The sequence below is a fragment of the Ahaetulla prasina genome, chromosome 15, assembly GCF_028640845.1.
Source record: "Ahaetulla prasina isolate Xishuangbanna chromosome 15, ASM2864084v1, whole genome shotgun sequence".
NCBI classification, from domain to species: domain Eukaryota; kingdom Metazoa; phylum Chordata; class Lepidosauria; order Squamata; family Colubridae; genus Ahaetulla; species Ahaetulla prasina.
In genome coordinates, this window is record NC_080553.1 from 140,508 (window position 1) to 210,831 (window position 70,324).

Here is a 70,324-nt window from a genome sequence, read left to right on the forward strand (position 1 = left end):
TCATCTGGGCCTTCCCCTGACTCCAGGACTGGCCCATGGTCCTCCCCAGCCTCCTCACTGTCCAACTCCTCCGCCAGCTCCGCACAAGAGGTTTTATGTTTTATTCTTATGCACTGAGCTGCCCAGGGATGTTGCACATAACGTGGGCATCCACATCAGTCTCTGAAATAAATAAAGAGGTGGTGTCGCTTCTGCATGATCTCCTGTCTGAGGACAAAATTCAGTAGATCCCAAAGGAGGAGGAACTCGCATTCAGTCTGTGCCTCAAACAGGGAAGGAAAAAGATCCCCTCCCCTTTCCTTCTCTTTGGATTTTTTGGTAGCCACAAATAACTGAAGACACATCAGCCCCATAGACTCAGATCTTCAGAGCTCAAACCCCCCAGAACTCTGCCTTCTTCACCCGGGACCCCCACACAGCTGCCTTTGCTTCTGGACCCCCCCTCTCCATCCCTCCCTCCCTCCCTCTCTCTCTCTCTTCCCCCCACCCTCTCCCTCCGGTCTTTTCCTACATTGGAGTTCTCCTTTCGGATCCCCTGCCACAAAGTATCTGCAGCATATTTGAGAGGTGCCCTTAACGCACCTCTTACATAGTTGAGCAAAACCCACCAGCCAGGCAATTTTAACTCCCAGCCCCAAATACCCAGGAGCTGTCAATCATCCCCGGCCAGATGGAACCTCTGCCACCGTTGAAGAGAAAGGGATCCAGCGGGGCAGTTTGAGAAGTTTGACAGGAGGAAGGAAGGTTCCTTCAGCTCCGCCTGGCTGTGTCTACAAACGGGGTGGCTGAAGGCCGAAGGGCGGATGGGGGACCTCGAGGGTCTCGGGGCCTGCGGAGTCCTTGGGCGGGGGCAGAAGAGGCAGAGGCTGCTGGGGGGGGGCTGCTGGGGGGGGGTGAACACTTCGGCTAATGGAGAGGGAGAGCGCCCCCTGTGGGAAGGGTGAGGTAGCATTGGAAAGCTGCTTAAGAAAGAGGGGGGGAAGAGACCAGGCTCCCCTCCCCACTCCCTCTTTTTTTTTTTTATTCAAAAAGTTTTACAAAATTTTTTCCCCCCTTTCCCCCCCCCCCTCCCCTCCCTTCACAATCCCCCTCCACCCCCCCCCGACTTCCCGGAATGGGCACAAGGTATAGTTAAAAATAAAACAAACATATGCTAAAAAATTTTCATCCCAACTTAATTATACCCCTACAATCATCAATTCCTAACTTCCCCCAAAAACAATCAAGAATAATACATCATAATCATTCAAAAACAGTCTGATAACTCTTAGTCTGATATCTACATTGAATATAGTCAATCCATTTTTTCCATTCCTTTAAGTATCTTTCTTGCGTATTGTCTTTCAAAAAGGCTGATATCTTCGCCATCTCAGCCAAATTGGCAACCTTCAATATCCATTCTTCTATTGTAGGTACTTCTTTTTTCTTCCAGTATTGTCCTATTAGTAATCTTGCTGCTGTTATTAGGTTTAAAATCAATTTAGTCTCAATTACTGTACAATCCATAATAATTCCCAACAAAAAATTGCAGGAACTTTATCTTCTTTTTCAAAACATTTTGTAAAATCCACCAAATTTTTATCCAAAAGGCCTTTATGTCCTTACAAGTCCACCAAATGTGAAAATATGTAGCGTCATCACAATTACATCTCCAACATTTTGCTTGCATATCTGGATACATACACAATAATTTTTTAGGATCTAAATTGGGGACCCAGATTGTTGGGGGGGCAATAAGTTGACTTTGTTAAAAATATACAAATAGAATGAGACTATTGCCTTATACACTGTAAGCCGCCCTGAGTCTTCGGAGAAGGGCGGGGTATAAATGTAAACAAAAACAAAAAAAAAATGCCATCTATAAAACATTTTATAAAAATTTTCCCTCAGATTCTGTGCCTGCATGAATTTAACATTTCTAACCCAAATTTTTTCCCAAGTTTCCAATAATATTGGCTCCTGAAAATTTTGTGCCCACTTTATCATACAGTCCTTTACCAAGTCCCTTTCAGAATCTATTTCAAGTAACACATTATACAATCTCTTTATATGCTCCTGAGACTGATTTCTAATTTGCTTTACCAAATTTCCCTCGTTCTGCTCTATACCAATTTTCTGATCTTCCTTCCATCTAGCACGTAATTGCTCATATTGAAACCAAGTATAATTTTTCCCTTCCTCTTTTAATACGTGCAGAGATTTTAATTGCAAATTACCTCTTTCAGTATACAAAAGATCTTTATATGTAATCATTTCCTGATTCTGTTCTATATTTATGTTCTCTATTGTATGTCTAGGACTTGCCCATATAGGAACCTTATAATTTAGTTTATAAGAGTATTTTTTCCAAACACGCAGAAAAGCAGTTCTTAGCAGTTCTTTTTAAAGGCCTTATCCACTTTTTTGTCATAAATTAGATATGCATGCCATCCATATAACAAATCATAACCTTCTATATTCAAAATTCTTTCCTCTGTTAAATTAAACCAATCACTTATTGCAGAGAGAGCAGCTGCTTCATAGTATAATTTAAAATTGGGCATTTTTAAACCTCCCCTTTCCCGAGAATCTTGAATTATTTTCATTTTAACCCTAGCTTTTTTACCTTCCCATATAAATTTATTAATTCCCTTCTGCCATTCCTCAAGATTCTTATCTTTCTTAATTATTGGTATCATTTGAAAGAGGAATAAAAATCTAGGTAAAACATTCATTTTAATAGCAGCAATTCTCCCCAGCAAAGATAATTGCAATTTTTTCCAAACAATCAACTCCTTCTGAACTTTTTGCCATAAAACCTCATAGTTATTCTTGTACAATTTCACATTTGACGATGTAATATAAACCCCTAAGTACTTAACCTTCTTTACAATTTCAAATCCTGTTATTTCCTCTAGTTTTTCTTTCTGTTGTCTGGCCATATTTTTTATTATCACTTTTGTCTTTTTCTGATTTACCTTAAACCCTGAAACCTTCCCATATTGATCAATTATTTCCAACAAAGATTTACTAGAATTTATAGGGTTTGTTAAAGTAAACACCAGGTCATCTGCAAAAGCTCTTAGCTTATATTCATGTTGTCTAACTCTAATTCCCTCTATCTCCTTTACTTCTCGTATTTTATCCAATAATGGTTCTAGAGTTAAAATAAACAATAATGGTGATAAAGGACATCCCTGTCTTGTTCCTTCGCAATCTTAAAAGGTTCTGTTAAGCTACCATTGATTATAATCTGTGCTGTTTGCTCTCCATAAATTGCCCTAATTATTCTTATAAAACCATCTCCAAATTGCATCTTTTCTATTAATTTAAATAAAAAATCCCAATGCAATCGATCAAAAGCTTTCTCTGCATCGAGAAAGATAAATGCTGCTGGAATAAAATTTTTCTTTTCTAGATACTCCAGTAAATTAACAATCTGCCTAACATAATTCTTCATCTGTCTCCCTTTTATAAATCCAGATTGATCATTATGAATTCTTCGCTGCAGAATCAACATTAATCTATTAACTATTATTTTAACAAAAATCTTATAATCATTATTTAAAAGTGAAATTGGTCTATAATTCCCAGGTTTAGAACAATCCTGTTCCTCTTTTGGTATCAATGAAATAAAAGAGGTTCTCCATGAGGGGGGAATTCCCCCTCCTAGTTGTATCTGATTAAATAATTCCTTAAGTGGACCTAACATCTCATCCTGTAAATTCCTATAATAACTAACTGTGAGCCCATCCGTACCAGGAGTTTTCCCCATTTTTAATTGTTTAATTACCAAAATAATTTCTTCAGAGGTTATAGGCCGATTCAGTTCTTCCGTTTGTTCTAAAGTTAAATTTTTAACCTTATATTCCTTCAAATAATTATCAATATCCCTATTCAATATATTATCTTTAAGATATAAATTTGTATAATATTCTAAAAAAGCTTTTTTAATTTTATCCTGTTGATATCTCTCTTTGCCTTTATATTCTATTTTTTCTATAGTACGTTGTTTTTGTCTTTTCCTTAAGGTGTATGCTAACCATCTACCAGGTCTATTTGCATTACAAAAAGTATTATGTTTGGCATATTGTATATTTGTTGCCACCTGATCAGCCATTATCATATTAAATTGATTCTGTAATAACTTTATTGCATCTTTAAGTTTTTGATCATGTAGGTTATGTATTAATAATTGTTGTTTCTTATAAATTTCCTCTTCTAGATACCTACGCTGTCTTTGTTGCTTATTTCTCTGTCTATTATTAATATATATTAATACACCTCTCATAAAAGCTTTACTGGCGTCCCAAACCATTTCTATCGATGTTTCGTTATTCAAATTATAATCAAAAAATTCTTTCATCTGCTTTTTACATTGATTTACATTATCCTGATATCTAAACAGATTTTCATTTAATCTCCAAGTTCTTCTACCTTCTTTTCCATATTGCAATTCCATCCAAACAGGACTATGATCAGACAAACATCTTGGAAATATCTTAGTTTTCTTCACCCTAAAAAGCAAATCATTAGAAATTAAAATAAAATCAATACGTGAGAAGGATTGATGCCTATCAGAGAAAAAAGTATAGTCTCTTTCCTCCAAATTCCGCAATCTCCATATATCTCTCAACTCGAAATCTTCTATCATGTCAAAAAAGGATATAGGCAGCTTTGCGTGTGCAGGTATCTTCTTAGAAGAAATTCTCTTGTCCTTTCGTGTATCTATTACTCCATTCCAATCTCCCAATATAATGCACGATTTATAATCCCATAGAATCAACTTATCATATAACATTCTATAAAATTTTTCTTGTTGCTGATTGGGTGCATATATACCAAACAAGAGAGTCCTTTTTGTTTCTATTGTAAGTTCAATAGCAATATATCTTCCGTGAATATCTGCCTCTATTAACTTGGCTGGTATATCTTTTCTCAAATAAACCACTATGCCATGTTTTTTCTCCAAAGCTGAAGCAACAAAATGTTTACCTAACTTTGAGTTTATTAAGTACTTTTGATCTGATAATTTAATATGCGTTTCTTGTAAGCAAATCACATCATTTTTAAATTGTCTCAAATAATGAAATATTTTTCTTCTCTTCTGAGCTGAATTCAAACCATTGACATTCCAAGTCAAGATTTTATTTGCCATTAGTGGTCTGCTGAAGCTTTTGAGCGATCAGCTGAAGATCGTCCTCCCGTATCTTCGGCCGTGCTCCTCCCACCGCTTCTGTAGCAGAATCCTGAACTTTACTTTGAGTTTGTTGCTCCTTTTCTTTACACTTAAGGGCTCCCCTCGTCAGTCTTTGTTCTTGTGGTTGTTCCTCAGATGGTAACATCACTGGAATCACCTCAGCTTCCACACCCATTTGAGTCTCTTGAATTCTTTTTCCTATTATTTCTACTTCAAGTTTCAGCACGGTGGAAAGAAAATCTTTGGCCTTAAGCACTGTGTCAATACGATATCTTCTTCCTTGATAATACACTGTCAAACCAACTGGAACCTCCCATCTAAATTGAATCTGGTATTTCTTAAGTTCTTGTGTAAAAAATGTAAAGTCCTTTCTATCCCTTAACATCTTGGGAGGAATCTCTTTCAAAACCTTCAGCTCCTGTTCTCCTATTTTCAAGTTTTTCTGAAAAGCAACTTGCAAAATTTGATTCCTCACTGTTCTTTTCAAAAAATAAACCACAATGTCTCTAGGAAGTTTCTTTTGCCTAGCAATCCAGGAATTAACTCTATAAATTTTGTCAATTTGATAAGCAACCTCTTGTGGATCAAGTTCAATAAGTTCAGCCAGAGCTTCTGATAAAAATTTTTTTAAATCTTCCCCTTTCTCCTCATTCAAGCCCCTAATTCTCAGAGCTCCTTCCATCATTCTATACTGCATCACCACCACTTGATCTTCATTTTTGTCCAATTTGATTTGCATTCCTCCCATTCTATTTTCTATTTGCTGATTTGACTGAGCAATTTCTTGCACCTCCTCCTCCACCACCTCCAGTCTTTTTGCCAAACCTTGAAAAGCCATCAAAATATCTTCTCTTATTTTTTTATTATTCTCTTTTATTTCTTCTCTTATTTTCTCATTATTATCCATAATCTCCTTAAACCTTTCTTCAAACACTTTCCCTTGCTCTTTAATCAAATCTTCTAAAGCTGGTTCAGAACCCCTTCTACCCCCAGTCTTAGGTGGTTTAGTAGCCATTTCAGTTTTTAAGATTCACAAAATATAAGTCTAAAAGCTTCTCTTTTCCCCTTTAAGTATAGGAAAGCTCACTTCACTTCATTAGAGTCCACACATAACATTTCTTATCTTCTTAGTTACACAGGCTGTTTAGAATTCCATTCGTCACTTTCACTCCCTTTCAGGCGCCATCTTAAAGAGTCAGTTGAAACAAAGAAAAAAAAAGTTTATCTTTTTAAAAGGGAGAAGTCAGGAGATCAAAAATACTTGCAATCCAGTAATTGTTCGCTCGCACGCATTCCGTCTGCTTAAAGAGATCCATAAAGATAAGACAAATAGCAGAGATGGACACTTTCTTCTTTTCCTGCTTTTGCAGGTGCGCACTGAAGTCGGAGCTTATGGCAGGAATATTTATGGGACTGTCGATCCTCAGGACTCTGCTTAATTAAAAACAAAGCCCCTGAGGAGGTCTACCACTACACCCCCGCAGCTCTTATCTTTTCCCTTTCATCCAGGGAAAGAGATTAAAGCCGGCTTTTCCTGGCTTTTATGATGTTCAGTGCGGAGCCCCTTTAATTAGGAGCTCAGCGAAGAGGTGGCGCCACCGGAAGTCCCTCTTGTCTATTTTCCTCTCTACTATTTCTTTGTATCGCCTTTATGGCATCGATTCCCCCGGGCGACGTCCTCCTCTTCTCGGAGCCCCCCCACCCGCCCCATGCCTTGCCTTTCCAGGCTGCCCCGGAGCCCCTCCAGGAAAGCCGGGCGGAGTGCTGCGGACGAGAGAGGAGCACCGCTGGGCTGTGGGCCCTCAAGGGGGCGGCCAGTTCGACACCACTTCCTTCCCGGGCCCCGTCGGGGCTCCGTCTCCAGAGGCTTCGGGAGCCCCGCCGAGGAGAAGGAGGGGGAGGAGGAGGTTCTGTGGGGCCGAGGCGCCCCAGGCGGGAGGAAGCGCTGCGGGCGAGGGGGCTTGAGCTGATCCGGAACCTCTAAGCCGAAGAGCAGTGGCAGCCACAGGGCCCAAGTGCAAAGCCCTAGAAACTGAGGGTGGGGAGATTCTCCTCTTGGCTGGCTGTGTCTGCACACACCACCACCACCCCGTTTCCTGCATCCAGCAAAGGTTCGCCGGAGTTTTCCCGCAGGAGCAGATTGGAGCCCTCGGAGACTCAAAGGACTCCCGTTCGTCTCCCTCCCGGCCTCCCTCTCAGCCAGCCGGGGCTGGTCTTCTGCAGTGTCTGGGTGATTTTGTGCCCACCTACCTGAGCACCAAAGGGAAATACATGGTGGCTGTGCAGGTCTTCTCCATCCTGGCCTCCAGTGCTGGTCTGCTGGTCTGCATCTTCATCCCCAAGTGCTACATTATCCTTCTGAGGCCAGACCTGAACACAAAGGAGCAGCTCACAGCCAGAAGAAATGTAAAAACATGAAATATAAAGCCATTATTATATTTCAAGTGGTGCTAAAGTTTCTTTTATTTGAAAAAAGATTTTCTCTCCACTTAGGTAGTATGCAGGAATTAAAGAAAAAAATATATGTATATGTTTTCAAATAGGAAATGTTTGAACGACTGGAATTCTTGTATTTCCCTATTCATCCCAATAAATGTAGCTAAAGAGAACACTGTGAAAGTCATTCAGAGGAACTTAATATTCAGAAACCACCAATGAACCAGACACCTTACAAAAAATAAGCCAGGTCAAGAGCATCCCTGAAGGCTCCCTTGCTTAGATGTTGCCATCCCGAGAGACCCAGTCAGCACAATTCCCCACAGCTGCCATGTGAAAGAGGGTTTTCTATAAGATCCTGCATCCTCCTTCCGTCCCCTAATTGGGTGACCAGGACCCCTCAAACAGCCGATTCTCTTCCCTGATACCCAGGGTAGGTTGAGACTGGAGTCCAGAAGCTTAACGCACCTCTTACATAGTTGAGCAAAACCCACCAGCCAGGCAATTTTAACCCCCAGCCCCAAATACCCAGGAGCTGTCAATCATCTCCGGCCAGATGGAGCCTCTGCCACCGTTGAAGAGAAAGGGATCCAGCGGGGCAGTTTGAGAAGTTTGACAGGAGGAAGGAAGGTTCCTTCAGCTCCGCCTGGCTGTGTCTGCAAACGGGGTGGCTGAAGGCCGAAGGGCGGATGGGGGACTCGAGGGTCTCGCGGGCTGTGGAGTCCTTGGGCGGGGGCGGAAGGGGCAGAGGCTGCGGGGGGGGCTGAACCCTTCGGCTAATGGGGGAGGGAGAGCGCCCCCTGTGGGAAGGGCGTGGTAGCGTTGGAAAGCTGCTTAAGAAAGTGAGGGGGGGAAGAGACCAGGCTCCCCTCCCCTCCCTTCCCCTCCCTCGTGTCTATTTTCCTCTCTACGATTTCTTTGTATCGCCTCTATGACGTCGTTTCCCCCGGGCGACGTCCTCCTCTTCTTGGAGCCCCCACCGCCCCCTCCTTGCCCTTCCAGGCTGCCCGGAGCCCTCCAGGAAAGCGGGCGGGCGCCATGACGAGAGAGGAGCACCGCTGGGCTGTGGGCCCTCGAGGCGGCCAGTTCGACGCCACTTCCTTCCGGGCCCGTCGAGCTCCGTCTCTAGAGGCTTGGGAGCCCTGCCGAGGAGAAGGAGGGAGGGAGGAGGAGGAGGTTCTGTGGGGCCGAGGCGCCCCAGGCGGGAGGAAGCGCTGCGGGCGAGGGGGCTTGAGCTGATCCGGAACCTCTAAGCCGAAGAGTAGCGGCAGCCACAGGGCCCAAGTACAAAGCCCTAGAAACTGGGGGCAGGGGGAGATTCTCCTCTTGGCCGGCTGTGTCTGCACGGCCCCCCCACCCGTTTCCCTGCATCCAGCAAAGGTTCGCCCGGAGTTTTCCCTGCAGGAGCAGATTGGAGCCCTCGGAGACTCCAAAGGACCCCGTTCGTCTCCCTCCCGGCCTCCCTCTCAGCCAGCCCGGGACGCCGGTCTTCTGCCGGGGGGGGGGAGGCAGAAAAGACCCCTTCAGGCCTCGGCCTCTCCTGACGCCCCGGCGCCCCCTTCTCTCCGTTGGGGGTTGATGGGGGGATGGAGGGAGAAAGTTCCGCCTGTCTTCAGCCCCCCAACTCAGCCTCTGAAAAAGGGGAGGGGTCTTCTCTTGGGGGACCTTCCCTGGATCCAGAGGGGCTGAAGCCTCTCTTTTCTGAGGGTCCCGATCTTCGCACCTCCCGTCCCTCCGCTGGGAAAGAGCTTCCGCCGCCTGGTTCAGCAGCCCCCCCTCTTCCCCTCCCTTATTTGTTCCCTTGGTCCCATTAGTCAAAGAAAATATTTCTCTCTACACGCAGAGGGGCCAGGTGTGCAGGGAGGGGGCGCCAGAGGGCGGCTTCAGCAGGTTCCGATCAGTTCTGGAGAACCGGTAGTAAAAAATCTGACTGGCCCCACCTATCCTCTGCCTCCCAAATCCCAGCTGATCGGGAGGAAATGGGGATTTTACAGGATCCTTCCCTTGCCATGCCCACCAAGCCGTGCCACGCCCACCAAGCCACACCCACAGAACTGGTAGTAAAAAAATTGAAACCCACCACTGGGGGGCGTAGTCTTTCTTGGGGGAAAGGGAGGGTTGGGGGTCTGGGGAAGGGACGAGGGGGAAAGCGAGAGCAGCGGGCGAGAAGCGGGCAAAGCGCCCGAGAAAGGCGGCAGAGGAGCTGTGAGAGAAGCGAGTTGAAGGGGCCAAAGATTCCCCTGGAGCGTCTCCGGTGCTAAGCAGGGGAGCCTTTTCCTCCCCCCACCTCCCGGCTCCTCCCGTCTCTTGGCTCTGCCCAATGGGTCCAAACCCCGGGAGCTCCACGAACTCTTGGCCTCCCGCTTCTCTGCTCGCCAGGACGCTGCCTTGCCCTTCCCACAGGGGGCGCCCTTCCCCTCGTTTAGCCTAAGTGGTCAGCCCCACCGAGGCTCCCTCGGGCGTCCCCCGAAGGTCCTCCGCGCTTTGCCTTCAGTTGAAGCCCTTTGCAGACCCAGCCGGGCGGAGTTCAAGGGCGAGAAGGGCCGCTTCGTGGTGGGGAAGGGAAAGGAAAACTGGAGATGGAAACGGAGAGAAGAAGGAGAAGAAGGGAAGAAGAAAAGGAATTGGAAGAAGGGAAGGAAGCGGAAGGGGAAGGAAGGGAAATAAATCCTGTCGCCTTTCCTTCGCTTTGGATTATTTTGTAAGTACAAATAACTGGAAAAGGATCCACGGAACCAACTCACAATCTCAGCGATCAAAGCAACAGAAGGGATCCCTGCAGCTGCCTTTGCTTCCGGGCGTTTCTTGATCTCTCGCTCTCTCCCGCTCTCTTCCACGGACCTTCCTTCCCCATCACCTCCCACCGAGGGTCTGCAGCGTGTTTGTGATGCTCCCTTATGCAGTGCTTAACAGCGGAGGAAAACGCCGCCAGCCCCACTGGACCCAAGAGAGGGCAGAGCTGCCCATCAGAGCCAGTGGCAGGGAAGGAGTTCGAGCCCCTTGGAGAAGCTGGGCGGAGGAGGGAAGAGCCTCCCGGGACGGTGGGGCTGGATGGCCAGCACGGAGGGCCCTCTGCACATCCCCAGAGGCCCTTCTCACCCTTCAGCTACGCCCGGCTGCGTCCGCGAACGGGAAGGCCGAGGCAGCGCTCTGGCTTAGACCTGCAGGGGGCGCCTCTCGGAGTTTCGGGACGGTCGGGCTGAGCGAAGGGAAAGGGGGGGCTGGGATTCTGAGAATGGGGGGTTAAATGCAGGGAGCCCCGCTTTTCTCTGGGGGGAAGAGGCAGGAAAAGACCCCCCTGCTGCTGCTGCTGATGGCCGGCTTGCTTTCCGCAGCGCTTGCCCTGCTCGCCCATCCAGGTGGGACCCTCCGCATCCCTGCTTAGCCCCGGAGACGCTCCGGGAGAACCTCCAGTTCTCTTTCCTCGCTTCTCTCGCAGCTCCCTGCCGCCTTTCTCAGCCACTGCTCCCCTTTTCCGTCCTGTTCTCTCCTTGGCTTTAAGCCCCATCGGTCTCCTTCCCCTCCCACAACACGCACCCCAAAAACACCCCACAACCAACCGCCTCCACAAGCCCAGACACCCCACTCACAGCCTCTCTCTCCCCTTAGCAAACCTCCCGCCCCTCTTGCCCTTCCAGAAGCACCTGCCGCAGCTGCGCCTCCCTTCTCCCCTCCCGCCTCGCCCAGACACCCAGCCGTCCTGCCCGCCCCGCTCCCTCGCCCCGGGGAAGCCGGAACACGCAACACCAGCCGCCCACCGTCTCCTCCCCCCTTGCAGCCGTTGCCCCCCAGTGCCCTTGGCAGAAGAGTCGCAGCGCGCAGCCTTCCCCTGCCTGGCTTGGGGGGGAGGGCAGAGGGGGTGGGGGTGGGGTTTGAACATCCTGGCCTCGCCCTGTTCCCAGCCTCTAAAGAAGGGGACCCTCCGGAGCCTCCCAGCCTCTGTCTGGGCAATGGGGACCCCCTGAACGGGATCGCCTGACCGACCGAACGACCGACCAGGCGGGGGAATGGACCGCCGGGTGGGGGTCTCGGGAATTGGGGTCTTCCTGCCCCCTTTTGATACCTCCCTGATCCTGGGAAACCGGGGTCACGTGATCCTGCACTGCCCCGACTGCTCCCCCAAATTCCCTCGCCCAAAGGTTCCCCCCACTGCAGGTATGAAAAAGGAGCCGCGAGGGAGCCTGGTCAGCCGGGCAAGGCTAGTCCTGGGCTTCCGCCTTGCCTGGATGCTGGGAAGATCTGGATGGGGAGGAAACGGGTCCACCTCAACCCCCCGCCCAAAAGGGAGGTTTCGCCCTGCCTCCCTCTCGAGTGCAGAAGGAGCCTTTTGTCTGGGGGGGGACAGGAGTGCCTGGGGAGGGTCCTGGGATCAAATTCAGATGAAGGAGTTTGCCCCAATCACTGAAGATTTAATGCCACCGTCAAATAAAAGCCAAATGGGCGACTTGGAGTCAATCCCCAGGGGACTTGAGTTCTCATCCCCCCCACAGGCATGAAAACTTCCTGGGGGACTTTGGCCCAATCCCCAGGAGACTCTGGAGTTCCAGTCCCCCCCCCTTTAATTCTTATTGAATGGGGGTGTGAACGTTGACAATGTTTTCTCAGATTAATGTGGGATACCAGAATTGGGGATTCCTGGATTGTGAGATGGCCGAGTGTCCAATATTGTGTGGTGTGATGGAGGAAAGTCAAATTGTGGGAAAGACCATTTCCATGTTGGGCAAAGCCATCAGTCTCTGCCTTCTGCTTGTGGGAGAACCAGAGTGTTCATTCTGAATCTTAGACTGAGCTTGGTCTGATCCATCAGAGCTTTTCTTATCTCCTTAAAATGGAATTTTCAGAGGGATTCGATTCGCAATTAGGAGCCATTCTGAGATCTAAACATTGATTCCCAATTGATCAGCAATCTGTGTGGTTGGAGAGCAGAACAGCTTCCATGGGTGCCTCTTCCTAGAAACCTGGAATTCCCCCCCCATTCTTGGACCTGGATGGATCTTATGCAGCATTGAAGGTTTGTGACCCGGTCAGTGATGCGGCTGCCTTTAGACAGGATCCTCTCAACCTCCTCCTGGGAGAGTCTCAAGGTCCACTTTCTCTGGGCATCTTCTCCAGCCCTTTACAGACAAGACAAGCTCGGAAGAGGAGCAGAGAAAATGCTTCAGGTAGAAATTGTAGAGAGGAAAATTAAAGGGCCTGAAAACTATTTTATTTCTCTGGTTGATGAAAGAAAGAAAAATACAGTGGAAATTTCTTTACATTTTCATTTTTTTATTTACTTTATTTATTTATTTATTTTGGTGTGAAGTACACACCAAAATTAAAACAATCCCAAACTGAAATCCCAGACAGCTGTTCTGCTGAACACTCAACTCCGCCCGGCTGCTTGACTGAAGTCCAAAGAGAGCCGGAACCGGAGCATTTCCGGGGCTGCCCAGTCCTTGGGAGGGGGGGCAGCAGTGGGAGCGGCTGCAGGAGCGGGAGCAGCAGAGGGCGCCTTGGTGAGACGGAAACCTTCAGCTAATGGGGAGGAAGAGTGCCCCCTGTGGGAAGGGTTAGAATAGCAGGTGGAGGCAAAGAGGCCTCGGAGCTGTCAGAGTTTTGGGACTCTCGGGCAGAACCAGAGGAAAGGAGGAGCTGGGATTTTGAGAAGGGTGGGGGCCAAACTCAGAGGGTGCCGCTTCCCTGCTGGCTGCCTTTTCCGCAGTGCTCGGCCTGGTCGCCCATCCGGGTGAGACCCTCAGCATCCCTGCTTAGCACAGGAGGCGCTGCAGGCGCGCTGCCGGCCGAGCCGTTGAAGCCGCTCCAGGAGAATATCCGCGGTTCTTTGGCCTCTCCCTCGCTTCTCTCGCAGCTCCTCCTCCGCCTTTCTCGGGCGCTTTGCTCGCTCCTCACCCGCTGCTCTCCTTTTTTTCCTCCCTGGCTTTAAGCCCCCCCCTCCTCCTCCATCGCTCTCCTTCCCCCACCCACAACACGCACCCCCAAAAACACCCCCCACCCCCGACCTCCCATCCACAGCCAACCCACCAACCAACCACCCTCCCGCCAAGATACACACACTCACCCCCTCAAAACACTCCGCCCTTCGCAAACAAACACCTCGCCCCTCCCATGCCCTCCTCCCCTCCCCAAACGCACAACACTCCTTCTGTAGTTGCACCTCTGGTGTTGTGTCTTGCCCGCTCTCACAGCAGCCGGGGCCTTCTTATCTGCTCCCGAACACGGGGGAATGTATGCCTCCCGGCCCCAGTTCTGGCTCCCTGCCCAGACAAGCTGAAGAGGAGGGGCACCTCCCGTCCCAGCCCTGGCTCCATGCCCAAGCAGGCTGCAGAGGAGGAGCACCCCGGCCCCAGCCCTGGCTCCATGCCCAGGCAAGCGGGCAGTAGACCCTCCCTCCTCCACAGCATGTGAGCCTGAGGAAAGTTTATTTCCAACAGCTGCTGATTGGAGTGACCCTCGCATCAGAAGACTGGATAGGCGGAGGCAACAGAAGGAAGGGAGGGGCAGGCCTTAATGAGTGCTGAGTCATGGAGCCACACCCCATGGCCTATATAAAGGATCTGCTTTCTGGCAGTCTCTGAGTCAGGCAAAGTCGAACTTATCTTGCTGGAGTCACTTACTGGTCTCCTGCCTGCTCTGAGGACTTTGCTAGGACTTTGGGCAGAGCTGCAGAGGCACACCTGATTCGGATTTCCCTGACCCGGCCGTCAGCGGAGGAGTGGGACACGACATCCGGGCTCCCCCCTCGCCTCGCCCAAACAAGGCTCCACCTCCACTCCAAAAAAAAAGGCCCCTTTCAGCCCCTCTTGATCTCGGCGGGATCCACTTTTATGTCTCTCCCCCCTGGTTTTAATTTCTCCCCCCCCCGGGCTTCTTAGGAAGCGCTGCCAGGTAGAAGGATCGCCATCCTCAGGGTGCTGCTTGGGACAAAGACTGAGGGGGGGGGAAGACTAACAGAGAGCAAAGAAATCCAGGGCACTGGTGGGGGAGGGGAGAGAATGGAGAGAGCTCAACTCTGCAGCTGCATTAAAAGGCGCTCTTGGAACCTCACCTGGATGCAGGTAAAAAAGGGGGGGCTTGGACTCCTTCCCTCCCGCCAAGAGAAGATCCGCTTCCCTCCTGCCCTCCTCCCCACTTCCAAAGTTGCAACTTGGCCCTGGCTCTGCAGAGGCTCCGGACCTTCCCCAACCGCCGGCAGCTGAGCATGGAGCCGGCCTCCGTTTGGCCCCAGCCGGATGCAGCGCAGCCTCGAAGGGAAAGGAAGAGGCGAATAGGAGCTGGAGCCTTGCTTTGGATTACAATTCTCAGAATCCACAACGTTGCTCACGTTGGCTGGAGTTAATGGGATTTGTAGTACAAAATACAAGCGGGTGCAATATGCTTGACCTGCACTGCACAAATCCAACTCCCTTTCCTGCATTGCTTGAGTGGACAAATAATTCAGAGCCATCCCTAGGATTACAAAACCAATTCCTGAAGAACCCATAGGATCGTATGGAAAACATCCTGATTGGCAGAAGCTATGGATCCCTCAACCCATATGAGGGGAATTGCAATCAGAGATGAAATGAAGGCAACCAGAAATACACAAACGGAGTCCTAGATGAAAGACGGGATTCGGAATTCAGGGGCTGCTTTTAAGGACAAGGTCTTATTCCTTCTCTTAGGCTCAGAGGAATTTTAAACGGCTTCACTGACAGCTCTCTAATTCCCAGTTATTTGAGTCAAGGTCAACTCTTTCTCCTCTGCCTTGGATTTGGACTCTCCTTTTCTGGTGGAAGGGAGTCTGGAGGGCGGGAGGCAGGAGCTCTTTCCCAGAGAGCCAAGAGACAGTGGAGCTGGGAGGGTCTGGAGGGCAGGAAGAGAGCCAGGTTGGACTCTGCTTAGCAACTCACAGAGTCGATTTACAGTTATGGCCGATCATTGCTTTAGTTTGGTGAGAGGTTTGTTTGTAAGTGAATAGCAATACAGGAACCACTCAGGAGCAGTGCTGGGATTCAGCCGGTTCTCCCCACTTTGTTAATTTTATGCGCAGTTCTGAGAACCGGCTGAATTGCCTCGGCCTGGCAAATCCTCCTGCCCTTGCCCCTCCCCTCCAGAAGGTTCCCCCCCCCAGAAAATGACCTTTCTCAAGATCCTGTGGACCACTTTGGCTTAGGCAGTGGAAGTAACTGGGCCCAATAAGTGATGGGAAGCATACTGGTGAGGTCCAGGAGCAGAAGCTGAGCTCTGAAAGCAGTTTGGCCCGATCGGCTAAGGCAGGCAAGCACGTGACGTCTGAGAGCAGTGGGTGAGGAACGGAAGTAGAAGGTGAGGACCAGGAGCAGAAGCTGAGGTCCTGGGCCACATCTGCTGTTCTGGAAGCAGCTGGACCCAATTGAATAAGGCAGACAAGCACGTGAGGTCTGGGAGCAGTGGTGAGGTACGGGAGAAGCAGGTGAGGCCCAGGAGAAGCAGCTGAGGTCTTGAAGCAGCTGGGCCTGATTGGCTAAGGCATGCAAGCACATGAGGTCTGGGAGCAGTGGGTGAGGTCCAGGAGCAGCAGCTGAGGTCTGGAAGCAGCTGGGCCTGATTGGCTAAGGCATGCAAGCACATGAGGTCTGGGAGCAGTGGGTGAGGTCCAGGAGCAGCAGCTGAGGTCTGGAAGAAGCTGGTCCCAATTGGCAAAGGAATGCAAGCACATGAGGTCTGGGAGCAGTGGGCGAGGTCCAGGAGGAGCAGCTGAGGTTTGGAAGCAGATGGTCCCGATTGGATAAGTCATGCAAGCACTTGAGGTCTGGGAGCAGTGGGTGAGGTCCAGGAGGAGCAGCTGAGGTCTGGAAGCAGCTGGGCCCGATTGGCTAAGGCAGGAAAGCACATGAGGTCTGGGTGCAGTGAGTGAAATCCAGGAAGAGAAGCTGAGGTCTGGAAGCAGCTTGGCCTCATTGGCTAAGGCATGCAAGCACATGAGGTCTCGGTGCAGTGGGTTTGGCCCAGGAACAGCAGCTGAGGTCTGGAAGCAGCTGGGCTCTATTGGATAAGGCAGGCAAGCACATGAGGTCTGGGAGCAATGGGTGAGGTCCAATAGCAACAACTGAGGTCTGGAAGCAGCTGGGCCCAATTGGTTAAGGCATGCAAGCACATAAGGTCTGGGAGCAGTGGGTGAGGTCCAGGAGCAGCAGCTGAGGTCTGGAAGTAGCTGGGCCCAATTGGCAAAGGCATGAAAGCACATGAGGTCAGGGAGCAGTGGGTGAGGTCCAGGAGCAGCAGCTGAGGTCTGGGGCAGTGGGTGAGGTCCAGGGCAGCAGCTGAGGTCTGGAGCAGTGGGTGAGGCCCAGGAGCAGCAGCTGAGGTCTGGGGCAGTGGGTGAGGTCCAGAGCAGCAGCTGAGGTCTGAAGCAGCTGGGCCCAATTGGCTAAGGCATGCACATGAGGTCTGGAAGCAGTGGGTGAGGTCAGGAGCAGCAGCTGAGGTCTGGGAGCAGCAGTTAAGGTCTGTTCCCAGACCTCATGTGCTTGCATGCCTTAGCCAATCGGGCCCAGCTGCTTCAGACCTCAGCTGCTGCTCCTGGGCCACATCTGCTGTTCTGGAAGCAGCTGGGCCTGATTGGCTAAGGCAGGCAAGCATGAGGTCTGGAAGCAGCTGAGGTCTGGAAGCAGCTGAGGTCTGAAGCAGCTGAGGTCTGGAAGCAGCTGAGGTCTGGAAGCAGCTGGGCCGATTGGCTAAGGCAGGCAAGCACATGAGGTCTGGGAGCAGTCCATGAATTCTGGGAGCAGTCCATGAATTCTGGGAGCAGTCCATGAATTCTGGGAGCAGTCCATGAATTCTGGGAGCAGAATTCTGATTCAGTCCATGAATTCTGGGAGCAGCAGTTAAGGTCTGTTCCCAGACCTCATGTGCTTGTCTGCCTTGGATTTGGACTCTCCTTTTCTGGTGGAAGGGAGTCTGGAGGGCAGGAGGCAGGAGCTCTTTCCCAGAGAGCCAAGAGACAGTGGAGCTGGGAGGGTCTGGAGGGCAGGAAGAGAGCCGGGTTGGACTCTGCTTAGCAACTCACAGAGTCGATTTACAGTTATGGCAGATCATTGCTTTAGTTTGGTGAGAGGTTTGTTTGTAAGTGAATAGCAATACGGGAACCACTCAGGAGCAGTGCTGGGATTCAGCCGTTTATGTGCAGTTCTGAGAACCGGCTGAATTGCCTCGGCCTGGCAAATCCTCCTGGCCTTGCCCCTCCCCTCCAGAAGGTTCCCCCCCCCCAGAAAATGACCTTTCTCAAGATCCTGTGGACCACTTTGGCTCAGGCAGTGGAAGTAACTGGGCCCAATAAGTGATGGGAAGCATACTGGTGAGGTCCAGGAGCAGAATCTGAGCTCTGAAAGCAGTTTGGCCCGATCGGCTAAGGCAGGCAAGCATGTGACGTCTGAGAGCAGTGGGTGAGTCCAGGAGCAGTAGCTGAGGTCTGGGAGTGGGTGAGGCCAGGAGCAGAAGCTGAGGTCCTGGGCCACATCTGCTGTTCTGGAAGCAGCTGGACCCAATTGAATAAGGCAGACAAGCACGTGAGGTCTGGGAGCAGTGGGTGAGGTCCAAGAGCAGCAGCTGAGGTCTGGAAGCAGTGAGGTCCAGAGCAGCAGCTGAGGTCTTGTAGCAGCTGGGCCTGATTGGCTAAGGCATGTAAGCACATGAGGTCTGGGAGCAGTGGGTGAGGCCCAGGAGCAGCCGGTGAGGTCTGGAAGCAGCTGGGCTGATTGGCTAAGGCAGGCACATGAGGTCTGGGAGCAGTGAGGTCCAGAGCAGCAGCTGAGGTCTGGCAGCTGCTCCCAGACTTCATGTGCTTGTCTGCTTTAGCCAATTGGGCCCAGCTGCTTCCAGACCTCAGCTCCTGCTCCTGGACCTCAGTTGCTGCTCCTGGGCCTCCTCTCCTGCTCCGGAAGCAGCTGGGCCCGATTGGCTAAGGCATGCAAGCACATGAGGTCTGGAAGCAGTTGGTGAGGCCCAGGAGCAGGAGCTGAGGTCTGGAACCAGCTGGGCCGAATTGGCTAAGGCATGCAAGCACATGAGGTCTGGGAGCAGTGGGTGAGGTCCAGGAGCAGCAGCTGAAATATGGAAGCAGCTGGGCCCGATTGGCTAAGGCATGCAAGCACATGAGGTCTGGGAGCAGTGGGTGAGGTCCAGGAGCAGCAGCTGAGGTATGGAAGCAGCTGGGCCCGATTGGCTAAGGCATGCAAGCACATGAAGTCTGGGAGCAGGTGAGGTCCAGGAACAGCAGCTGCTCCCAGACCTCAACCTCTGCTTCCAGACTTCATGTGCTTGTCTGCCTTAGCCAATCAAGCCCAGCTGCTTTCAGACCTCAGCTGAGGTCTGGAGCAGTGGGTGTCCAGGCAGCAGCTGAGGTCTGGAAGCAGCTGGGCCCAATTGGCTAAGGCATGCAAGCACATGAGGTCTGAGTGCAGTGGGTGAGGTCCAGATGCAGCAGCAGAGGTCTGGAAGCAGCTGGGCCCGATTGGCTAAGGCATGCAAGCACATGAGGTCTGGGAGCAGTGGGTGAGGTCCAGGAGGAGCAGCTGAGGTCTGGAAGCAGCTGGGCCCGATTGGATAAGGCATCCAAGCACTTGAGGTCTGGGAGCAGTGGGTGAGGTCCAGGAGCAGCAGTTGAGGTCTGGAAGTAGCTGGGCCCGATTGGCTAAGGCATGCAAGCACATGAGGTCTGGGAGCAGTGGGTGAAGTCCAGGAGCAGCAACTGAGGTCTGGAAGCAGCTGGGCCCAATTAGCTAAAGCATGCAAGCACATGAGGTCTGGAAGCAGTGGGTGAGGTCCAGGAGAAGCAGCTGAGGTCTGGAAGCAGCTTATCCTATTGGATAAGGCAGGTAACCACGTGAGGTCTGGGAGCAGTGGATGAGGTCCAGGGCAGCTGAGGTCTGGGAGCAGTGGGTGAGGCCCAGGAGCAGCTGAGGTCTGAGCAGCTGGGCCCAGCTGCTTCCAGACCTCAGCTGCTGCTCTGGACCTCATGCTCCCAGACCTCATGCTTGCATGCCTTAGCCAATCGGGCCCAGCTGCTTCCAGACCTCAGCTGCTGCTGGGCAGCTGGGCCATTGGCTAAGGCATGCACATGAGGTCTGGAGCAGTGGGTGAGGTCCAGAGCAGCTGAGGTCTGAAGCAGCTGAGGTCTGAAGCAGCTGGGCTGATTGGCTAAGGCATGCAAGCATGAGGTCTGGGCAGCTGGGCCTGATTGGCTAAGGCATGCACATGAGGTCTGGGAGCAGCTGAGGTCTGGGAGCAGTGAGGTCCAGGCAGCAGCTGAGGTCTGGGCAGTGGGTGAGGTCCAGAGCAGCTGAGGTCTGGCAGCTGGGCCCAGCTGCTTCAGACCTCATGCTTGCATGCCTTAGCCAATCGGGCCCAGCTGCTTCCAGACCTCAGCTGCTGCTCTGGACCTCATGCTCCCAGACCTCATGCTTGCATGCCTTAGCCAATCAGGCCCAGCTGCTTCAGACCTCAGCTGCTCTGGACCTCACTCACTGCTCCCAGACCTCATGTTCTTGCATGCCTTAGCCAATCGAAAGGCCCAGGAACAGCAGCTGAGGTCTGGAAGCAGCTGGGCCCTATTGGATAAGACAGGCAAGCACGTGAGATCTGGGAGCAGTGGGTGAGGCCCAGGAGCAGCAGCTGAGGTCTGGAAGCAGCTAGGCCCGATTGGCTAAGGCATGCAAGCACATGAGGTCTGGGAGCAGCAGTTGTGGTCTGGGAGCAGTCCATGAATTCTTGGAGCAGCACTTAAGGTCTGTTCTCAGACCTCATGTGCATGCCTTAGCCAATTGGGCCCAGCTGCTTCAGACCTCAGCTGCTGCTCTGGACCTCACTTGCTGCTCCTGGACCTCACCCACTGCTCCCAGTCCTCATGTGCTTGCATGCCTTAGTCAATTGGGACCAGCTGCTTCCAGTCCTCAGCTGCTGTTCCTGGGCCTCACCCACTGCACCCAGACCTCATGTGCTTGCATGCCTTAGCCAATCGGGACCAGCTGCTTCGAGACCTCACTTGCTGCTCCTGGACTTCACCCACTGCTCCCAGACCTCATGTGCTTGCATGCCTTAGCCAATCGGGCCCCGCTGCTTCCAGACCTCAGCCTCTCTTCCTGGGCCTCACCCACTTCTCCCAGACCTCATGTGGTTTCATGCCTTAGACAATCGGGCCCAGCTGCTTCCAGACCTCAGCTGCTGCTCTGGACCTCACCACTGCTCCCAGACCTCATGTGCTTGCATGCCTTAGCCAATCGGGCCCAGCTGCTTCAGACCTCAGCTGCTCCTGGGCCTCACCACTGCTCCCAGACCTCATGTGCTTGCATGCCTTAGCCAATCGGGCCCAGCTGCTTCAGACCTCAGCTGCTGTCTGGACCTCAGCTGCTCCTGGGCCTCACCACTGCTCCCAGACCTCAGCTGCTCTGGACCTCACTGCTCCCAGACCTCATGTGCATGCCTTAGCCAATCAGGCCCAGCTGCTTCAGACCTCAGCTGCTGTCTGGACCTCATGCTCCCAGACCTCATGTGCATGCCTTAGCCAATCGGGCCCAGCTGCTTCAGACCTCAGCTGCTCTGGACCTCACCACTGCTCCCAGACCTCATGCTTGCATGCCTTAGCCAATCAGGCCCAGCTGCTTCAGACCTCAGCTGCTGTCTGGACCTCACCACTGCTCCCAGACCTCATGTGCTTGCATGCCTTAGCCAATCGGGCCCAGCTGCTTCCAGACCTCAGCTGCTGTCTGGACCTCACTGCTCCCAGACCTCATGCTCCCAGACCTCATGTGCATGCCTTAGCCAATCAGGCCCAGCTGCTTCAGACCTCAGCTGCTCTGGACCTCACCACTGCTCCCAGACCTCATGCTTGCATGCCTTAGCCAATCAGGCCCAGCTGCAGACCTCAGCTGCTGTCTGGACCTCACCACTGCTCCCAGACTCATGTGCTTGCATGCCTTAGCCAATGGGCCCAGCTGCTTCCAGACCTCAGCTGCTGTCTGGACCTCAGCTGCTTCCAGACCTCAGCTGCTCCTGGACCTCATGCTTGCATGCCTTAGCCAATCAGGCCCAGCTGCTTCAGACCTCAGCTGCTCTGGACCTCACCACTGCTCCCAGACCTCAGCTTGCATGCCTTAGCCAATCAGGCCCAGCTGCTTCAGACCTCAGCTGCTCCTGGACCTCATGCTCCCAGACCTCATGTGCTTGCATGCCTTAGCCAATTGGGCCCAGCTGCTTCCAGACCTCAGCTGCTGTCTGGACCTCACTGCTCCCAGACTCATGTGCTTGCATGCCTTAGCCAATCAGGCCCAGCTGCAGACCTCAGCTGCTGCTCTGGACCTCATGCTCCCAGACCTCATGTGCTTGCATGCCTTAGCCAATCAGGCCCAGCTGCAGACCTCAGCTGCTGAGGTCTGGCAGCTGGGCCGATTGGCTAAGGCATGCAAGCACATGAGGTCTGGGAGCAGTGGTGAGGTCCAGGAGCAGCAGCTGAGGTCTGGAAGCAACTGAGCCCAATTAGCTAAGGCAGGCAAGCACATGAGGTCTGGGAGCAGTGGGTGAGGCCCAGGAGCAGGAGCTGAGGTCTGGAAGCAGCTGGGCCCGATTGGCTAAGGCATGCAACCACATGAGGTCTGGGAGTGGGTGAGGTCAGGAGCAGCTGAGGTCTGGGAGCAGCTGAGGTCTGGGAACAGACCAACTGCTGCTCCCAGACCTCATGTGCATGCCTTAGCCAATGGGCCCAGCTGCTTCCAGACCTCAGCTGCTGCTCTGGACCTCACCACTGCTCCCAGACCTCATGTGCATGCCTTAGCCAATGGGCCCAGCTGCTTCCAGACCTCAGCTGCTCTGGACCTCATGCTCCCAGACCTCATGTGCTTGCATGCCTTAGCCAATGGGCCCAGCTGCAGACCTCAGCTGCTTCCAGACCTCAGCTACTCCTCCTGGACCTCACCCACTGTCCCAGACCACATGTGCTTGCATGCCTTAGCGAATCGGGCCCAGCTGCTTCCAGACCTCAGCTACTGCTCCTGGACCTCACCCACTGCTCCCAGACCTCATGTGCTTGCATGCCTTAGCCAATCGGGAGGCCCAGGAACAGCAGCTGAGGTCTGGAAGCAGCTGGGCCCTATTGGATAAGGCAGGCAAGCACATGAGGTCTGGTAGTGGGTGAGGTCCAGGAGCAGCAGCTGCTTCCAGACCTCAGCTGCTCCCAGACCTCAACCTCTGCTCCCAGACCTCATGTGCTTGCATGCCTTAGCCAATCAAGTCCAGCTGCTTCCAGACCTCAGCTTCTCCTCCTTGACCTCAGTTGCTGCTCCTGGGCCTCACCACTGCTCCCAGACCTCAGCAGCTGGGCCCATTGGATAAGGCAGGCAAGCATGAGGTCTGGGAGCAGCTGAGGTCTGGGAGCAGCAGCTGAGGTCTGGGAGCAGCTGGGCCCAATTGGATAAGGCAGGCAAGCACATGAGGTCTGGGAGCAGCTGAGGTCTGGAGCAGCAGCTGAGGTCTGGCAGCTGGGCCGATTGGCTAAGGCAAGCACATGAGGTCTGGGCAGCTGGGCCTCACCACTGCTCCCAGAATTCAGCACTGCTCCCAGACCTCAGCTGCTTCCAGACCTCATGTGCATGCCTTAGCCAATCAGGCCCAGCTGCTTCCAGACCTCAGCTGCTGCTCTGGACCTCACTGCTCCCAGACCTCATGTGCATGCCTTAGCCAATCAGGCCCAGCTGCAGACCTCAGCAGCTGAGGTCTGGGCAGCTGGGCCCATTGGCTAAGGCATGCAAGCATGAGGTCTGGAAGCAGCTGAGGTCTGGGAGCAGCTGAGGTCTGGGCAGCTGGGCCTCACCACTGCTCCCAGACCTCATGTGCTTGCATTCCTTAGCCAATCGGGCCCAGCTGCTTCCCGACCTCATGTGCTTGCATGCCTTAGCCAATCAGGCCCAGCTGCAGACCTCAGCTGCTGCTCTGGACCTCAGTTGCTGCTCCTGGGCCTCACCACTGCTCCCAGACCTCAGCAGCTGGGCCCATTGGCTAAGGCAGGCAAGCATGAGGTCTGAGCAGTGGGTGAGGTCAGGAGCAGCAGCTGAGGTCTGAAGCAGCTGGGCCCAATTGGCTAAGGCAGGAAAGCACATAAGGTCTGGGAGCAGTGGGTGAGGTCAGGAGCAGCTGAGGTCTGGAAGCAGCTGAGGTCTGAAGCAGCTGGGCGATTGGCTAAGGCATGCAAGCATGAGGTCTGGAAGCAGCTGAGGTCTGGAAGCAGCTGAGGTCTGGGAGCAGCAGCTGCTTCCAGACCTCATGTGCTTGCATGCCTTAGCCAATCAGGCCCAGCTGCTTCCAGACCTCAGCTGCTGCTCTGGACCTCAGCTGCTCTGGACCTCACCACTGCTCCCAGACCTCATGTGCTTGCATGCCTTAGCCAATCGGGCCCAGCTGCTTCAGACCTCAGCTGCTGCTCTGGACCTCAGTTGCTGCTCCTGGACCTCACTGCTCCCAGACCTCAGCAGCTGGGCCCATTGGCTAAGGCAGGCAAGCATGAGGTCTGGAGCAGTGGTGAGGTCCAGCAGCAGCTGAGGTCTGAGCAGCTGGGCCCAATTGGCTAAGGCAGGCAAGCACATGAGGTCTGGGCAGCTGAGGTCCAGGAACAGCAGCTGAGGTCTGGAAGCAGCTGGGCGATTGGCTAAGGCAGGCAAGCACATGAGGTCTGGGAGCAGTGGGTGAGGTCAGGAGCAGCTGAGGTCTGGGAGCAGCAGTTAAGGTCTGTTCCCAGACCTCATGCTTGCATGCCTTAGCCAATCAGGCCCAGCTGCTTCAGACCTCAGCTGCTCCTGGACCTCATGCTTGCATGCCTTAGCCAATCAGGCCCAGCTGCTTCAGACCTCAGCTACTGCTCCTGGACCTCATGCTCCCAGACTCATGTGCTTGCATGCCTTAGCCAATCAGGCCCAGCTGCTTCAGACCTCAGCTGCTGCTCTGGACCTCACCACTGCTCCCAGACCTCATGTGCATGCCTTAGCCAATGGGCCCAGCTGCAGACCTCAGCTGCTGCTCCTGGACCTCACTGCTCCCAGACCTCATGCTCCCAGACCTCATGTGCATGCCTTAGCCAATCAGGCCCAGCTGCTCAGACCTCAGCTGCTCCTGGGCCTCACCACTGCACCCAGACCTCATGTGCATGCCTTAGCCAATCAGGCCCAGCTGCTGCTCCTGGACCTCACCCACTGCACCCAGACCTCATGTGCTTGCATGCCTTAGCCAATCGGGCCCAGCTGCTTCCAGACCTCAGCTACTGCTCCTGGACCTCACCCACTGCTCCCAGACCTCATGTGCTTGCATGCCTTAGCCAATCGGGAGGCCCAGGAATAGCAGCTGAGGTCTGGAAGCAGCTGGCCCTGATTGGCTAAGGCATGCAAGCACATGAGGTCTGAGCAGCTGGGCCCAGCTGCTTCCAGACCTCAGCTGCTGCTCCTGGACCTCACCCACTGCTACCAGACCTCATGTGCTTGCGTGCCTTAGCCAATCGGGACCAGCTGCTTCCAGACCTCAGCTGCTTCTCCTGGACCTCAGTTGCTGCTCCTGGGCCTCCTCTGCTTCTCTGGAAGCAGCTGGGCCCAATTGGATAAGGCAGGCAAGCACGTGAGGTACGGGAGCAGAAGGTGAAACCTAGGAGCAGCAACTTAGGTCTTGTAGCAGCTGGGCCCAATTGGCTAAGGTAGGCAAGCACATGAGGTCTGGGAGCAGTGGGTGAGGTCCAGAAGAAGCAGCTGACGTCACGAAGTAGCTGGGCCCGATTGGCTAAGGCATGCAAGCACATGAGGTCTGAGCAGTGGGTGAGGTCCAGAGCAGCAGCTGAGGTCTGGAAGCAGCTGAGGTCTGGCAGCTGGGCCCAATTGGCTAAGGTAGGCAAGCACATGAGGTCTGGGAGCAGTGGGTGAGGTCCAGAAGAAGCAGCTGACGTCACGAAGTAGCTGGGCCCGATTGGCTAAGGCATGCAAGCACATGAGGTTTGGGAGCAGTGGGTGAGGTCCAGGAGCAGTAGCTGAGGTCTGGAAGCAGCTGGACCCGATTGGCTAAGGCACGCAAGCACATGAGGTCTGGGAGCAGTGGGCCCAGCTGCTTCAGACCTCAGCTGCTTCCAGACCTCAGCTGCTTCCAGACCTCAGCTGCTTCCAGACTTCATGTGCTTGCATGCCTTAGCCAATCAGGCCCAGCTGCTTCAGACCTCAGCTGCTTCCAGACTTCATGTGCTTGCATGCAAGCATGAGGTCTGAGCAGTGGGTGAGGTCAGGAGCAGCTGAGGTCTGGCAGCTGGGCCGATTGGCTAAGGCATGCAAGCACATGAGGTCTGAGCAGCTGGGCTGATTGGCTAAGGCATGCAAGCATGAGGTCTGGAAGCAGCTGAGGTCTGGGAGTGGGTGAGGCCCAGGAGCAGCTGAGGTCTGGAAGCAGCTGAGGTCTGGCAGCTGGGCCTGATTGGCTAAGGCATGCAAGCATGAGGTCTGAGCAGTGGGTGAGGTCCAGGAGAGCAGCTGAGGTCTGGGAGCAGCAGCTGAGGTCTGGGAGTGGGTGAGGTCCAGCAGCTGAGGTCTGAGCAGCTGGGCCCATTGGCTAAGGCATGCAAGCATGAGGTCTGGAAGCAGCTGAGGTCTGGGAGCAGAGGTGAGGTCTGGGGCAGTGGGTGAGTCCAGGAGCAGCTGAGGTCTGGGAGCAGTGAGGTCCAGCAGCTGAGGTCTGGAGCAGCTGGGCCCGATTGGATAAGGCAGGCAAGCACGTGAGGTCTGGGAGCAGTGAGGTCCAGGGCAGCTGAGGTCTGAGCAGTGGGTGAGGCCCAGGAGCAGCAGCTGAGGTCTGGAAGCAGCTGAGGTCTGCAGCTGGGCCTGATTGGCTAAGGCAAGCACATGAGGTCTGGAAGCAGCTGAGGTCTGCAGCTGGGCCGATTGGCTAAGGCATGCAAGCACATGAGGTCTGGAAGCAGCTGAGGTCTGAGCAGCTGGGCCCATTGGCTAAGGCAGGCAAGCACATGAGGTCTGGAAGCAGCTGAGGTCTGAGCAGCTGGGCCCAGCTGCTACAAGACCTCAGCTACTGCTCCTGGACCTCACCCACTGCTCCCAAACTCATGTGCTTGCATGCCTTAGCCAATCGGGCCCAGCTGCTTCCAGACCTCAGCTGCTGCTCCTGGACCTCACCCACTGCTCCCAGACCTCAACCTCTGCTTCCAGACCTCAGCTGGGCCCAATTGGATAAGGCAGGCAAGCATGAGGTCTGGGAGCAGTGGTGAGGTCCAGGCAGCAGCTGAGGTCTGGCAGCTGGGCCTGATTGGCTAAGGCAGGCAAGCATGAGGTCTGGGGCAGTGGGTGAGGTCCAGGAGAGCAGCTGAGGTCTGGAAGCAGCTGGGCGATTGGCTAAGGCAAGCACATGAGGTCTGGGAAGAGTGGTGAGGTACGGGAGCAGAAGGTGAGGCCTGGGAGCAGCAGTTAAGGTCTGTTCCCAGACCTCATGTGCTTGCATGCCTTAGCCAATCGGGCCCAGCTGCTTCCAGACCTCAGCTGCTGCTCCTGGACCTCACCCACTGCTCCCAGACCTCATGTGCTTGCATGCCTTAGCCAATCGGGCCCAGCTGCTTCCAGACCTCAGCTGCTGCTCCTGGACCTCACCCACTGCTCCCAGACCTCATGTGCTTGCATGCCTTAGCCAATCGGGCCCAGCTGCTTCCAGACCTCAGCTGCTGTTCCTGGGCCTCACCCACTGCACCCAGACCTCATGTGCTTGCATGCCTTAGCCAATCGGGCCCAGCTGCTTCCAGACCTCAGCTGCTGCTCCTGGACCTCACCCACTGCTCCCAGACCTCATGTGCTTGCATGCAAGCATGAGGTCTGGGCAGCTGCTTCCAGACCTCAGCTGCTGCTCTGGACCTCACCACTGCTCCCAGACCTCATGCTTGCATGCCTTAGCCAATCAGGCCCAGCTGCTTCAGACCTCAGCTGCTCCTGGACCTCATGCTCCCAGACCTCATGTGCTTGCATGCCTTAGCCAATGGGCCCAGCTGCTTCAGACCTCAGCTGCTGCTCCTGGACCTCACTGCTCCCAGACCTCATGCTTGCATGCCTTAGCCAATCGGGCCCAGCTGCTTCCAGACCTCAGCTGCTTACCTTGGACCTCACCCACTGCTCCCAGACCTCATGTGCTTCCATGCCTTAGCCAGTCGGACCCAGCTGCTTCCAGACCTCAGCTTCCTGTCCTGGGCATCATCCACTGCTCCCAGACCTCATGTGCTTGCATGCCTTAGCCAATCAGGCCCAGCTTCTTCAACACCTCAGTTGCTGTTCCTGGGCCTCACACACTGCTTCCAGACCTCATGTGCTTGCATGCCTTAGCCAATCGGGCCCAGCTGCTTCCAGACCTCACCTGCTGCTCCTGTACCTCACCACTGCACCCAGATCTCATGTTTGCCTGCCTTAACCAACTGGGCCCAGCTGCTACAAGACTTCAGCTGCTGCTCCTAGACCTCACCTTCTGCTCCCACATCTCACATGCTTGCCTGCCTTATTCAATTGGGCCCACCTGCTACAGGACCTCAGCTGCTGCTCCTGGACCTCACCCACTGCTCCCAGACCTCATGTGCTTGCATGCCTTAGCCAATCGGGCCCAGATGCTTCCAGACCTCAGCTGCTGTTCCTGGGCCTCACCCACTGCTCCCAGACCTCATGTGCTTGCATGACTTAGCCAATCAAGCCCAGCTGCTTCCAGACCTCAGCTGCTGCACCTGGACCTCACCCACTGCACCCAGACCTCATGTGCTTGCATGCCTTAGCCAATCGGGAGGCCCAGGAACAGCAGCTGAGGTCTGGAAGCTGGGCCTGATTGGCTAAGGCAGGCAAGCATGAGGTCTGAGCAGTGGGTGGTCCAGGAGCAGCTGAGGTCTGGCAGCTGGGCCATTGGATAAGGCAGGAAGCACATGAGGTCTGGGTGCAGTGGGTGAGTCCAGGAGCAGCTGAGGTCTGGCAGCTGGGCCATTGGCTAAGGCAAGCACATGAGGTCTGGGAGCAGTGGGTGAGGTCAGGAGCAGCTGAGGTCTGGGAGCAGCAGCTGCTTCCAGACCTCATGTGCATGCCTTAGCCAATCGGGCCCAGCTGCTTCCAAACCTCAGCTGCTGCTCCTTGACCTCGACCACTGCTCCCAGACCTCATGTGGTTGCATGTTTTAGCCAATCGGGCCCAGCTGCTTCCAGACCTTAGCTGCTTCTCTTGGACCTCACCCACTGCTCCCAGACTTCATGATCTTGCATGCGTTAGCCCATCAGGCCCAGCTGCTTCCAGACCTCAGCTGCTGCTCCTGAACCTCACCCACTGTTCCCAGACCTCATGTGCTTGCATGCCTTAGCCAATCGGGCCCAGCTGCTTCCAGACCTCAGCTGCTCTGGACCTCACTGCTCCCATACCTCATGTGCTTGCATGCCTTAGCCAATCGGCAGGCCCAGGAAAAGCAGCTGAGGTCTGAAGCAGCTGGGCCATTGGCTAAGGCATGCACATGAGGTCTGGAAGCAGCTGAGGTCTGGGAACAGACCTTAACTGCTGCTCCCAGAATTCATGCACTGCTCCCAGACCTCAACCTCTGCTTCCAGACTTCATGTGCTTGTCTGCCTTAGCCAATCAAGCCCAGCTGCTTCCAGACGTCAGCTGCTTATCCTGGACCTCAGTTGCTGCTCATGGGTCTCCTCTGCTGCTCCGGAAGCAGCTGGGCCCAATTGGATAAGGCAGGCAAGCACGTGAGGTACGGGAGCAGAAGGTGAAACCTAGGAGCAGCAGCTGAGGTCTTGTAGCAGCTGGGCCCAATTGGCTAAGGTAGGCAAGCACATGAGGTCTGGGAGCAGTGGGCCCATTGGATAAGGCAGGCAAGCATGAGGTCTGGGCAGTGGGTGAGGTCAGGAGCAGCAGCTGGGTCCGATTGGCTAAGGCATGCAAGCACATGAGGTCTGGGAGCAGAGGTTGTGGTCTGGAAGAAGTCCATGAATTCTGGGAGCAGCAGTTAAGGTCTGTTCCCAGACCTCATGTGCTTGCCTACCTTAGCCAATTGGGCCCAGCTGCTTCCAGACCTCAGCTGCTGCTCCTGGACCTCAGTTGCTGCTCCTGACCTCACCCACTTCTCCCAGACTTCATGTGCTTGCATGCCTTAGCAAATCAAGCCGAGCTGGTTCCAGAACTCAGCTGCTTCTTCTGGACCTCAGTTGCTGCTCCTGGGCCTCCTCTGCTGCTCCGGAAGCAGCTGGGCCCAATTGGATAAGGCAGGCAATCATGTGAGATGTGGGAGCAGAAGGTGAGGCCTAGGAGGAGCAGGTGAGGTCTTGTAGCAGCTGGGCCCCATTGGCTAAGGCAGGCAAGCACATGAGGTCTGGGAGCAGTGGGTGAGGTCCAGGAGCAGCAGCTGAGGTCTGGAAACAGCTAGGCTCTATTGGATAAGGCAGAAAAGCACATGAGGTCTGGAAGCAGAGGTTGTGGTCTGGGAGCAGCTGAGGTCTGGGAGCAGCAGCTGAGGTCTGGGAACAGACCTTAACTGCTGCTCCCAGACCTCATGCTTGCATGCCTTAGCCAATCAGGCCCAGCTGCTTCAGACCTCAGCTGCTGCTCCTGGACCTCACCACTGCTCCAGACCTCATGCTTGCATGCCTTAGCCAATCAGGCCCAGCTGCTTCAGACCTCAGCTGCTGCTCCTGGACCTCACCACTGCTCCCAGACCTCATTCTGCTTCCATGCCTTAGCCAATCGGGCCCAGCTGCTTCCAGACCTCAGCTGCTGCTCCTGGACCTCATCCACTGCTCCCAGACCTCGTTCTGCTTGCATACCTCAGCCAATCAGGCCCAGCTGCTTCCAGACCTAAGCTGCTGCTCCTGCACCTCACCCACTGCTCCAGACCTCATGTGCTTGCATGTTTTAGCCAATCGGGCCCAGCTGCTACAAGACCTCAGCTGCTGCTCCTAGGCCTCACCTGCTGCTCCCGTACCTCACCACTGCACCCAGATCTCACGTGGTTGCCTGCTTTATCCAATCGGGCCCAGCTGCTTCCAGACCTCAGCTGCTGCTCCTGGACCTCACCCACTGCTCCCAGACCTCATGTGCTTGCATGCCTTAGCCAATCGGAAGGCCCAGGAACAGCAGCTGAGGTCTGGAAGCAGTGAGTGAGGTCCAGGAGCAGCACATGATGTCTGGGAACAGACCTTAACTGCTGCTCCCAGAATTCATGCACTGCTCCCAGACCTCAACCTCTGCTTCCAGACTTCATGTGCTTGCATGCCTTAGCCAATCGGGCCCAGCTGCTTCCAGACCTCAGCTGCTCCTCCTGGACCTCAGTTTCTGCTCCTGGGCCTCCTCTGCGACTCCGGAAGCAGCTGGGCCCAATTGATAATGCAGGCAAGCATGTGAGATGTGGGAGCAGAAGGTGAGGCCTAGGAGGAGCAGGTGAGGTCTTGTAGCAGCTGGGCCCCATTGGCTAAGGCAGGCAAGCACATGAGGTCTGGGAACAGACCTTAACTGCTGTTCCCAGAATTCATGCACTGCTCCCAGACCTCAACCTCTGCTTCCAGACCTCAGCTTCTCCTCCTTGACCTCAGTTGCTGCTCCTGGACCTCACCACTGCTCCCAGAATTCATGCACTGCTCCCAGACCTCAGCTGCTGCTCCTGGACCTCAGTTGCTGCTCCTGGATATGATGGGTGCCAGCAGGAAACATAGTCTGGAAGTAACTGGGCCCAATAAGTGATGGGAAGCATACTGGTGAGGTCCAGGGCAGCAGCTGAGGTCTGGGAGCAGTGGGTGAGGCCCAGGAGCAGCAGCTGAGGTCTGGAAGCAGCTTGGCCCAATTGCTGATGGCAGACAATTAGATGAGCAGCAGGTGAAGTCCAGAAGCAGCGACTGAGGTCTAGAAGCAGCTGGGCCCATTGGCTAAGGCAGGCAAGCATGAGGTCTGGGCAGTGGGTGAGCTCCAAGAGCAGCAGGTGAGATCTGGAAACAGCAGGTGAGGTCCAAATGCAGCAGGTGAGGCCTGTTAAAAGAGGGTGAGGTGCAGAAGCACCAGGCGAGTTTTCGAAGCAGCATTCAAGGTCTGGCAGTAGCTGGGCACAATCAGCAATGATAGGCAAGTGGATGAGGTCCGAGAGAAGCGGTTGAGGTCTGGGAACAACAGGAGAAGTCCTGAAGAAGCTTGGCCCAATTGCTGATGGCAGGCAAGTGGATGAGGTCCATGAGCAGCAGGCGCAATCCAGAAGCAGCAGGCAAGGTCTGGAAGCAGCTGGGCCCAATAGGCAATGGCAGGAAAGAGCGATGTCCGAGAGCAGTGGATGAGGTCTGAGAGCCACTGGTGAGGTCCAGATGCAGCAGGCAAGGTCTGGAAGCAGCTTGGCCCAGTTGCTGATGGCAGACAACTAGATGAGCAGCGAGCAAGGTCCACAAGCAGAAGGCGAGGTCCAAATGCAGCAGATGAGGCCCGCGAAAAGAGGGTGAGGTCCAGAAGCACCAGATGAGTTCTAGAAGCAGCATGCAAAGTCTGGCAGCAGCTAGGCACAATCGGCAATGAAAGGCAAGAGGATGAAGTCCAGGAGAAGTCTGATAACAGCTGGGCCCAATAGGCAATGGCAGGAAAGAGCGATGTCCGAGAGCAGTGGATGAGGTCTGAGAGCCACTGGTGAGGTCCAAAAGCAGCAGGCAAGGTCTGGAAGCAGCTTGGCCCAGTTGCTGATGGCAGACAATTAGATGTGGTCCATGAGCAGCGAGCAAGGTCCAGAAGCAGAAGATGAAGTCCAGGTGCAGCAGATGAGGCCCGGGAAAAGAGAATGAGGTCCAGAAGCACCTGGCAAATTCTAGAAGCAGCATGCAAGGTCTGGCAGCAGCTGGGTACAATCGGTAATGATAGGCAAGAGGATGAGATCCAAGAGAATTGGTTGAGGTCTGGGAACAATAGGAGAAGTCCTGAAGAAGCTTGGCCCAATTGCTGATGGCAGGCAAGTGGATGAGGTCCATGAGCAGCAGGTGAAGTCCAGAAACTGCAGGAGAAGTCTGATAACAGCTGGGCCCAATAGGCAATGGCAGGAAAGAGCGATATCCGAGAGCAGTGGATGAGGTCCGGGAGCCACTGGTGAGGTCCAGAAGCAGCAGGAAAGGTCTGGAAGAAGCTTGGCACAATTGCTGATAGCAGTCAAGTGAATGAGGTCCATGAGCAGCAGATGAAGTCCAGAAGCAGCAGGCGAGATCCAAATGCAACAGGTGAGGCCTGGGAAAAGAGGGTGAGGTGCAGAAGCACCAGGTGAGTTCTAGAAGCAGCATGCAAAGTCTGGCAGCAGCTAGGCACAATCGGCAATGAAAGGCAAGAGGATGAAGTCCAGGAGAAGTCTGATAACAGCTGGGCCCAATAGGCAGTGGCAGGGAAGAGCGATGTCCAAGAGCAGTGGATGAGGTCCGAGAGCCACTGGTGAGGTCCAAAAGCAGCAGGCAAGGTCTGGAAGCAGCTTGGCCCAGTTGCTGATGGCAGACAATTAAATGTGGTCCATGAGCAGCGAGCAAGGTCCAGAAGCAGAAGGCGAAGTCCAAATGCAGCAGTTGAGGCCCGGGAAAAGAGGGTGAGGTCCAGAAGCACCTGGCGAGTTCTAGAAGCAGCATGCAAGTTCTGGCAGCAGCTGGGCACAATCGACAATGAAAGGCAAGAGGATGAAGTCCGAGAGAAGCGGTCGAGGTCTGGGAACAACAGGAGAAGTCCTGAAGAAGCTTGGCCCAATTGCTGATGGCAGGCAAGTGGATGAGGTCCATGAGCAGCAGGTGATGTCCAGAAACTGCAGGCAAAGTCTGATAACAGCTCGGCCCAATTGGCAATGGCAGGAAAGATCGATGTCCAAGAGCAGTGGATGAGGTCCAGAAGCACCTGGTGAGTTCTAGAAGCAGCATGCAAGGTCTGGAAGAAGCTTGGCACAATTGCTGATGGCAGTCAAGTGAATGAGGTCCATGAGCAGCAGGCAAAGTCCAGAAACTGCAGGCAAGTGGATGAGGTCCAGAAGCAGCAGATAAGGCTCGGGAAAAGAGGGTGAGGTCCAGAAGCACCTGGCGAGTTCTAGAAGCAGCATGCAAGTTCTGGCAGCAGCTGGGCACAATCGGCAATGATAGGCAAGAGGATGAAGTCCGAGAGAAGCGGTCGAGGTCTGGGAACAACAGGAGAAGTCCTGAAGAAGCTTGGCCCAATTGCTGATGGCAGGCAAGTGGATGAGGTCCATGAGCAGCAGATGAAGTCCAGAAGCAGCAGGCGAAGTTCGATAGCAGCTGGGCCCAATAGGCGATGGCAGGAAAGAGTGATGTCCGAGAGCAGTGGGTGAGGTCCGACAGCTGCTGGTGAGACACAGAAGCAGCAGGCAAGGTCTGGATGCAACTTGGCCCAAGTGCTGATGGCAGGCAAGTGGATGAGGTCAATTAGCAGCGAGCGAGGTCAGGAAGCAGCAGGCAAAGTCCAATAGCAGCAGATAAGGCCCGGGAAAAGAGGGTGAGGTCCAGAAGCACCTGGCGAGTTCTAGAAGCAGCATGCAAGGTCTGGCAGCAGCTGGGCACAATCAGCAATGATAGGCAAGAGGATGAGATCCAAGAGAAGCGGTTGAGGTCTGGGAACAAAAGGAGAAGTCCTGAAGAAGCTTGGCCCAATTGCTGATGGCAGGCAAGTGGATGAGGTCCATCAGCATCAGGTGAAGTCCAGAAGTAGCAGACGAAGTCCAGAAGCAGCAGACGATAGCAGCTGGGCCCAATAGATAGTGGCAGAAAAGAGTGATGTCCGAGAGCAGTGGGTGAGGTCCAGAGCAGTGGGTGAGTCCAGAAGCAGCAGGCAAGGACTGGATGCAACTTGGCCCAAGTGCTGATGGCAGTCAAGTGGATGAGGTCAATTAGCAGCGAGTGAGGTCAGGAAGCAGCAGTCGAAGTCCGATAGCAGCAGATGAGGCCCAGGAAAAGAGGGTGAGGTCCAGAAGCACCTGGCGAGTTCTAGAAGCAGCATGCAAGTTCTGGCAGCAGCTGGGCACAATCGACAGTGAAAGGCAAGAGGATGAAGTCCGAGAGAAGCGGTTGAGGTCTGGGAACAACAGGAGAAGTCCTGAAGAAGCTTGGCCCAATTGCTGATGGCAGGCAAGTGGATGAGGTCCATCAGCAGCAGGTGAAGTCCAGAAGCAGCAGACAAAGTTCGATAGCAGCTGGGCCCAATAGATAGTGGCAGGAAAGAGTGATGTCCGAGAGCAGTGGGTGAGGTCCAGGAGCCACTGTTGAGATCCAGAAGCAGCAGGCATGTTCTAGAAGCAGCATACAAGGTCTGGCAGCAGCTGGATCCATTTGGCGATGGCAGGCTAGCGGTTGATCTCTGGAAGCAGCAGTGAAGTCCAGGAGCAGCAGGCAAGGTCTGGAAGCAGCTGGTCCCATTTGGCGATGGCAGGCAAGTGATGAGGTCCAGGAGAAGTGGGTGAGATCCAGAAGCAGCAGGCAAAGTCCAATAGCAGCTGGGCACAATCGGCAATGATAGGCAAGAGGATGAGGTCCATGAGCAGCAGGTGAGGTCTGGGAGCAGTGGTGAGGTCCACAAGCAGAAGGCGAAGTCCAGATGTAGCAGATGAGGCCCGGGAAAAGAGGGTGAGGTCCAGAAGCACCAGGCGTGTTCTAGAAGAAGTATGCAAGATGTGGCAGCAGCTAGGCACAATCGGCAATGATAGGCAAGAGGATGAGGTGCAGGAGAAGCGGTTGAGGTCTGGGAACAACAGAACTTCTGAAGAAGCTTGACACAATTGCTGATGGCAGGCAAATAGATGAGGTCCATGAGCATCGAGTGAAGTCCAGAAGCAGAAGGCGAGGTCCAGATGCAGCAGATGAGGCCCGGGAAAAGAGGGTGAGGTCCAGAAGCAGCAGTGAAGTCCAGAAGCACCTGGCGAGTTCTAGAAGAAGTATGCAAGATCTGGCAGCAGCTAGGCACAATCGGCAATGATAGACAAGAGGATGAGGTCCAGAAGCAGCAGTGAAGTCCAGGAGCAGCAGGCAAGGTCTGGAAGCAGCTGGGCACAATCGGCAATGATAGGCAAGAGGATGAGGTCCATGAGCAGCAGGTGAGGTCTGGGAGCAGTGGGTGAGGTCCAGAAGCAGCAGTGAAGTCCAGGAGCAGAGGGTGAGGTCCAGAAGCACCAGGCGTGTTCTAGAAGCAGCATACAAGGTCTGGCAGCAGCTAGGCACAATCGGCAATGATAGGCAAGAGGATGAGGTCCAGGAGAAGCTACTGAAGTCTGGGAACAACAGAAGTCCTGAAGAAGCTTGGCCCAATTGCTGGTGGCAGGCAAGTGAATGAGGTCCATGAGCAGTGAGCGATGTCCAGAAGCAGCAGGCGGGGTCCAGAAGCAGCAGGCAAGTGGATGAGGTCCAGGAGCAGCAGCTGAGGTCTGGGAGCAGTGGGTGAGGTCCAAGAGCAGCGGGTGAGTTCTAGAAGCAGCATGCAAGGTGTGGAAGCAGCTGGACCCATTCGGCGATGGCAGGCTAGCGATTGATCTCTGGAAGCAGTAGGTAAGGTCCAGGAGCAGCAGGCAAGTGTGGAAAAGTAGCAGGTGAGGTCTGAGGGGGTGGGGGTGTCACACCCTGTACTCACAGGTACTTGGTGATTGCAGGTAAGTGGGCCAGGCTCGAGAGCAGTTGGTGCGGTCCGTAAGCAGCAGGTAAGGTCTGTAAGCAGTGGTGAGGTCCAGGAGAAGTCCTGAAGAAGCTTGGCCCAATTGCTGATGGCAGGCAAGTGGATGAGGTCCAGGAGAAGCAGCTGAGGTCTGGATGCAGCTCAGCCCGATCGGTGACAGCAGGTAAGCCAGTGAGGTCCGGGAACACCAGTTGAGTTCAGGGAGCAGAAGGTGAGAACCAAAGCGAGCTGCTCCCAGACATCACTTACTGCTCCCAGTCATCATCTGCTGCTTCCAGACCTCACATGCTGCTCCCAGACATCACCCACTACTCTCAGACCTCACGTGCTTGCCTGCCTTAGCCAATTGAGCCCAGCTGCTTCAAGACTTCAGCTGCTGCTCCTGGGCCTCAACTGCTCCCAGATCTCACATGCTTGCCTGTCTTATCCAATAGGGCCCAGCTGCTTCCAGACCTCATATTCTTGCCTGCCTTATCCAGGAGCAGCAACTGAGGTCCAGGAGAAGCAGCTGAGGACTGGAACCAGCTGGGCTTGATTGGCTAAGTGAGACCTCACTCTCTGCTCCCAGTCATCATCTGCAGCTTCAGGACCTCACCTGCTGTTTTCAGACCTCACCCACTGCTCTCAGACCTCATGTGCTTGCCTGAATTAGCCAATTGAGCCCAGCTGCTTCAAGACTTCAGCTGCTGTTCCTAGCCCTCACCTTCTGCTCCCACACCTCACCAGTATGCCTCCCATCACTTATTGGACCCAGTTACTTCCAGAAATCGCTTGCCTGCTGCCTCCGATCGTGTCCAGCCGACTGGAGGTGGCAAGCAAGTGAGGTCTGGGAACAACAGAAGTCCTGAAGAAGCTTGGCACAATTGCTGATGGCAGGCAAGTGGATGAGGTCCAGGAGCAGCAGGCAAGTGGTTGAGGTCTGGGAGCAGTGCATCAATTCTGGGACCAGCAGTTGAGGTCTGCTTCCAGACCTCATGCTTGCCTGCCTTAGCCAATGGGCCCAGCTGCTTCCAGACCTCAGCTGCTGCTCCTGGACCTCACCCACTGCTCCCAGACCTCACCAGTATGCCTCCCATCACTTATTGGGCCCAGCTGCTTCCAGACCTCAGCTGCTGCTCCCAGACCTCACTCTCTGCTCCTAGTCATCATCTGCAGCTTCAGGACCTCACCTGCTGTTTTCAGACCTCACCACTGCTCCCAGACCTCACATGGTTGCCTGCCTTATCCAACAGGGCCCAGCTGCTTCCAGACCTCAGCTGCTGTTCCTGGACCTAACCCACTGTCCCAGACCTCACCCACTGCTCCCAGACCTCATGTGCTTGCATGCCTTAGCCAATGGGGCCCAGCTGCTTCCAGACCTCAGCTGCTGCTCCCAGACCTCACTCTCTGCTCCCAGTCATCATCTGCAGCTTCAGGACCTCACCTGCTGTTTTCAGACCTCACCCACTGCTCCCAGACCTCATGTGCTTGCCTGAATTAGCCAATTGGGCCCTGCTGCTACAAGACCTCAGCTGCTGCTCCTGGACCTCAGCTGCTGCTCCTGGACCTCATCAGCATCTTTCTGACGTCATCTGCTTCTTCTGGACCTTGCCTGCTGCTTCTGGATCTCCCCTGTGGAAGAAAGTAGGTGAATTCCAGGCATCACATTCTTTGCTGTCCGAAGCTGCTACAGGGTCTAAGAGAGACAAAGCACCTGGAAAAAAGCAGCATCAACAATAGACTCGAAAGAGGAAAAACCCAGATTGGCATCAACTTAAGTGTCTCTTAGTCCAACCCCAACCCTAACCAAGAACCTGCTGCAATATAGTGAAACTGACCACAGTTTGCATCTGCTCCACAACGTGCGTAGCCTGGGTGTCATCTTCGAACATCGAAGGTGGAGATTGGTGGCAGAGACGTCTGTTCTTCAAACGACTGATGGTCCATGGAACTAAATGCAAAAATATCACAATTTACTGAATTTTAACGTCAGAAGACTAGAACAGAGCAAATACAAACATTATTTTTAATCAATGAAATAGAATCTAATGAGATAGAATCTAACCTTGTGTATCCATCCTCGGCTAACGGTGGTGGGAGGAGGAAGTCATAGGTCCTCTACTGTGATGTCACCTGCGTGGGAAAAAGAGGTGAGACTAAGGAAGGAAGGAAGGAAGATGGCAAATGGAAGGGAAGCCCATGCCTATCAATAATAATCAGAACACCCGAAGGATCCAGAGCTGTTGCAGTTTAAACTTGGCTTCATACATTACTGGAAACCACAAAAGGGACATCCTCAAATTGATAATAGTGGAGTCCAGGATTTTGGTCAATTTAAAGATCATTTTCATATTAGTTGTTCAGTGAATCCCCTGGTCCTAAACCAAATAATGTGGTTATGAGTCCAAATCCAGATTATCCAAAGATCAGTTTTGTGATCTCTTTTTTTGGCCAAGAAAGGAACAAAGAACATTGCAAAACAGGATCCCATAACCACAAGACGCTAACAAAAAAGATGCTACAAAGGAATTTCCTTTTTGGGGTCTTCAAACAGCTCCCATCATTGCATGGAGCTCAAAGTCTTCCATAGGAACCTCAATCTGCGTATCTTGATATCAAGATATAGGGATGAAATGGGGACTTTGAGGGAGGGGAGATAAAAGAATCCCCCTTTTCAGTTGAAGAAAATAAACAAATAAACTGATATTCTGCTCTCTCTCCACCCCACCCCTCATCCTGCAGTTGGGCCGCTGTTCCCCACCACCACCCGCCATCTTAGGTACGGACATATGACATTGGTGACGGCTGGCCATGACGGTCGTAAGTCAAGGATTGCCATCAAATTGGAAAACAGTACAGATAGTCCTCAACATACGACCGTAACATATAGTGACGGTTCAAAGTTGCAATGCCACTGTTGACCATTTTTCACACTCATGACCATTGCAGTATCCCAATGGTCACGTAATTTAGACTTCGATGCATTGCAAGTGACTCGCATTTATGACGATCTCAGCGTCCTAGGGTCACCATGTGACTCACTTAAGTGCTGCAACTACTCACTGAACAACGGTGGCAAGACCGGTCGTAAAGTGGGTGAAAGCTCATTGAACAGCTGCCTCGCTTTGCAACTGAGATTTGGGGAATCCAGATTCACTTAGCGACTGTGTGACTCACTTAAGAGCTGCAAGTACTCACTTAGCAACGGTGGCTTCAGGGAGCCTGCTGGGAGGAAAAACAGACTCTCCCCTCCCCCCCATTTTTGGCTAGCACCCACCTGAGCCACGCGATCATCAGAGGTGTTTTTTTTACTTTTAAAAGCTTTTTTTCGGCAGAAGAAAAAATGCTTTTAAAAGTTAAAAAAAAGCCTCTGATGATCGCTCAGCTCAGCTGGAGTTGGGGGGGGGGCAGGGATTTTTGCTACTGGTTCTCCGAACCATCCACCGCCATCGCTATCAGATCAGGCGATCTGGTCCCAACCTGGAGCATTTCACCCCTGCTTCACACACAAACACACTCACACACACACACCCCTTAATGTTTCAAAAGAAAGTTACCTTCATTGATGAAGCCGTCTTGATCTTCGGGCAGCTCAATTCCCACCGGAAAGTGTGGAAAGTTTTGCTGGGCTTCGGTGAGCTGCAAGAGAGAGAAAGAAGCCCATCGTCCTGTGGCCCAAGTGTCTTGCAGAGCCATTCCCGTCTTCCCTGGGGCCCCTCCATACAAGTATGAGCAGCAAGAGGTTGAAGGAGGAGGGGGTCCCAAAAACAGTGGGGGACCCAAAGTTCACCGTCCGATTCTCAGTTTGCTACATACGTTGATGGTGCTTTGATGGGCTGCACAGAAGAGAAGCTGGTCCCAGGCGTACGAGAAACATTCCCAGCCATGTTCCTCGAAGTGCTGTGGAATTGGAGCAAAAAAGATCCTTTAGATTGGAACGTCCTATTCTCGGGAATCTCATGTGGAATTTGGGCCTTGAAGGTCGCCCTCTCCCTCTACGGTTACTCCCAGCTCCTGAAATCCCAGGCTCTTTGGATTTGGGTTGGCCTTTCAAGCAAAAGGCCCTAGAAACCCTTTGGGTCTCTCCTCTGCAGTTCTGGCCATGGAGCCTTGCAGTTAAAGCTCTTTGTGAAGAGCTCCCTGCATGAAGGGAAACCTCTCTTGGGACAAGCCCAATTCCCACGAGCCTTCAGGCCTGTCCTCAAGAACAACCCCCCCCCCTTAGATTATTCCCATAGATGGGAACATTTCACTGGAGTCCTAACGCCTGATTCAGGGAATGTTTCCACTGGCCCGATTTTCCTTCAAGCTCCCTGGGACTCCGGTGCCCTTACCTTCAGAATGAAAATGATGTGCGGTGTTGTTGCACACTGCTGAAGGAGCCCTCGAAGCATGAGGCCAAAGGCCTCCCCCAGCAACTTCTTCTCCCCCTGAAACGAAAAAGAGATGATGATGACGTGTGGAGCTTCTTCCCAGCCATTCCCATACCAGGAAGGAAGTCCCGGAAATGTTGCTGGGTTGTTGGTACCTCTGACACCGTCTCCTGCCCGATCTTCATGCAGGACAACCACACGACCCGAAACATCTCCAGCAGCCGGGACTCCACTTCTGGGATCATGGTCGGTGGAACCTTGCTGTGAGACGAAAGGGGAGAAGAGACCTGAGTGCCCATCTTAGGGAACAGCCCTGGGGTTCATCTTCCCCCAGAGAACAGCAGGCAAAGGAAAGGAAAGGCTGACCTGATGTCATAAATGGCCAGGAAAGCAGCCAGTCCTGCCGTGAAGCTGCTCAGATTGTTGTCCTCCATCAGAGCCTGGCAAGAAACAAGAGGGGAGAGAAGGGAAAGTCAGCCAGGCTGCTCCGGCCCACCCTGCCTCTATTTCCCAGCCCCTTGACCTTCCCTTCTACTCCAGCTTCCTGCCAGTAAAAGGGAAGTTAGCCCCAGGATAAGGACCCTTGCACAGGCCACAGGTGGAGAGTCCAGGGCCGCTTGTCTCCCTCCCTCTCCTGCTCCTGTCTCTCCCTCCTGCTTTGCTTGCCAGTCCAGTTGCCACCTGCCTCCCTCGGACTTACCAAGACAGCAAGGCCGTAGAGGTCCTTGTTTCCTGGCTCGGGACGCCATTTGCCCACTCTGCTTCAGCCGAAACAGAGTGGCGATGGAAGAGAGGGCCTGGACGATGCTGCGTTCCTGCTGCAAGGGGAAAGAGTCGGGGTCTAAGTCTGGGAGGCTGTGGGGTGTCTTCCCCCAGGGTCCCCCGTCTTCTCCCTTTCAGGAAGGAAGGTGGAAACCCTTCAGAGTCTCTCTCCATCCAGGGGAATATTTTGCCCCCCATTGAGACTGGGGTTCAAACCTGGGAGAAAAGCTGAGCTATGGGGCCCCCTAATTCCAAGGGGAACCTACTGGTTGCTCGGTCTTCTCCATCCTCTCCTGGACCTCTTCCCACAATTTCAGGCTCCTCTGCCGGTCCCGTTTACGGCAGGCAGCCTGACGTGGTACGTTCTCTTCACTTTGGATGTCAATCTTGGTGAAGAGGATCTTCTTCTTCCCAATGGTCTCTGTTCTGGGGACATCTGGGGAAGGAGAGGCAGGTGCTCAGCAAAGTTTTAGCTCTGCCCCAGATGAAAGATTTTTCTGGTTGACAGAGCTGGCCACGAGGCATCTTCACAGCGAGGCCCTCGGCAAATCTTGCTCTTCTGATATTCTCCCTCCCCACTCGCCAAGATGTGAATAAGTGCCACCGAACCATCTTCAAGGTTCCCCAAAGAGCCAATTGGAAGGAGAAGAGCCAATTGTGGGGGGCCAACATAGACCCAGAAGCTGCAGAAGGAGGGAGGCTTAGTGGGTCAGGAACGGCCTGGCCTTGACCCGTCCCTCTGGGCAACCTGGAATCTGCAAAGATGCAGGTGTGTGTTCTGCATAGCTTTGCATTTAGGTGTCCACTCCTAAAGGAAATCCTTCCCTTTTCCTCTCCATCTTCCAGCCCAATCCAAAATGTCAACTCACCACATCGCTCTCTTTTCCGGAGCTCCACGTCCACGATCAAAGTGACCGACTTTCTCTCGGGAGCCTCGGTGCCTTCCTCCACTTGGCAGGTTGGAGCATCAGCTCCTGGGCCCCTCGCCTTCTTCCTTCTGCCTCCGAAGCACGAGAACCAGCGGAAAAAAGCTCTAGAAGAGAGAAAAAGGAATGTAAGGAAAGGAAACAACGCAGTCTCAAATCCCTTCCTGTGCTGGAGAAGTAGATGGCTCTGTCGTCTATCACGTTTGCACGTTCACATGCGCGCGCACACACACACACAAACACACACACAAGAGAAAGAGGGGGAGAAAGAGAACGATGAGAAAGAGAGAGAGAGATGGAGAAAGAGAGAATAAGAGAGAAAGAGGGAGAAAGAGAGAATAAGAGAGAAAGATGGAGAAAGATGAGAGAAAGAGGGAGAAAGAGAAAGAGAGAGAAAGAGAGAGAGAGAGGAGAAAGAGAGATGAGAAAGAAAGAATAAGAGAGAAAGAAGGAGAAAGATGAGAGAAAGAGGGAGAAAGAGAAAGAGAGAGAAAGATGAGGGGAGGAAAGAGAGAGATGAGAAAGAGAATGATGAGAAAGAGAGAGGAGAAAGAGAACGATGAGAAAGAGAGAGAGAGATGGAGAAAGAGAGAATAAGAGAGAAAGAAGGAAAAAGTTGAGAGAGAAAGGGGGAGAAAGAGAGGGAGAAAGATGAGGGGGGAGGGAAAGAGAGAGATGAGAAAGAGAATAAGAGAGAAAGAGAGGGAGAAAGATGAGAGAGAAAGAAAGGAGGAGAAAGAGAGAGATGAGAAAGAGAGAGCGGGAATAAGAAGAAATGGGTGGAAAGTAATGAAGAAACATCTTAGAACTAAGGAGAAATTTGTAGGATTTCCTGCCTAAGCAGGGGGTTGGACTAGAAGACCTCCAAGGTCCCTTCCAACTCTGTTATTCTATTCTATTCTAAATCTATTTCTACTATAGCTTTGTTTCCCCCCCCTAAACTTTATTAACTTTTTAAAAGCATAAAATCCGACACCACTTCAGACAAGTGGTTATCCAACCTCTTCCTAAAAACTTCCAGTGTTGGAGCGTTCACAACTTCTGCAGGCAAATTGTTCCACTGATTAATTGTTCTCACTGTCAGGAAATTTCTCCTTAGTTCTAAGATGCTTCTTCCTTATTTCCCCCCCATTTCTTCTTATCCTGCCCTCAGGTGCTTTGGAGAACAGCTTGACTCCCTCTTCTTTGGGGCAGCCCCTGAGATACTGGAAGACTGCTATCATGTCTCCCGTAGTCCTTCTTTTCATTAAACTAGACATGTAAATTAGAACACTTGCTAAGCAACCGGCCATTAAGCGAGGACCACTTGTATTTGGTTTACCTGAAGGGTTTAGAGCTGCATGGAACCTGGTTTCCTTTGATACCCTTTGGGGGATTGCAAAAGGTCCGGATGGGGGAATCCTCGCAGGGAGAACTAGGTTCCTGACCACCTAGCCACGCCCACACAGTCACATGACTGACAAGCCACACCCACCAAACAAGCCACGCCCACAGAACTGGTAGTAAAAAAAATTGGAACCCACCCCTGGTGCTCTGGCTCCCTGCCTGGTTTGTATCTCCAGCTTGCAGGTATTTCTAATCTAATGATTGGTATTTAGGGCAGCTTTTTGCAAGCAAAGAAGCTTTTTGTATTTTTCTACAGGTAATCCTTGACTTACAACACTTCATTTAGTGACCAAAGTTACAATGGCACTGAAAAAAGTGACTTAGGATCGTTTTTCACACTTACGACCGTTGCAACAAACTGTCATTAGGGCAAAGAAGTGATGTCAAGTTGGCCACACCCACCTGGTCACATGACCACCTGGACACGCCCACCCAGTCACATGACCACCTGGACACGCCCACCCAGTCACATGACCACCTGGACACGCCCACCCGGTCACAGGAAGCACCACAGTTGTGAAATGAGTGACCTGGTGGTTAAGAATGCTGCAATGGGCATAAATGATGACTGGCCATAAGTGCGAGGACCAGTCAGAAATCACTTTCTTCAGCCCTCTCCATAGTCCCTATGTGCATAGGGACTACTCAGAAGGCTGAAAAAGTTATTTTTGACTGGTCCTCACACTTTTGACCAGTCCTCGCACTTACAACTGTTCTCACATTTTATGTTTTGCATCCTATTTTGTCACCATGGTGAAGAGAAGCACCGCAATTGTGAAATGAGTGGCATGGTTGTTAAGAATGCTGAGAAAAAAGGGGTTTGAAGGGTTAAGTTCCCTCCAGTAACCCGAAGTGCTCCAGATCCGAGGATTCTTCTGCTTTGGCGGAACCAATCACCACGACCAAACGCCGAGATTTATTTTGGACAATAAAGGATTATACCGGACAGAACGAAAGTGGGAGAACTTTATGCAAGTAGCCAAGCCGATTCCCCGATACTTTGTAACAAGCTTGAAAACAGTAAAAAAATGGAGGCGAATTGTTAACAAGTTAACGAGTGGAAAGCGAAAGCGATACTTTCAGCGTTTGCCGTCTGCAGTTGGTAATTTGCATGTTACTTGCTGCTTTTACTCTTTAACTCTTTGCTGCCTGCTGATAGAATCTAGGGGAGATTTTTAAATACTGCTTTAAAAGACTGTGTTTCTTAGAGGTTAAGAAGATTTAAAGTGAATATTAAGTTGGAAATAAATAAATAAATAATTTTATAGAAGATGGCAGCCAAACAATTAAAGTCTACTGTAACAAAGAGCTCTGGAACTTTATCAGCTGGTGCCTCTCCAGCTCATACAGCAGAGACTAGAACATTGAATTTAGAGGCGTTACAAGAGAACTTAAAAGGGGAGGCTCCAGTGACGTCACCCTCCTGCTGGGTGCTCAAACAGAGCACTCCGTGTTAGAAGATTGTAAAAGTCAGTGAAACAGAAAATAAATCACTGTTCACTGAGCTTAGCATAATCTCTGGGTGAAAGAGATTATCAGAATTGTGGAAGAGTGGCAGGTCTGACAGGGGGTTTGCTCTCAAGAGCGAATTTTCCTGGATTTATGACCCCACCGAATTCCACTCCTTCCAACTTCAGCACGCCCCTGTTTTTATCAGGGAAAAGGAGAGGAATGTCGCTTCTGCTCTAGAGAACTTATTAAATTGATTGATATTCCAAGCAGACGGGAATTTCACAAGCGTTCAATCTTTGATGCAGAATCAGCATGGCAAGTACCGACTCCCTTTTTGAAATTTGAAACCTTTCTTTGTCTTTGATTAATTGACTTTTAAAATGGCGTCTAAAAGTGAAAGTAAAAAATTTTTAGTACGATGAAGCAGCGTTACTTGTGGATTGTTACAAACGGAGTTTTTTTATACTGAAAGGAAGGAAGGAGAGTTATTAACTTTGAATTCCTGATTCTTTTGAAGACAGAATGGCAGCTAAACCTTTAAAGCCTTCTGGAAGAAGGGGATCTGAACCAAGTCTTGAGGAAATATTGAAAGAACAATTAAAACTTTCTGAAGATAGGCAAAAAGAGATGATGGAGAATTTTAATGCAAAAATAAGAGAAGATATTCTTATGGCAGTTCAAGGACTGAGTAAAAAAATTGAAGGATTGGAAGTGGAAATGCAACAGATCTCTCAGTCAAATAAGTATTTAGAAGACGAAATGAAAGGTGTTCAGAAAAAAGTGGATCAAAATGAAGATCAGGTTGTGATATTACAATATAAAATTATGGAAGGAGCTCTTAGAATTGTGGTATGCGAGAAGAGCGTGGAGAAGACTTAAGAAAATTATATCAGAAGCATTGGCTGAATTTATTGAAGCGGACCCCAAGAGGTAGCTTACCAAATTGATAAAATATATAGAGTTAATTCTTGGATTGCAAGACAGAGAAAGCTTCCTCGGGACATTGTGGTTTATTTTGTGAAAAGGACTATGAGAAATCAAATTCTGCAAGTTTCATATCAGACAACTTTAAAAATTGGAGAACAGGAGTTGAAGGTGTTGAAAGAGATTCCTTCAAAGATGTTAAGAGACAGGAAGGAATTTGCTTTTTTTACACAAGAACTTAAAAAACATCAGATTCAATTCAGATGGGAGGTGCCAGTTGGACTGACACTATTCTATCAAGGAAGGAGATATAGAATTGACACGGTTTTAAAGGCAAAGGATTTTCTTTCTACAGTTTTGAAAGTCGAAATAGAAGTGATAGAAAAACTTCAAGAGACTCAAGAAGGCGTGGTGATCCAAGAGCCTTTATTGCTGCCAGTATTAGAGGAACCACAAGAGCAAAGGGTGACAAGAGGAGCCCTTAAGCGTAAAGAAGAGCAACAGTCTCAAAGTAAAGTCAGGATCCCATTATGGAAGCTGTGGGAGGAGCTAGACGGAAGATACCGGAGGAGGAGCTTCGTTGTCTGCTTCAAAGCTTCAGGAGGCCAGTAATGGCAAATAGAATCTTGTCATGGAATGTTAATGGCTTGAATTCAGCTCAGAAAAGAAGGAAAATATTTCACTACTTGAAACAATTTAAAATGATGTGATTTGTTTGCAAGAGACACATATAAAATTATCAGACCAAAAATATTTAATTAATTCAAAATTGGGTAACCATTTTGTTGCATCAGCTTTGGAAAAGAAGCATGGAATTGTTGTATATATCAGGAAGGATTTACCAGCTAAGCTAATTGAGGCAGATATTCAAGGAAGATTTATTGCTATTGAACTGGTGATAGATGCAAAAAGACTTTGTTGATAGGTATTTATGCACCTAATCAGCAACAAGAAAAGTTTTACAAAATGTTACATGAGAGGTTGACCCTCTGGGATTATAGTTCGTTTATTTTATTAGGAGACTGGAATGGAGTAATTGATACAAGAAGGATAAGAGAACCTCCTCCAAGAAGATACCTATACATGCAAAATTACCAAAATCCTTTTTTGAAATGATGGAAGACTTTGAGTTTAGAGATATATGGAGGTTACGGAATCCAGATGAGAGAGATTTTACTTTTTTTTCTGATAGGCATCAATCTTTTTCACGCATTGATTTTATTTTAATTTCTAATGACTTGCTTTCTAGGGTGAAGAAAACGAAGATATTTCCGAGGTGTTTAACTGACCATAGCCCAGTATGGATGGAATTATTACAAGGGAAAAAAGGTGGTAGAACATGGAGGTTGAATGAAAATCTGTTTAGATATGAGGATAATGTAACTTATTGTAAGAAACAGTTAAAAGAATTTTTTGATTTTAATATGTACAAAGGGACACCTATAGGAACTGTGTGGGAAGCGAGCAAAGCGTTTATTAGAGGCATATTGATTTATTTGGACAACAGGCAAAGGAATAATAAACAAAGGCAGCGTAGATATTTGGAAGAAGAAATTCAAAGGAAGCAACAGTTATTAATTCAAAACCCACAAGATCATAAACTTAAAGAGGCTATAAAAATATTACAGAGTCAATTTAATATGTTAATGGCAGACCAGGTGGCAACGAATATACAATATGCTAAACATAATACCTTTTGTAATGCAAATAAACCTGGGAGATGGTTGGCATATAATTTAAGGAAGAAACAGAAAGCACGTGTCATACAAAAAATAGAATATAAAGGTAAAGAGATATACCAACAGGATGAAATTAAGAAGGGATTCTCAGAATTTTATACTGCACTATATGCAAAAAGACAAAATATTGGATAGGGACATTTATGATTATTTGAAAGATTATAAGGTGAATATTCTAACATTAGAACAGAGGAGGAGCTGAACCGCCGATAGCTACTGGAGAAATAGTGGAGGCAATTAAACAATTAAAAATGGGGAAAAACCCCTGGTACAGATGGTCTTACAGCAACTTATTATAAAAAAACACAGGATGAAATATTAGGCCCACTTAAAGAATTATTTAATCAGATACAATTAGGAGTGGGAATACCCCCGTCATGGAAAACATCTTTTATTTCACTGATACCGAAAGAGGAGCAAGACTGCTCTAAACCTGGTAACTATAGGCCGATTTCACTTTTAAATAATGATTATAAGATTTTTGTAAAAATAATAGCAAATAGATTAATGTTAGTTTTACAACAAAGAATTCATACTGATCAATCTGGTTTTAAAGGGAGGCAGATGAGGAATAATGTTAGACAGATTATTAATATATTGGAATATTTGGAAAAGAAGAATACTTCAGCGGCACTTATGTTTTGGGATGCAGAGAAAGCCTTTGATCGATTGCATTGGGATTTTTTATTTAAATTAATAGAGAAAATGCAATTTGGAGACTGTTTTATTAGAATAATTAAAGCGATTTATGGAGAGCAAACAGCACAGATTATAGTAAATGGTAGTTTGACAGAAGTTATTAAGATTGCGAAAGGAACAAGACAGGGATGTCCCTTATCACCATTATTGTTTGTTTTGACTCTGGAACCATTATTAGATAAAATACGAGAATTAATGAAAATAGAGGGAATTAAGATTAGACAATATGAGTACAAAGTTAGAGCTTTTGCAGATGATGTAGTGGTTACGTTAACTAATCCTATAAATTCAAGTAGATTTTTGTTGGAAGTAATTGATAAATATGGAAAGGTATCAGGATTTAAAATAAATCAGAATAAAACAAAAGTGATAATTAAAAATATGTCTATACAACAGAAACAAAACTAGAGGAAATGACAGGATTTGAGGTAGTAAAAAGGTTAAATATTTAGGGTCTATATTAGCTCATCGAACAAGAAACTTTATAAGAATAATTATGACTTGCTATGGCAAAAGTTCAGAATGATATGAGTGGCTGGAAGAAATTGCAGTTATCCCTATTGGGAAGGATTATGCTATTAAAATGAATGTGTTACCTAGATTTTTGTTTCTGTTCCAGATGATACCTATAATTAAAAAGGATAAAAATTTGGAAGATTGGCAGAGTGGGATTAATAAATTTATATGGCAGGGTAAAAGGCGAGGGTTAAAATGAAAATAATACAGGATTCACGGGAAAGAGGTGGTTTAAGAATGCCTAACTTTAAACTATATTATGAAGCAGTAACCCTTTCAGTAATAAGTGACTGGTTTAACTTAACAGAGGAAAGAATTTTGAATATAGAAGGTTATGACTTGTTATATGGATGGCATGCGTACTTATTTTATGGAAAAAGTGGATAGGGCTTTTAAGAATCATGTGTTGAGAAGTGCTCTTTATGGTCTGGAATAAATATTCCTATAAATTAGATTACAAGATTCCTATATGGGCGAGCCCTAGACATGCAATAGAGAATATAAATATAGAACAGAAACAGGAAATGATTACATATAAAGAACTTTTGTATGCTGAAGGAGGTAGATTGCAATTAAAATCATTACAGGTATTAAATGAAGAAGGAGGAATTATACTTGGTTTCAATATGGGCAAATAAGTGCTAGATGGAAAGAAGATCAAAAATTGGTATAATGCAAAGGAGGAAAATTTAATAAAGCAAATTAGAAATCAGACCCAGGAGCATATAAAGAGATTGTATAATGTGTTGCTTGAAATAGATTCGGAAAAGGATTTGGTAAAGGATTGTATGATAAAATGGGCACAGAATATTCAGGAACCAATAATGTTGGAAACATGGGAGAAAATCTGGGTTAGAAATGTTAAGTTTACACAAGCACAGAATTTAAGGAAAATTTTATAAGATGTTTTATAGATGGCATTTAGATCCCAAAAAATTATCATGTATGTATCCTAATATCCAAGCGAAATGTTGGAGGTGTGATTGTGATGATGCTACATATTTTCATATTTGGTGGACTTGCAAGAAAATTAAGGTCTTTTGGATAAGAATTTGGTGGATTATTCAAAATGTACTGAAGAAGAAGATAAAGTTCCTGCCACAATTTTTCCTTTTGGGAATTATAATGGATTGTACAGGGATTGAGACTAAATTGATTTTGAACTTAATAACAGCAGCAAGACTGTTGATTGGACAATACTGGAAGAAAGAAGAGATACCTACAATAGAAGAATGGATATTGAAAGTTATTAATTTGGCTGAGATGGCTAAAATCTCAGCGTTTTAAAAGACAATACGCAGGAAAGATATTTAATTGAATGGAAAAATGGATTGATTATCTACAAAACAGATATCAGATTAAGAAATATCAGATTGCCTTTGAATAATTAGAAAGTTATTTTATGTAATGGGAGGGGTTGGGAGACGAAAAGCTTTGGATGTGGTTATTTGGATTGGACTTTACCTTGTGATTGACCCGAAGCCGGGGGTGGGGAGGAGGGGTGTTTTGTTTTTTTTTTTGGGAGGGAGGGGGAAAAAAGGGGGAAAAATGTTTTTGTTTTTTTAAAACTCTTTCAATAAAAAAAAAAAAAGAGAACTTAAAAGGCTTTATAGAAGAAAAAATTAAAGTAATAACTGATGAGATGTCTGAAATGAAAGAGCAGATATCAGAAATTCAAGTGGGAAATAAAGAAGTTAAAGAAGGATTTGTAATGGCAGTACGAAGTTTGGCAACGAATGTGATTTTATTGGAAGAGGAGGTTGAAGAAATTAAGCAACATAATTTAAAATTAGAAAATAAAATGGATGAATTTCAAAGTAAAATGGAAAAAACAGAGGATGAAATAGTTTTGATACAATATAGAAATATGGAATTTGCTCTTAGAATTCGAGGTTTGAAAGAAAATAAGGAAGAGAATTTAAGGGAAATTTTTTCTGAAGTATTTGCTGAGATATTAGCAGCTCGTCCAGCAGATGTGGCTTATCAAATTTATAAAATATATCGTGTGAATTCTTGGATAGCAAGGCAAAAAAAGTTGCCAAGGGATGTTGTTATTTATTTTACAAACAGAACAGTGAGAAATCAGATTTTGCAAGCTTCATATAAGGGGGAGAAGATTCAGATTGCTGGTCAAGATATTTTGATATTAAAGGAAATTCCACCAAAATGTTAAGGGCTAGGAAGGAATTTGCCTTCCTGGTGAATGAACTTAAAAAACATCAGATTGAATATAGATGGGATATTCCAACTGGTATAATAGTATATTATGCAGGGAAAGTACATCGTTTCAATACGGTTGGAAAAGCAAGAGAATTTTATGTTGAGGTATTAAAAGTTGGAAGTCTTCCCCCATTGGAAGCTAGAAGAAGGGAGGCTGAAGTGAAGGAAAGAGAAGTGAAGCAGGTACAAGAACAGATTGTGATGGAAGAAGATTTATTACAAGTGTTGGAAATACCTACGACGGGTTTAGATTCAAAAGAACAAAGGCTGACAAGAGCTGCTGCTAAACGCAAGGAACAAGAGATGAAGGCACAACAACAACTGGCAACTACTACAACGGAAACAGTGGGAGGAGCAAGGCCTAAAGTAAAATGTGATCTGCGCCTGGTGTTCCAAAAGTTTCCTTCGGCCGATAATGGCAATTAAACTATTATCTTGGAATGTTAATGGCCTGAATTCACCGCAGAAGAGAAGGAAAGTATTTCATTATTTGAAACAATTTAAAAATGACATTACCTGTTTACAAGAAACACATATTAGATCTTGCTAAATGTTGGAGATGCGATTGTGAAGATGCTACTTATTACCATATATGGTGGACTTGTAAAAAAGTTAAAGCATTTTGGATTAAAGTATGGTGGATCATGCAGAATATTTTGAAAAAGAAGATTAAGTTTACTCCGCAGTTCTTTCTACTAGGAATAATTATGGACTATACAGCTATAGAGACTAAATTGATTTTGAACTTAATAACAGTCGCAAGACTTTTGATTGCTCAGTATTGGAAGAAAGAAGAATTACCTACAATCGAAGAATGGACATTCAAAGTATCAAATCTGGCAGAGATGACAAAAATCTCCGCTTACTTGAAAGACTATACACTAGAAAAATATATTTTAGAATGGAAAATGTGGATTGATTATATTTAAAATAAGTATCAGATTAAAAAAAAAATCGAATAGCATATGAGTAAATTTAGGAAATATTTTGTATTAGATATATTTTTGAAGGAGAGGGGAATTGAGAGTGTGACTAAGTGTGGTGTGACTAGAGATTATAATTTAGGAATTATTTTGGATTATGATTGTTAGTTTTGATACCCTGCATTTTGTTCTGGGAAGTCGGGGTAGGGGGTGGGGGGTAAGGGGTAGGGGAATTGGGGGGGTTTTGGTAGAGATGGAGTGATGGTTAATGTACAGGGATTATTGAAGAAATATAATTAATGTAGGGTCGGGTCTGCATAGTTACCATTTTAGAACGGTGAGGAGGGAGAAAAGAGAGAGTAGGAGGTAGAAAATAGGAGAAGAGGAAGGAAGAGGGATAGTAGAGGAGAAGAGGAAGGAAGAGGGATAGTAGAGGTGTAGGGTGGAGGGAGGAGCGGATGTAGATAAGAGAAGGAGAGGAAGGTCTGGAAAGTAAAAGAAGGTAGAAGAGGGAAGAGTGTTAAAAAGGGTGGTGGTGACTGGGCAAGCCCGACTAATTGTATATAACTGTACATTGGATGAAATATTTGATATGAAAAAAAAAGAAAAAGAATGCTGCAACGGGCATAAATGTGTGGACAGTCGTAAGTGCGAGGATTGGTCAAAAGTGCGAGGACCGGTCAAAAATAACATTTTCAGCCTTCTGAGTAGTCCCTATGCAGATAGCCACACCCACCCAGTCACATGACCAGCTAGCCAAGCCCACCCGGTCATATGACCACCAAGTCACGCCCCCCCAAAATAAGCCACACCCACAGAACCGGTTGTTAAAAATTTGAATCCCGTCCCTGGTTAAAGATGCTGTGTGATCCTAATCATATGGGAAGTAACCAAACCAGGCTCTTAGTGCCAATAAAGAATTAAAAATAAAACTGCCCTGAAAAGTTTCCCTTTCCTAAGAAGAGAAGAAACGGCTGTTCCCACCCCTGAAATTTCCCAACCCTCTGAGAACTTGGCTGTAAAATTGGGAAGAGCCCAGAAGACTCCTCACCTCATGAAAGCCATCTTCTCTCGGATGATTGGCAGTTAACTGGCAGTTGAGCTGGAGCGATGACATCATCCAGCCAGTAGAATCCCAAGGAGATTCCAAGGATGGAGAATCTTTTCTCCACCTTTTCTGCCCACCCCAATGCCAGCCCAAGGCCTCTGGGACACTCCGGACAAAGCCCCAAAGCTGCCTATTTCTCCCCTTTGGGCTCTTTTGGGGTAGACTGCCTCTTCCTAGGGAAGCTCAGCTAAGCTAGAGGACTGAGCAAGACTCCCTGATGCAGCTCTTGGTCAGCTCCCAGTTCGATTCCCTTTGTGTTGAGATATTGGGGTGTTTTTTGTGTGTGTTGCTGTTGTTGCTGCTGTTGTGGCAACATCCCTCTGTCAGCTCCCTGTGTTTTTGCTGCTCAGGTTCAGACCTCTTTTTCTGGGTGCCAAAGTCTCCTTTGATGGTTTTTAAGGGCAGAGAAAGGGGAGAAATTCTCTGCCTGGGTTTTTAAATGCAGACCTCATTTCTAATAGCCTAATGGAGCTGAGCCCCAAATCCCAGGACCCTCTTTGAGACAGGATCCAGTGGGGGAGGGGGGTGGGATCCAGGTGTATCCAGAGAGCCAAAAGATCCCATTTGGCCTTTTTGCCCAAGAGGCCAAGATCTTCCCAGGTCGACTCTCTGTGATGGATGGAGTCCATAGTTGTATTAAGGGCGGCTAAAGGGAATCGAACCTTTAGATGAGCCTCACTCTTAACTCCAACTCTTTTGTGGGGGAACTTTGAACATTCGTATTGGGGGGGGGCTTTTTCAAGGCTTGTGATTGGTGGAGGCCCTGTGGGCCCAGAGTATCAATTACAGGAATTTGCCTGCAGTTCCTCAGTTCCAGTTTTAAGTCAATCAATGCTGTTGTATCTATGCTGGTCTGTTTCTTGCCTACTGAAGCCCATTATATCATAAAAACTCTCAGAAATTGGCTCTGCTTCGACTCCATGACTGCAACGACTGAGGGCAGAAATTCCAGGCTCCTCTGTGGTCGTAAGTCAAGGACTGCCTGTGAATGGAATGGGGGGGGGGGGATTGGCCTGAATTTTGAACCAGGCAATAAGGGTGCCAGGGGCTTTTGGGCCCTTTGGTGGCCCAATGCAGGTCATCTGGGGAAGGTCTTCTTCATCTGGGCCTCCAGGGCTGCATCTTCCTCCCCAAATGTTGCAGGATTTTACTAAGACTGGACCTCAATACAATGGACAAGCGAATAATCAAAGTGAAATAGAAAATCTAAAGCCTCTGGATTTTTATTCAGGAATGTAATTTCATTTAATTCATTTAATGGGTTTTGATATTCCGTAGTTTTGGGTGATTATTACAAAGCTATCTGCAGAGGGAAGATTTTATGAGTCTATTTTGAATTAGAATAGAGCTGCAAGGGACCATGGAGGTCTTCTAGTCCAACCCCTCACTCAAGCAGGAGACCCTGTCTGGAACCCTTGTTTGGGGAGCATCCGGTGGAAAAAGGGGAATTTCTTTTTATCAATCAAAGGCTCTGAAGAAGGTTCATAACTGATCTGAACAAGCAGTGAAGAAAGCTGTTTTATATCTGAGGTCAGATCAAATGCAAAATATTCGCTTTTAATAAATCCAACCTGGTTCTCATGAATGGATTAGAATAGTTTGCTAATTAGACATAGTTTAAAATATTAAAGACAGAATATTAGCAAGATTGTTTCATAATAATGGAAAATAGCAAACAAATTTAAAAACTATAAAAAATGTAAATCATATTACTATATCACCCTACAATTTACCCCAATTAGATTAACATGTGGAAATGCCGACAGAACTATTGTATGCTAACAAAGGGCCTATTATAATATTTGAGGATTACTGCATCTCTTTTTGCTACTACTGTATATCCCAGATTCTTTGTGGAGGATTCTTTTTAGCTTTAAATATTATGCCAATAATACCCATGTTTTCTGATTTTAAACAAAGCAGAAATTGTGTAAATTCCCAAATCAGCTCTGAGGGCAGCAGCTGGAATCCTTTTACCCACCCCAAGATACTCCTCAGAGGCTGTGATGGGGTTGGTTCTGCTGGCGGTTTCTCTCTGAAGCCCCAAACATCAGATTGATCTAATAACATGGGGGGAAAACTGGGCCTCAGATACTTTAATGATTGGGGCTGAGGGAGCTGGAGAGCTATGAGGTTTGCATTTAAGCCCCACTTTCACTCCTGCCCTTTCTCTAACTGAGCTCCTTTGATGATGAGGGAGCCATGATTCAGTCTCGGAGAAAACAACCCCAGGTAAGGAAAGGTGTTACTTGCTCTACTGGATTACCATCAAATAGGCATCTATGGCTGTGATGTTGTTTCCCAAAGACCATAACTTTTGAACTTGATTTATTAATTATCAAAGAATTATTATGACAAAAGAATCCAAGTCTTCTTCACAGGGTATAGAATTGAATTGGATTGAACTAAGAGAGGAAAATAATCTAAAGTCCTTTCACCTTTTTTTCAGACCCCTTTCTGAGTCTCTTTCACAAAATCAGACAAAGGAGAGAAGCCATGGAAATCAAAATTATTCAGGAAATTAGAGATATCTCCCAATATAGGAATAAATGAAAAATAAAAAAACAGAAAAGAAGGAGACTGTTAGAATGGAGGGAGTGCAACTCCATCACCCCGAATGATTTACAGGTCATGGAAAACAAACTGAAGAGAAGGAGCCACGTTAAAAAGCAACTTTACATGTGATATTTCATTTCCAGTGAGGACTATAGCAATGAGAAGGTCTCCTGGGCTGTAAAAGCTCTGTGGTTCTTTTCCATCCTGCTGCTTAAAATTCAGTGGACTTTTCATTCTCAGCTTCCCAGAGACCTGGGAAGGGGGGACCCCATGTCCCATGTTCCCCTGCCAGCCTTTCCCATGCAGAGGCCAGGCAAGGGGGCTCTTGCAGGGAGGCCAGGCTGAGTGGGGAGCCCCTCTTGGGAGGAGGAAGCCGGGGAGCCTCGTGGTGGGGAAGGGAAGCAGAGCTGCAAAATCCCCCTCCAGGTTCCGTCTTCTCAGTCCTGGGAATTTGGTGGAATTCAGGCGGTTCTCCCCAATTCGCTAGAACCGGTGGTTAATTTTATGCGCAATTCGGCTAACAGGCTGCATTGCCTCGGCCTGGCCCCGCCTCCTGGCCCCCCCTTGCCTGGCCCCCCCTCGCCCCTCCCCTCCTGAGGGTCTCCCCTCTCCAGAAAATGACCTGTCTCCAGATCCCGTGGATCACTTTGGCTCAGGCAGTGGGATCCCCTGCCGGTTCCCTCTCTCCGCAAAGGGATCGCAGAAAGGCTGCCTAGCCCTGAATGGGGCTTCCCAGGGGATTTAGGAATTGGGAGGGTCCAGGAAGAAGGGGGACCAATGGGAATTCTCCCTTCTGTAGCGTCATCGGTCTCTGGGCAGAGTCTTTCTTGACTCCGCCCACAGGAGGAGAGAGTTCCCGAAGAGAAGAAGCCCCATTGGTTCTTCAGGCCAAGATCGCCCCTCCCACTTTCTCCGCTTCTCTCTCTCTCCGCAGAACTGGCTCTCCTCCTTCAGGTGAAGCCCCAAAGGATTCTGCCCGGAGACCGATGACGCTCAAGCAGGGAGAATTCCCATTGGTCCTTCCCCTCGTTCTGGCCCCACCCATCTCAAAAGTCCTAGATAAACGCTTCCTCCCCCCTTCCCCCCTCCCCCCCCATTCCTCCTCTGGAGCTGGAAGCATCTGAATGGACACCAGGGGTGAAATTCAAATAATTTCCCTACTGCTTCTGTGGGCGTGGCAAGGGAAGGATACTGCAAAATCTCCATTCCCACCCCATTCTGGGGTCAGCCAGAGGTGGTATTTGCCGGTTCTCCGAACTGCTCAAAATTTCCGCTACCGGTTCTCCAGAACCTGTCAGAACCTGCTGGAGTTCAACACACACACACACACACACACACACACACACACACACACACACACACGAGCTTGGTTTTGGGTTCAAGACTTCCTGTTGTGGATGTCAAAGGGGGGGGTTAAGGGGGGGAAGCGGGAATTCCTGGCTGAGACTCGTAAAGAGAGCAAAGCAAGTGGAGGGTCCCGTCTAGGGCTGCCATGAAGCCCCCCTTGAGCTGCATCCCCCTAATTCCGAAAGGATCCCCCCCAGACTTCAGAGGATAATTAGAACTGCAGAAAAAATAATTGCTACCAACCTGCCTTCCCTTGAGGACCTGTATACTGCACGAATCAAGAAGAGGGCCGTGAAAATATTTACAGACCCCTCACAACCTGGACATACTGTTTCAACTCCTACCCTCAAAACGAGGCTATAGAGCACCGCACAACAGAACAACTAGACAGAAGAACAGCTTTTTCCCCCGAAGGCCATCACTCTGCTAAACAAATAATTCCCTCAACACTGTCAGACTATTTACTGAATCTGCACTACTATTAATCGTTTCATAGTTCCCATCACCAATTTCTTTCCACTTATGACTGTATGACTATAACTTTTTGCTGGCAATCCTTATGATTTATATTGATATATTGATCATCAATTGTGTTGTAAATGTTGTACCTTGATGAACGTATCTTTTCTTTTATGTACACTGAGAGCATATGCACCAAGTCAAATTCCTTGTGTGTCCAATCACACTTGGCCAATAAAAAATTCTATTCTCTCTCTTTTTCTGCTTCTCTCTCTGTGACGAACTCCCTCCTCCTTCAGGTGAAGCCCCAAAGGACTCTGCCCGGAGACCGATGACGCTCAAGCAGGGAAAATTCCCATTGGTGCTGCCGCTGTTTCTGACCCCTCCCATCTCCAAAATCCAAGATAGACGTTTCCTCCCCCCAATTCAGACCCCCGATCCCTCCTCTGAGGCTGGAAGCATCTGGCCTGGACAGATTCCGCCCCCCACCCTTCCTTCCTTCCTTCCTTCCTTCCCTTCTTACTTTCTTTCAGACGACCCTCCATTGCCCGGAGGCTGCGAGGGTCCGGAGGGAGAGGAAGGAGCCCCCCCATGGCTTGGAGGGACAGGAACAGGACGGGGCCCGGGTGCTTGCAGGACCCCCTTTCTCTGAGGGTCCCTGCCCGTCTCCCCAAGTGCGGGGCCAGGTTCGCAAGGCCGGCGGGGGTCGCGTGTTGCTGGTCGTGGCTGGTTCCGGGCAGGCGAGGGGCTTGAGTGACAGCTGTCTGTTTGGCCAAGGCGCGAGGGGAGCTGCCTGGAGCGTCTCCGGTGCTAAGCAGGGCTGCTGAGGGTCTCCTCTGGAGGGGCGACCAGGGCGAGCGCTGCGGAAAAGCCAGCCGGCAGGGACCCACCAACCCTTCTAAGCTCCCCTTTCCCTTCGCTCTGCCCCCCAGTTCCCAAACTCTCCCTGTTATGGCAGCTCCCCCGCCCCCCGCCAGTCCCGCCCTTCCCACAGGGGGCGCTCTTCCTCCCCATTGGCCCAAGGGCTCAACTTCAGCCCCCCCCCCCGGCTCCTCCGCAGCCCAAGGCCTCGGCAACCCCGGAGAGGTTCCGCTTCCCCCGTCGCCCTTTGGACTTCAGCCCCGCCGTTCGCGGACTCCGCCAGCCGAGCTGAAGGGCCCGAAGGCATCTGGGGAGGCGCAGAGCAGCCCTTCTGGTGGCCCTTCAGCTCCGCCGTCCAAGGAGACTCTTCCTGCCTCCTGTCCATCTTCTCCGGCTGCTTCTCCCACTGGATCCCTTTCTCTGAAACGGCGCCAAGGACCTCGATCTGGCCAGGAGCGATGGAGGCTCCTCGGGAGTTTGCCTTGGTTGTTGAATTAGACTGACTGGGTTTCAATGGTTTAACTGGAGAAGTCTCAGCCTGACCGACTCAAACCTTCAGAGCTCAAACAAGGAGAAGCTTCTGGGCATGTAGTCATTTCTCCCCCTCCCCCAGCCCCCCCCCCATCTTTCCCTTCCAGGCTGTTTTCCTCCCTGATCAGCTGCCCCAAAAGCGCCTGGAGCCTCTTTGTGACGTCCTCCTCTTACGCAGCCCTTACACAGCAGAGCAAAACCTCAACCACCAGCCCAAACTCCCCCTGAAGAGCCTCCATCAGGCCCGGGAAGACGGAGCTCCGTGGCGCAGGTGAGGCAAAGGGATCCAGCGGGACAACCAGGCGGAGAAGATGGACAGGCGGAAGGAAGGAAGAGGCTCCTGTGGCGGCGGAGCTCTTTCAAGGGCCGGTCGGCCAAGTCCCAGAGCGGGATGGAGATCCGGCGGCTCTGAGCGCGAACGGCGTGGAGCTGTGAGCGGAGCCTCTGCGGGGCTGCCGAGTCCTTCGGGCGGGGGCGGCAGAGGGAGCCTCGGGGAGGCTGAACTCCTTGGGCCGAAGGGGAGGAAGGGCGCCCCCTGTGGGGAGGGCTGGAATAGCAGGGGAGGCAAAGGGGCCTCGGAGCTGCCGGACTTTGGGGACCGTCGGGCTGAGCGAAGGGAAAGCAGGAGCTGCGATGTTGAGACGGGTCGGTCGGTAAGCAGAGAGCCTGCTTGTCTGGGGGGGGGAAGAGGCAGGAGAAGACCCCCCTGCTGCTGCTGCTGATGGCCGGCTGGCTTTTCCGCAGCGCTCGCCCCGGTCGCCCATCCAGGTGGGACCCTCCGCATCCCTGCTCAGCACCGGAGACGCTCCAGGCGCGCTGCAGGCCGAGGCGTTGAAGCCGTTCCGGGAGAATCTTCGCGGTTCTTTGGCCCCTTTCACTTTGCAATTGCCGCTTCCTCTTGCCGCGCCCCCTCCCCACTCACAGCCTTCCTCTCCCCGGACACACAACGCTCCTTCGGCACCTCCGCATCCCTCCTCCCCTCCCTTCCCCAAACCTCCCTCCCTTGCCTGTCCTCCCCTGCCCCAGGGTAGCTGCAACAATCCAGCAGCCATACACCCTCCCTCCTTTGAAGCCATTGTCCCCCACTGCCCAAAGCCCTCGCCCCTCTTTGGAGAGAAGCCGTGGCCCCAACCCTCCCCTGCGGTCGCCCCTTCAACCTCCCTCCCGCGGAGGACACGCCGCCCATCAGTTGCCCCCCCCGGCCCCTCCCCCCCCCGTAGTTTCTCCGCTTCCGACAATTCCCGCCTTAACAAAAGAGCAAACTTTCTTTTCACAATCTAATGAAACCTCGGGAAACAGGGCGCCAATCTAGAAATAAGGGGCGAGGGGCTGAGTAGGAGAAGTATTCGAACCCCCCTTTCTTTTCTTCTCTGGATCCTCCTCATATTCCAGACAAGGAACAATGGATGGAAACTGAGCAAGGAAGATTCAACCTGGAAATAAGGAGAAATTTCCTGACAGGGAGAACAATCAACCCATGGAACAGAAGTTGCCTTCGGAAGTTGTGGGAGCTTCATCACTGGAAGCCTTCAAGAAGAGACTGGACTGCCATCTGTCAGAAATGGTGAAGGGTCTACTGCTTGGGGGGAAGGGGGCCGGACTAGATGACCTCCAAGGTCCCTTCCAACTCTGTTCTTCTGCTATTATTCATCTTCTCAAACTTCCTTCTGGGCCCTTTGAGCTGCCCCGCCCCCCCCTTGTGTGCAGCTCCCCCTTTTGCAGATAGCGAGGAAGGGCTGCCCTTTGCCAGGATGGGAGGGACTGTGTCGCCTGGGCTCCAGACCGACTAGGGACAGCGACCTCTGGGGAAGGCGGGGTTTCGTCTCCTGGGGGGAAGAGGTAGAAGGCGACACCTGTCCAGATCCAGGTGGGCCCAAAGCAGGGGTGAAATCTAAAAATTTTCCCTACCGGTTCTGTGGGCGTGGCTTAATTGGTGGGCGTGGCTTGGTGGTCAGATGACTGGGTGGGCGTGGCCAATAACAATAAATAATAAAAATAATTAACGCAGTATACAAAACACTAAGAGGTACCAAAAACAACTTTCACACTTTACACACACACAACACAACACAACACAACAGACTCACACACAATGTAAAAGCAGCTGCACTTCACCCAAAATGGCCCCTGCAACAAGCAGGAACCTCACTTTCACATTTTACACACACACAACACAACTGACTCACACACACACAAAATGCCACATACAGCTTTGTGAGATTTTGTGTGTTTGTGTAGTTAGAGTGAAACACTACAGAAACATACCAAATCTCAGAAAGCTGCACAAATATTTTATTATTTTATTTTATTTTATTTTGCTTTGCTTTATTTTATTTTATTTTATTGTGGACTTCAATCCCAGAGTTCCTCAGCCAGCAAAGTAGGAAGTCAAAGCAAGTTTTTTTTCTTTTTCTTCAGTAGCTGAAGAAAGAGCAGTAATTATAGGTAAGTGAGGAGGGGGCATTGGGTGGGCATGGGTGGGGGCTCTTGTAAGTGGGGGCTGTTAAAAAGTGAGTTTAAAAGCCTGCTAGGATCAGGAAACTCCTCTGGGATCGCCAGAGGAAAAAAAGTTTTAAAATCAACTCCTCTGACGATCTCAGCTGAAGTTCCCTCATAGCAGCCCAGAACCTCTTAAAATAATTGTTTTAACATGTAGAAAACATGTTTTTTAAGGTTCTGGTGATGAGGAATTCAGCTGGGATGGCCAGAGGAGCCTTTTAAAGCCCCCCCCCCTTTCCTTTTTTCCCCTTCGGCTGAAGAGTTTTTTTTAAAAAAAACTTTTAAAGTGTTCTGATGATCCCTGCTCAGCCCCGCGATCATCAGAGGGTGTTTTTTTTTTTACTTTTAAAGGTATATTTTCGGCTGAAGAAAAACTTTTAAAAGTAAAAAAAAAACACCTCTGCTGATGGTGCGGCTCAGCAGAGGCAGGGGGGCGGGGCCAGGGATTGCTGGTTGTGGCTGGTTCCGGGCAGGCGAGGGGCTTGAGTGACATGACTCTGAGGAAGATGGGGGTCCCCCGTGGCCCCTCCAGAGCCCCCAGCTGAGGAGTCCCTCTTCATTGAAGCCTTTTCTGGGGAAGGAGCTTAAGCCCCCCCCTCCCTCTGCAATTCTGGTAGGTTTTGCCTCTTTCTTATCCACCCCCCCCAAAGCTTTGAATTTTGCTCTTTATTTGACCTCCCCCCCTTTTGGCTTGGCGTCTTCAGCCTCTTCTCCATCAGGCTGAGTGAGGGCAGGGAAGCTCCCAGGCAACCGCCTCTTACTGCCGTTTGATTGGCTACAGGGTTGTCATGGCAAAGGGGGTGGGCCAGAAATAGAGGGGCAGCCAGGATTTTTGTCTTCCCTGAGAACTGGAGGCTTTGAATGCGAAATCTGCTTTCTTTTAGGAAATCCTGCTCAGATGAATTTGCCACTTTTACGGAGCCTTTCTAAAAGAGCCAATAAATGGTGAAAGCATTGTTAGTAAAAACAGCAACACTGAATTTATACACACACACACACAAACATAAAGGTATCTTTAATGTTTTTCCATTGATGAAAAAGTTTGTTGATTCAAGTAAAAAAAATACGGGTCTAATTTTTCTCTGGTCTTCCTATTTACAGCAACAGAAAGGAGAAGTTGTTCTCCCTGAATGAGCAGCTCCTGCGTCAAAATGCCCAGCTTGCGGAAAAGAACGCACAACTCTGCAGGGAGCTGGAGGAGAAGCAGAGGAGGTGAGAAATTTTGAGACAGCAACCCTGACTTTCTCTTCCAGGATTTCCTATTCAGTTCTTAGGGGGCTAATTCCCCTCTTGTCTTCCCATTTTATAGAATAAAGATTTTGGAACAGCAGAACCGCCATCTCCACTGCAGGTTCTGCAGCAAGCTGGGGAGAAGCAGGAGCTCCTGGGGAGAACCAAGCGTTGTGGGAACAACTGGACAGGTAAGAAATACTGTGTTTTCCCCAAAAAATATGACCTACCCGAAAATAAGTCCTAGTCTGAAATGAGAAGGCTAATTTCTCTCCAGTCTTCTAAATTTACAGAAAAGAAACCGTCATAGGGGATATGACAAATGAGAGGATGGACCTTCAGGGTAAAATTGAGGGGCTTACGCTGGAGAAGGTCGCTTTGGCAGAGGAAAGGAGACGATCAGAAAGGACTTCACGGAGCGACTGAGGAGGTGAGACACGGACTTTCTCAGACCATCCATGACAAATGCACTCATTTCCTGGCTGTGTTTAAATTCAGAACAATCAAAGTTGTTGCATTACTGGAAGGAAAGAAAAAAAAGGAAGGAAGGAAGGAAGGAAGGAAGGAAGGAAGGAAGGAAGGAAGGAAGGAAGGAAGGAAATATTTGGTTGCTTCTCAGGATTGACGTCTCTCCTTCTGATTCTTCCAGAGAGAAACTTTCCTGCCAAATCCTGAAAGAGAGAGAACGGCAGGAATCCCACAAAGACCCAGGAGGAGATCTCAGAGGATCTCTAGAGATCTGAGGCAGTCTTAAAGGAGCTAAGAAAGGGATCTCTGGAAACATCTGCAAAGACCTTCAAGTAGCTCTTCCCCCTCCCCAAGGAGAAACCGTTCTCTCTCTCTGCCACAGCCCTGAAAAGCCTCTGGGAACCAGGTAAGAGTAAACCCCATTTTTCCATGACTTTTGGGGGTTCCGTAGAAGATCATGGTCCCCTCACGCAACTTCCAGGGGATCCGTAGGCCGTGCGAGACCATTCTCATCCTGCCTTTGTTCCCTGCGAAGGATTCTTCCTCTGGTGGATTTGAAGGAGCCGATGGCATCAGCGGTGGGCAAGAGACCCTCCTGTCCTCAGCAAAACCTTTCAAAGCCCACCGACCAAAAATGTGGCCTTTTCTTCTCAGGAATCCGTGAAACTGAAGCTCAAGCAAGTAGATTGCAGGGATACAAGAATCAACATTGCAGCAGTCCCGGAAAGGAAAGGGAAGGGAAGGGAAGGAGGGGAGAGGAGGGGAAGGGAAAGGAAAGGAAAGGGCTTTCAAAGGAAAGTGGGCTGAATGTGGCTGGAAAAGACTCAAAGGCCAAGATCAGGATGAGGATCTCGAATTAATACATCGGGGTGAGCTCCCGTTACTTGTCCCAGCTTCTGCCAACCTAGCAGTTTCGAAAGCACGTAAAAATGCAAGTAGAAAAAATAGGGACCGCCTTTGGTGGGAAGGGAACAGCATTCCGTGCGCCTTTGGCGTTGAGTCATGCCGGCCACATGACCACGGACGTCTTCGGACAGCGCTGGCTCTTCGGTTTTGAAACGGAGATGAGCACCGCCCCCTAGAGTCGGCAAGGACTAGCACGTATGTGCGAGGGGAACCTTTACGTTTACCTAAAGCTCTGCTGAGTATATGGGGGGGGGGGATTGCAAGCCTGAAGAAAACCTTCCTCTCCCAATGGACTCCATAAGGAAAGCCCTCCTAAAGGAGAGGAACTGGGCTCAATTAACAACTGGAGAGAATTTTCTGTAGTATTCGAAATTAGAGAGGAAAGAAATCACACGGTTTGAAACCTGCTCCAAAGGAAGGTGTTCCTATTACTTTTAAGCAAGGCAATAAGGAATCATGCTGGTCAGGTGGCAGTTCAAGACACGGAGCTCTAATGTCAAGTTTGGAAGAAAAAGAACAAGAATCCAACCTTCAGAAGGTTGCTTTCAAATGAGAAAGATGTGCAGAATTGCGATTTGGAAAAACAAATCAAACTTGTGATTTGAAAAAAAAAACACCAGAACTTCAACAGGACTCCAACTTCAAAAAAGCTACTACAAAAGAAGAACAGCACAAAAGAGATTTCCAAACCAGGAACTGGATTAACACCAATGTCTACAGAATCAAGACCAGAGCATGAAAGAGATTTTTCAACAGGATCCCAACATTGAGGAAGCTGTTCTACAAAAACAAACAATAAAACTGGGTATAGTGTTAAAGAAGTTTCCAAATGAAGGCAAGGGATGGAAACTAATCAAGGAGGGATTCAACCTAGAAATAAGGAGAAATTTCCTGACAATGAGAACAAGCAGCCAACGTAACAGAAGCGGTGGGAGCTTCATCACTTGGGGGGGGGGGGATTTCAAGAAGAGACTGGATGGCCATCAGTCAGAAATGATATACAGTCTCCTGTTTGGGTGGGGGGTTGGACTAGATGACCTACAAGGTCCCTTCCAACTCTGTTAATTTTTTCTAGTTTCTAGAGAGACTGGGAATGATTCCAAGTGTGGATGAATACGGTGAATGAAACGGCAAATGCAGAAATGCTTAAGTCCTTCTTTGAACCTTTTTTTAGGCAAAAAGGAAAAAAACAAAATATGAAAAGGACACACACACAGAGAGAATCGGTATACAATTCCACCCACTGTGTAGTCCTTCATAGAGCTACATCTCCATGGGGTGAAATATTCAGAGGGGTACCTCAAATATCTGCCTTGGGCCCAGGACTCTTCCACATCTCCCTAAATGATCTTATGTGAGGGGACAGAAAGGGAAAATCATCGTTTGCAGATGGCACCAGGCTTATGGGAATTATTAGAATATAAGCTCAATAACCAGAAGACTTCGATGCTACCTAACAAGATGCAGTTCATTGCTGAGAAAAGGAAGGATCTGCAGGATCCTTAGCAGGAAACCCCAGTGCCTAGGTACAGAATGGGCGTTACCTGGCTCAGCAGTGGGACCTGTGGAAGGATCTCGTGGCAAAGCACTTAAGGATCTGCCAGAACTCTGCTGCAGATGACAAAATAGGCCAAGGCAGCCTTAGGCAGCAAGAAAAGAGGGGTAGATTCAAGATGGCGAGAAGTGCTGGTACCGCTTTATGTCTCACTGGGGTCTTTTTCTGGTCACCCCGAAAAAGAAAAAGTTGTTGAGATTCTGGACAGTGTGAAGAGAAGAGGAACAAAGATGATTTAAGGTCTAGAGTCTAAATCATTTGATGAATGGTTGAGGGAGTTCGCTATGTCTATCTGAGACGAGGTGGGAAGGATTGGGCAGCCATGATAGAATCTTCCAGCACTTTTAGGGGCTCAGACAGAGAAGAGGGGAGTGACTTCATCTCCAGAGCACTGGAGGGAAGGACAAGAGGAAATGGGTGGGAGTTTGTTAAAGAGAGACCGAATCTAGAAGTCAGGAGAAATTTTCAGTCAGTAGGAACAATTAAGCAGTGGAGTAGATGCCTCCCAAAGTAGTGAGTGCTCCATCTCTGAAAATTTTCAAAGTGGACAAGAGGATCGTTTGACTGGGATGGTATAAAGTTCCTGCCTTGAGCAGAGGGTTGGACTAGAAGACCTCCAAAGTCCCTTCCACCGCTATCAATCTATCTCCTATGTTCTACCATCCCTAAGACCCACCGGCCACTGAGCAGTTCTAATTGGCCTTGGTGGCCCCTGGCTTCCCCCTCCTGTTGCTCCTCTCTTGCAGCCTTTGGAGCAGCAGGAGTTTCTGCTTGACCCCAAGACCCTCAACCCCATGCCTTTCTTCCAGTTCTGCCACCAGCTCCATCAGCCTTGCGGCCTCTGGGGGTCTCTGCTGCCTCAAGGCATCTCCAGTTTGGCTTCTAGCTGTTCTCCTCTCTCCTCCTCTCCTCCAGGCTGCTTGGATCCTTCGGCTCTTTGGTTCTGGCTCCCAGATCCGGCTCTGGCCAGACTCTCTGCTCTCCCCACAGCAGAGCCTTTACCCTCATCACTGCTGCCCCTCGGCCTCAGCTGACACTCCAAGGCTTGGAGCTGAGCCTGGAGACTCACCTCTACCAACCTCACCACACCACTGCCACAGCCATCACCTCCACCCTCCTTCTTGGCTCGGAGCCCTGGGATTCCTCAGTGCTCTCAGGCCCCGGTGCTGGGTGGCTGGTAGGCTTTCAGCTCAGCTGACAGTCCTGCAGTGACTGGCAAGGTGGGGGTAAGGGAGGGGCTTCACCTGGTAAGGGTGGGGCTCGCATGACTCCCCTGGCACACTGGGTGGCAAGTCAAGGGAAGGGAGGGGAAGAATCACTTTTCTTTCTCAAATGGGTAAAAGGCCGCCATTCCTCCATTCCAGCTACGGGGAGAGAGGCTCAGCAAAGTTCTCCCTTGTGCTGGTCACTCAGGAGGGCCAACATCATTTCTGAAGAAGCCCACTTGGCTGGTGACTTCTCTGTGGAGAGCTTCGCTGTCTTTCTCCAAACACCTCTTCTGCAGCTCTCATTCTTGGATCGCCCTTCTGACCTGGTTCACTCCTTCTCTCTTGTCCTCCAGAGTTTTCTGCTGGTCTCCCATTGTGGCCTGGTAAACACAGGTCTGCTGCTGATGCAGATGGTTGAGCTGCTTCTTCTCATTTCCCCTCACATTCTGAAGAGGGGTGACTTTCTGCTTCAGTTGGCTGGAGTGGCTTTTCTCCACAAAGTAACCTTGGTCCATCTCAGCCAGTCCATGCTGCAGCCTCTAGAGGTGCTTCTTTACTTCTTGAGAAGTTTCCAGACCTCTTTGACGAGTTTCTCAGAGGTTCCAAGGCAGCCTTCTCAAGACTGAGGCTAATAACCTCAGACATTTCTTTCTGGAGTTGTTCAGTTTGTTTCACCAAAGATTTGTTCTCTAGCTCTAACTGGCAGATGATTGTGTTGGCATGGTCCAAGCTTCCTTTCTTCTCCAGCAGAGTTTCCGGCAGGTCTGAAGTTGGTCCACAGTCTGCTTGAGGCAACTGGGCTGCTCTTTCATCTGTTGTTTATCTTTCTTGAATTTCTGGATCTGAAATCAAAGGAATCTCTCAGCTGGTTAATCTGGAGATGGAGGCCCTCAATGCTCTCTGAGAAAATAGCCCACGAATATTCTTGATAGAATCATTTCTTTCCTGGTGCTGACCTGTTTGAAAAATGGAGAGACACAGTCACTTCCTCTCTCAGTTCAGGGACATTTTGCTAACTGGCCTTCAGTCCACAGGTGCCTTCAAGTGGCCCAGTTTGGGAAACACTGCCATCACAACTGGTCTCCCTTCAAACTGTCCTGACTTCCCATTTGATTCTGGCTCCAATTCGAGGCATCTCATCTATCAAGACTTGCCAAAGAAAAACATTTTCCCCCTTTTTCCACCCCCCCACCTGTGGCTTTTCTCGCGGCCAGCGGGCTCGCCACGAAAGGGTCTGGGCAATCCCCGCGCCAGACGGAGTGAGAAATGAATAAGCAGAGTCCAATTCTCCTCGGGGTGAGCGAGCCCCGAGCTAGCTCGAAACAACCCTTTTATTAAGATTAGGGGTTAGGGGTGGGTTACAGAAGGTAAGCAGGGGTGGTTACATATTAGCATATATTCAACACGTGAACACGTGACTACAAGCACATCCACAAGCCTATGATTTTGGGAGAAAGATCATGATTCTTGGGAGGAGTTTTACCATGAAGTGGTTCTTTGTTCTCTGCTTTTTGCCTACGTGGTACAGCAAACAGAAATACATCTTGAGACATCCTGACTACATACTAATAAATCTCATATAATTGTGTGTAGGAGCAAACTTCTTTTGAAGCTCTGTGAAGTTGACCTTATCAGAGAAGGAATGTTCTGTGGCTATCTCATAGGTGTTGCTACATTTACTGGCAAACATCTTTGTAACCTTGGCATCAAACAGATTTCTGCTTACATGATAACAATTAGCCAGACTTACCTATGCTGATATTTTTGCACATAAGCAATTTCTTGCTCATGCTTATATTTGCACATAAGTAATTTTATAAACAGTTTCATAAAGGGTTCATATGGCATAATATATAACATCTCCTCTGTTTTTATTTTTTATTTTTTAGGACCAGACAATCAGTCGGTTTCATGGTGGTGTAAACACAGATATTAGCCATACTATCCTTGTCTATTTCTTTTTCGTCAACCAGGCAGGAATTGTTAGGTGCAGTTTGGGTGTAATCATCTTCGAGTTCTTCAATAGCCAGTAAAGATAAACTTTTAGAAATTGTTCTAACAAAAATAGGTAGAATACAAGGTAAAATTATACATCCTAATGCAATTATACCAACTACAACTATAATAGCTTGTAAACCATGTCAAAGTTAAGTCCTTTAGTTTTTTCTTTGAGTCCTGTACAATGTCAGATGGTCAGCATAGAAGCAGCATTCTTCCTTTAAAACCACACACAATCCACCTTCTTGGAGAAAGAAAAGGCCAAAGGAGCGATAAATGTCTCTTGTAGGAAGAAAAGAGTCAGTTGCCATCAATCTTTTGATGATAGGGACGGATATGTCCGACCAGGGCCTCAAGGTCTCACCGTTGATGTGGATGTTCGCTGCTGACAGAAATCTCAAAATACAAATCCTTACATGAATACATAAAACAAGAAAAAACCAAACTGTCTTAAAAAGTCTTTTGATCGTTACATGTTTAAAAGACATGAGAAAGGGTCCCCTCCTCCTCCCTTTCTGGGTGAAAAAAGGCATTGTTGGAGGATTAGGGAGGGGGCCAAGGGGGAATGGATACCTTGCATGTAGAACTGAAATAGAAACAACAAACATACAAATCTCAGTTTTGTTTTTTAACAAAGGTACTATGTGGAAGACAGAGAAAAAGACAATCAATCAATAAAAACCCAACTCCCACCCTTTTCTCTGAAATAGTTATGTGGAAGTTGGTCACTAACAAATCCATGCTATCAAAAACTTTCAAAAACAAACCACATTATATCTTAGCAAAATCACCATCTGTCTTACTTTACTCATACTTTTCTAACTTCCTAAAACTTTCTCAGCACTAGTATCAAAACATCCTCTTAACTCTCTCTTCACATCCTGTAACTTTCTAACGTATCTCTGAAATAGTTCCTAAAACAGGGCACATATAGTGCTGCTAAAAAAGAAAAAGAAACAATACAAACAGCAAATAAGGGTTTAAGCTGTTGGGTGAGTCAGTTCATGTGGAAAACCTGAGTGCATTTTCCAAAAAACAGATTTACGCTTAAAAAAATGTGTCCATACATAAGAAGATAGCCATTTGTCTGAAATGCTATAGGGTTTCCTGCCTGGGCAGGGGGTTGGACTAGAAGACCTCCAAGGGTCCCTTTCAACTCTCATGATGTATGTGAACAGCTTCAAAAATACAAAGCTAAATGAAACATTTTGAGTCAACTCAGTGCTTTGAAAACATTTATAAAGGTATAGGTTTAATCAGGCAGTTTAAACCTCAAAAAGTTCCAGAAAAAGGAAAATTAAAAATTAAAAGCAAAAGCAAAATTATATGCATGATTAAAAATTAAAATCAAAAGTGTTTTAAAAAGAAAATACATCTGCATAGTTTTTTACATAGCTTTTTACAAAAGCAATGCTTCCAAAAAGCCTAATTGTCC

The 70,324-nt window shown here is 49.8% G+C and overlaps 1 protein-coding gene across 1 annotated transcript; it reads right to left on the reverse strand.

Annotated features, from left to right (window-relative positions):
• Window positions 1-37,874: 37,874 nt before the first annotated feature.
• LOC131185829 (uncharacterized) lies at window positions 37,875-53,228 on the reverse strand. The gene is made up of 12 exons (XM_058158733.1): window positions 53,215-53,228; window positions 42,248-42,411; window positions 41,688-41,814; window positions 41,317-41,377; window positions 40,983-41,056; window positions 40,772-40,877; window positions 40,578-40,673; window positions 40,060-40,143; window positions 39,801-39,882; window positions 38,309-38,376; window positions 38,082-38,194; window positions 37,875-37,939 (listed from the first exon to the last, which is right to left on the reverse strand). The coding sequence occupies exons 1-10, from the start codon at window positions 53,226-53,228 to the stop codon at window positions 38,351-38,353; spliced, it is 834 nt and encodes a 277-aa protein (XP_058014716.1). The 3' UTR covers window positions 37,875-37,939; window positions 38,082-38,194; window positions 38,309-38,350.
• Window positions 53,229-70,324: the final 17,096 nt, after the last annotated feature.

What these genes read in the sequence shown, in the direction of transcription:
- LOC131185829 (XM_058158733.1), bottom strand. An exon ending in TCTACGGCCTTGCTGTCTTG is followed by an intron (nt 41,057 to 41,316) that starts GTAAGTCCGAGG and finishes GTTTCTTGCCAG; the next exon opens with GCTCTGATGGAGGACAACAA. An exon ending in GGCAGGAGACGGTGTCAGAG is followed by an intron (nt 40,674 to 40,771) that starts GTACCAACAACC and finishes TTTTCGTTTCAG; the next exon opens with GGGGAGAAGAAGTTGCTGGG.